Here is a 71,911-nt window from a genome sequence, read left to right on the forward strand (position 1 = left end):
CTTCCACGGGCAAAACATGATCAACACCAGAACTCTATGGGTGTACGATTCATCACAATGTAACTAGATTATTGACTCTAGTGCAAGTGGGAGACTGTTGGAAATATGCCCTAGAGGCAATAATAAAATGGTTATTATTATATTTCCTTGTTCATGATAATTGTCTATTGTTCATGCTATAATTGTGTTATCCGGAAATCGTAATACATGTGTGAACACATAGACCATAACATGTCCCTAGTGAGCCTCTAGTTGACTAGCTCGTTGATCAATAGATGGTTACGGTTTCCTGACCATGGACATTGGATGTCATTGATAACGGGATCACATCATTAGGAGAATGATGTGATGGACAAGACCCAATCCTAAGCATAGCACTAGATCGTGTAGTTCGTTTGCTGAAGCTTTTCTAATGTCAAGTATCATTTCCTTAGACCATGAGATCGTGCAACTCCCGGATACCGTAGGAATCCTTTGGGTGTACCAAACGTCACAACGTAACTGGGTGGCTATAAAGGTGCACTATAGGTATCTCCGAAAGTGTCTGTTGGGTTGGCTCGGATCGAGACTGGGATTTGTCACTCCGTATGACGGAGAGGTATCTCTGGGCCCACTCGGTATTGCATCATCATAATGAGCTCAATGTGACTAAGTAGTTAGTCACGGGATCATGCATTACGGAACGAGTAAAGTGACTTGCCGGTAACGAGATTGAACGAGGTATTGGGATACCGACGATCGAATCTCGGGCAAGTAACGTACCGATTGACAAAGGGAATTGTATACGGGATTGCTTGAATCCTCGACATCGTGGTTCATCCGATGAGATCATCGTGGAACATGTGGGAGCCAACATGGGTATCCAGATCCCACTGTTGGTTATTGGCTAGAGAGGTGTCTTGGTCATGTCTGCATGATTCCCGAACCCGTAGGGTCTACACACTTAAGGTTCGATGACGCTAGGGTTATAAGGAAGGTTTGTATGTGATTACTGAATGTTGTTCGGAGTCCCAGATGAGATCCCGGACATCAAGAGGAGTTCCAGAATGGTCCGGAGGTAAAGATTTATATATGGGAAGTCACCATACGGGCACCGGAAATATTCGGGGGTATACCGGTATTATACCGGGACCACCGGAGGGGTTCCGGGGGTCCACCGGGAGGGTCCACCTGCCCCGGAGGGCCTTATGGGCTGTAGGTGGAAGGGAAACATCCCTTAGTGGGATGGGCGCCAACCCCCCTAGGGCCCATGCGCCTAGGGTTTGGGGGAAACCCTAAAGGGGGGCGCCCCCCCCCCCCCACCTTGCTTGGGGGGCAAGCCACCTCCCCCTTGGCCGCCGCCCCCCCCCCCTCTAGATCCCATGTAGAGGGGCCGGCCCCCTTCCCCCTTCTCCCTATAAATAGAGGGGTGAGGGGAGGGCTGCAGCACCACATCCAAGGCGCAGCCCCTCCCCTCCCCAACACCTCTCCTCCTCCGCGTGTGCTTAGGTGAAGCCCTGCCGGAGAACTGTCACTCCACCACCACCACGCCGTCGTGCTGCTGTTGGAGCCTTCTTCCTCAACCTGTCCCTCCTCCTTGCTGGATCAAGGCGTGGGAGACGTCACCGCTCCGTACGTGTGTTGAACGCGGAGGTGCCGTCCGTTCGGCGCTCGGATCATCGGTGATTTGGATCATGACGAGTACGACTCCATCAACCCCGTTCTCTTGAACGCTTCCGCTCGCGATCTACAAGGGTATGTAGATGCACTCCTCCCCTCTCGTTGCTAGTAAACTCCATAGATTGATCTTGGTGATGCGTAGAAAATTTTAATTTCTGCTACGATCCCCAACAATTGGACCTCATGGGCCTAATTGGTGGAAGAGGAGAGGCGGCCAAGGGGCAGCCGCGCGCCCCTCCCCCCCCCCCCCCCAGTCCGAATTGGACAAGGAGGGGGGGCGGCGCCCCCCCCCCTTTCCTTTCCCCCTCTCTCCTTCCCTCTCCTCTCCTAGTCCAACAAGGAAGGGAGGGAGTCCTACTCCCGGTGGGAGTAGGACTCCTCCTGGCGCGCCTCCTCCCTTGTCGGCCGCACCTCCCCCTCCTCCACTCCTTTATATACGGGGAGGGGGCACCCCTTGGAGACAACAATTGATCTCTTGATCTCTTAGCCGTGTGTCGTGCCCCCTCCACCATAATCCACCTCGATAATATCATAGCGGTGCTTAGGCGAAGCCCTGCGTCGGTAGAACATCATCATCGTCACCACGCCGTCGTGCTGACGAAACTCTCCCTCAACACTCGGCTGGATCGGAGTTCGAGGGACGTCATCGGGCTGAACGTGTGCTGAACTCGGAGGTGCCGTGCGTTCGGTACGATCGGTCGGATCGTGAAGACGTATGACTACATCAACCGTGTTGTGCTAATGCTTCCGCTTTCGGTCTACGAGGGTACGTGGACAACACTCTCCCCTCTCGTTGCTATGCATCACCATGATCCTGTGTGTGCGTAGGAATTTTTTTGAAATTACTACGTTCCCCAACAGTGGCATCCGAACCTGGTTTTATGCGTTGATGTTATATGCACGAGTAGAACACAAGTGAGTTGTGGGCGATATAGGTCATACTGCTTACCAGCATGTCATACTTTGGTTCGGCGGTATTGTTGGATGAAGCGGCCCGGACCGACATTACGCGTACGCTTACGCGAGACTGGTTCTACCGACGTGCTTTGCACACAGGTGGCTGGCGGGTGTCAGTTTCTCCAACTTTAGTTGAACCGAGTGTGGCTACGCCCGGTCCTTGCGAAGGTTAAAACAACACCAACTTGACAAACTATCGTTGTGGTTTTGATGCGTAGGTAAGAACGGTTCTTGCTAAGCCCGTAGCAGCCACGTAAAATTTGCAACAACAAAGTAGAGGATGTCTAACTTGTTTTTGCAGGGCATGTTGTGATGTGATATGGTCAAGACATGATGCTAAATTTTATTGTATGAGATGATCATATTTTGTAACCGAGTTATCGGCAACTGGCAGGAACCATATGGTTGTCGCTTTATTGTATGCAATGCAATCGCCCTGTAATGCTTTACTTTATCACTAAGCGGTAGCGATAATCGTAGAATCATAATATTGGCGAGACGACAACGATACTACGATGAGATCAAGGTGTCGCGTCGGTGACGATGGTGATCATGACGGTGCTTCGGAGATGGAGATCACAAGCACAAGATGATGATGGCCATATCATATCACTTATATTGATTGCATGTGATTTTTATCTTTTATGCATCTTATTATCTTGCTTTGATTGACGGTAGCATTATAAGATGATCCCTCACTAAATTATCAAAGTATAAGTGTTCTCCCTGAGTATGCACCGTTGCGAAAGTTCTTCGTGCTGAGACACCACGTGATGATCGGGTGTGATAGGCTCTACGTTCAAATACAACGGGTGCAAAACAGTTGCACACGCGGAATACTCAGGTTAAGCTTGACGAGCCTAGCATATAACAGATATGGCCTCGGAACACGGAGACCGAAAGGTCGAGCGTGAAGCATATAGTAGATATGATCAACATAGTGATGTTCACCGTTGAAACTACTCCATCTCACGTGATGATCGGACATGGTTTAGTTGATTTGGATCACGTGATCACTTAGAGGATTAGAGGGATGTCTATCTTAGTGGGAGTTCTTAAGTAATATGATTAATTGAACTTTAATTTATCATGAACTTAGTCCTGGTAGTATTAGCATATCTATGTTGTAGATCAATAGCTCGCGATGTTGCTCCCCGTTTAATTTTATATGTTCCTAGAGAAAACTAAGTTGAAAGATGTTAGTAGCAATGATGCGGATTGGATCCGTGATCTGAGGTTTATCCTCATTGCTGCATAGAAGAATTATGTCCTTGATGCACCGCTAGGTGACAGACCTATTGCAGGAGCAGATGCAGACATTATGAACGTTTGGCTATCTCAATATGATGACTACTTGATAGTTTAGTGCACCATTCTTAACGGCTTAGAATCGGGACTTCAAAGATGTTTTGAACATCATGGACCATATGAGATGTTCCAGGAGTTGAAGTTAATATTTCAAGCAAATACCCGAGTTGAGAGATATGAAGTCTCCAACAAGTTCTACAGCTAAAAGATGGAGGAGAATAGCTCAAGCAGTGAGCATGTGCTCAGATTGTCCGGGTACTACAATCGCTTGAATCAAGTGGGAGTTAATCTTCCAGATAAGATAGTGATTGGCAGAATTCTCTAGTCACCATCACCAAGTTAGTAGAACTTCGTGATGAACTATAATATGCAAGGGATAACGAAAACAATTCCCAAGCTCTTCGTGATGCTGAAATCGACGAAGGTAGAAATCAAGAAAAACATCAAGTGTTGATGGTTGACGAGACCACTAGTTTCAAGAAAATGGCAAAGGGAAGAAGGGGAACTTCAAGAAGAATGGCAAGCAAGTTGCTGCTCAAGTGAAGAAGCCCAAGTCTGGTCCTAAGCCTGAGACTAAGTGCTTCTACTGCAAAGGGACTGGTCACTGGAAGCGGAACTGCCCCAAGTATTTGGCGGATAAGAAGGATGGCAAAGTGAACAAAGGTATATTTGATATACAGATTATTGATGTGTATTTTACTAGTGTTCGTAGCAACCCCTCGGTATTTGATACTGGTTCAGTTACTAAGAGTAGTAACTCAAAACAGGAGTTGCAGAATGAACAGAGACTAGTTAAGGGTGAAGTGACAATGTGTGTTGGAAGTGGTTCCAAGATTGATATGATCATCATCGCATGCTCCCTACACTTTTGGGATTAGTGTTGAACCTAAATAAGTGTTATTTGGTGTTTGCGTTGAGCATGAATATGATTTGATCATGTTTATTGCAATACAGTTATTCATTTAAGTTAGAGAATAATTGTTGTTCTATTTACATGAATAAAACCTTCTATGGTCATACACCCAATGAAAATGGTTTGTTGGATCTCGATCGTAGTGATACACATATTCAAAATATTGAAGCCAAAAGATGCAAAGTTAATAATGATAGTGCAACTTATTTGTGGCACTGCCGTTTAGGTCATATTGGTGTAAAGCACATGAAGAAACTCCATGCTGATGGGATTTTGGAATCACTTGATGCTTGCGAACCATGCCTCTTGGGCAAGATGACTAAAACACCGTTCTCCGGAACAATGGAGCAAGCAACAGATTTGTTGGAAATCATACATACTGATGTATGTGGTCCGATGAATATTGAGGCTCGTAGCGGGTATCATTATTTTCTGACCTTCACAGATGATTTGAGCAGATATGGGTATATCTACTAAATGAAACAGAAGTCTGAAACATTTGAAAAGTTCATATAATTTCAGAGTGAAGTGGAAAATCATCGTAACAAGAAAATAAAGTTTCTACGATCTGATCGTGGAGAAGAGTATTTGAGTTACGAGTTTGGTCTTCAGTTAAAACAATGTGAAATAGTTTCACTGCTCACGCCACCTGGAACACCACAATGTAATGGTGTGTCCGAACATCGTAACCATACTTTATTAGATATGGTGCAATCTATGATGTCTCTTACCGATTTACCACTATCGTTTTGGGGTTATGCATTAAAGACAGCTGCATCCACGTTAAAAAGGGCACCGTCTAAGTCCGTTGAGACGACACAATATGAACTGTGGTTTGGCAAGAAACCAAAGTTGTCGTTTCTTAAAGTTTGGGGTTGTGATCCTTATATGAAAAAGTTTCATCCTGATAAGCTCAAACCCAAATCGGAGAAATATGTCTTCATAGGATACCCAAAGGAGACTGTTGGGTACACCTTCTATCACAGATCCGAAGGCAAGACATTCGTTGCTGAAAATGGATCCTTTCTAGAGAAGGAGTTTCTCTCGAAAGAAGTGAGTGGGAGGAAAGTAGAACTTGATGAGGTAACTGTACCTGCTCCCTTATTGGAAAGTAGTTCATCACAGAAACCGGTTCCTGTGACGCCTACACCAATTAATGAGGAAGCTAATGATGATGATCATGAAACTTCAGATCAAGTTACTACCAAACCTCGTAGGTCAACCAGAGTAAGATCCGCACCAGAGTGGTACGGTAATCCTGTTCTGGAGGTCATGTTACTTGACCATGACGAACCTACGAACTATGAGGAAGCGATGATGAGCCCAGATTCCGCAAAATGGCTTGAGGCCATGAAATCTGAGATGGGATCCATGTATGAGAACAAAGTATGGACTTTGATTGACTTGCCCAATGATCAGCGAGCCATTGAGATTAAATGGATCTTCAAGAGGAAGACGGACGCTGATAGTAGTGTTACTATCTACAAAGCTAGAATTGTCGCAAAAGGTTTTCGACAAGTTCAAGGTGTTGACTACGATGAGAGTTTCTCACTCGTATCTATGCTTAAGTCTGTCCGAATCATGTTAGCAATTGCCGCATTTTATGAAATCTGGCAAATGGATAAACAAAACTGCATTCTTTAATGGATTTATTAAAGAAGAGTTGTATATGATGCAACCAGTAGGTTTTGTCAATCCTAAAAGTGCTAACAAAATATGCAAGCTCCAGCGATCCATCTATGGACTGGCGCAAGCATCTCGGAGTTGGAATATACGCTTTGATAAGTTGATCAAATCATATAGTTTTATACAGACTTGCGGTGAAGCCTGTATTTACAAGAAAGTGAGTGGGAGCACTACAGCATTTCTGATAAGTATATGTGAATGACATATTGTTGCTCGGAAATAATGTAGAATTATTCTGCAAAGCATAAAGGAGTGTTTGAAAGGAGTTTTTCAAAGAAATACCTCGGTGAAGCTGCTTACATGTTGAGCATCAAGATCTATAGAGATAGATCAAGACACTTGATAAGTTTGTTTTCAATGAGTACATACCTTGACATGATTTTGAAATAGTTCAAAATGGAACAGTCAAAGAAAGAGTTCTTGCCTGTGTTACAAGGTGTGAAGTTGAGTAAAGACTCAAAACCCGACCACGGCAGAAAAATTGAAAGAGAATGAAGAGTCATTCCCTATGCCTCAGTCATAGGTTCTATCAAGTATGTTATGCTGAGTACCAGACCTATTGTGTACCTCACCATAAGTTTGCAAGGGAGTACAATAGTGATCTAGGAGTATATCACTGGACAGCGGTCAAAATTATCCTTAGCGGAATTAGGATATATTTCTCGGTTATGGAGGTGATAAGGAGTTCGTCGTAAAGAGTTACGTCGATGCAAGCTTTGACACCGATCTTGATGACTCTAAGTCACAATCCAGATACATATTGAAAAGTGGGAGCAATTAGCTAAAGTAGCTCCGTGCAGAGCATTGTAAACATAGAAATTTGCAAAATACTTACGGATCTGAATGTGACAGACCCGTTGACAAAAATTATCTCACAAGCAAAACATGATCACACCTTAGTACTGTTTGGGTGTTAATCACATAGCGATGTGAACTAGATTACTGACTCTAGTAAACCCTATGGGTGTTGGTCACATGTCGATGTGAACTATGGGTGTTAACCACATAAAGATGTGAACCATTGATGTTAAATCACATAGCGATGTGAACTAGATTATTGACTCTAGTGCAAGTGGGAGACTGAAGGAAATATGCCCTAGAGGCAATAATAAAGTTATTATTTATTTCCTTATATCATGATAAATGTTTATTATTCATGCTAGAATTGTATTAACCGGAAACATGATACATGTGTGAATACATAGACAAACAGAGTGTCACTAGTATGCCTCTACTTGACTAGCTCGTTGATCAAAGATGGTTATGTTTCCTAGCCATAGACATGAGTTTTCATTTGATTAACGGGATCACATCATTAGGAGAATGATGTGATTGACTTGACCCATTCTGTTAGCTTAGCACTCGATCGTTTAGTATGTTGCTATTGCTTTCTTCATGACTTATACATGTTCCTATGACTATGAGATTATGCATCTCCCGTTTACCGGAGGAACACTTTGTGTCCTACCAAATGTCACAACGTAACTGGGTGATTATAAAGGTGCTCTACAGGTGTCTCCAAAGGTACTTGTTGGGTTGGCGTATTTCGAGATTAGGATTTGTCACTCCGATTGTCGGAGAGGTATCTCTGGGCCCTCTCGGTAATGCACATCACTTAAGCCTTGCAAGCATTGCAACTAATGAGTTAGTTGTGGGATGATGTATTACGGAACGAGTAAAGAGACTTGCCGGTAACGAGATTGAACTAGGTATTGAGATACCGACGATCGAATCTCGGGCAAATAACATACCGATGACAAAGGGAACAACGTATGTTGTTATGCGGTCTGACCGATAAAGATCTTCGTAGAATATGTGGGAGCCAATATGAGCATCCAGGTTCCGCTATTGGTTATTGACCGGAGACGTGTCTCGGTCATGTCTACATAGTTCTCGAACACATAGGGTCCACACGCTTAACGTTTCAATGACAGTTATATTATGAGTTTATATGTTTTGATGTACCGAAGGTTGTTCGCAGTCCCGGATGTGATCACGGACATGACGACGAGTCTCGAAATGGTCGAGACATGAAGATTGATATATTGGATGACTATATTCGGACACCGGAATGGTTCCGGGGGTTATCGGATATATACCGGAGTACCGGGGGGTTACCGGAACCCCCCGGAGGCTATTGGGCCTCATGGGCCCAATTGGTGGAAGAGGAGAGGCGGCCAAGTGGCAGCCGCGCGCCCCTCCCCCCAAGTCCGAATTGGATTGGAAGAGAACATCATCATCGTCACCACGTCGTCGTGCTGACGAAACTCTCCCTCAACACTCGGCTGGATTGGAGTTCGAGGGACATCATCGGGCTGAACGTGTGCTGAACTCGGAGGTGTCGTGCGTTCGGTACTTGATCGGTCGGATCGTGAAGACGTACGACTACATCAACCGCGTTGTGCTAACACTTCCGCTTTCGGTCTATGAGGGTACGTGGACAACACTCCCCCCTCTTGTTGCTATGCATCACCATGATCCTGTGTGTGCGTAGGAATTTTTTTGAAATTACTACGTTCCCCAATAGGAAGTGCCCACCCGACTGCTCGACGTGCAAAAATTCACCGGCTGCTTGGCATCCATCAGTCGTTTCATCAGTCGGCTGGGAGAGAAGGCTCTTCCCCTGTACCAACTCATGAAGAAGACCACCTTTTTTGAGTGGAATGACAAGGCGGATGAAGCTTTTCTCCAGCTCAGGAAGATGTTGACCACCCCGCCCGTCCTGGCGGCTCCGACTCCTAAGGAACCGATGCTCCTCTACATCGCCGCCACCAGCCGGGTGGTCAGCACTGTCATAGTTGTGGAGCGCAAGGAGGAAGGCAAAGCACTACCAGCCCAGAGGCCAGTGTATTACCTGAGTGAAGTGTTGTCCGCCTCCAAGCAAAACTACCCCCACTATCAGAAGATGTGCTACGGCGTGCACTTTGCCACCAAGAAATTGAAGTCATACTTCCAAGAGCACCCAATCACTGTGGTCTGCACAGCTCCGCTTGCCGAGATCATTGGAAGCCGAGATGCTTCGGGCCAAGTGGCCAAATGGGCCATAGATTTGGCCCCCTACACCATCTACTACCAGCCTCGCACCGCCATCAAGTGCCAAGCACTGGCCGACTTCCTCGTCGACTGGGCCGAGACCCAGTACCTGCCGCCAGCGCTGGACTCCACCCATTGGCGGATGCATTTTGATGGTTCCAAGATGCGCACCGGTTTGGGAGCCGGCATCGTCCTCACCTCTCCCAAAGGCGACAAGCTCAGATATGTGCTGCAAATTCACTTTGCCGCCTCCAACAACGTAGCCGAGTACGAAGCACTCATACACGGGCTCCGGCTTGCCAAGGAACTCAGCATTCCCCCCATCCTGTGTTATGGAGACTCCGACTTGGTGGTCCAGCAGTCGTCGGGCGACTGGGATGCCAAGGATGCGAACATGGCTAGCTACCGCTTCCTCGTCCAGCAACTCAGCGGATACTTTGAAGGGTGCGAGTTTCTCCATGTGCCAAGAAATGACAATGAGCAAGCAGACGCCTTGGCACGAATCGGCTCCACCCGACAAGCAATACCAGCCGGCGTCGCCCTGCAACGCCTCCTCAAGCCATCCGTCAAGCCGTCACCAGAGTCAGACTCCATTTTCGTGTCGGCCCCTCCTGAAGCAGTTGGATCCGACTTGAGAGCCCCAGCAGCCGGCACGGGAATTCCGGCAGGCGGCCCGGGGGCCGCGGCAGTCGCACCGGCCCGGGGACTTCAGAACCCGGCCCGGGGACTTCAGAACCTGGCCCGGGGACTGCAGCGGTCAGCCCGGGGACTTCAGAGCCCAGCCCGAGGACTGCAGCAGTCGGCCCGGGGACTTCATCGACTCAGCAAGCGGCAGCCAACTCCAACCCGCCGCCTCCCGGCCCAACCGCCCTCGTGCAAGTAGCAGTCCTAGCAGTTGAAGAAATAACAGCACCTTCATGGGCGCAGCCCATCCTCAACTTCCTGGTAAACAAAGAGCTGCCGACTGATGAGATCTCGGCCCGATAAGTGCAACGCCGGGCAGCAGCATACACCATAGTCAACAGAGAGCTTGTAAGGCGCAGTGTCACTGGCGTCTACCAGTGCTGCGTGGAGCCGGAGCAAGGCCAAGCAATCCTCAAAGATATCCATCAACGCGAGTGTGGTCACCACGCGGCTTCAAGAGCACTTGTCGCCAAAGCTTTCCGCCACGGTTTTTTCTGGCCGACTGCTCTAGAAGACGCCAAACACTTGGTCCAGAAATACAAAGGGTGCCAGAAGTTCCGCTCCAAGCCACATCAGCCGGCTTCTGCACTCAAGACTATCCCCATTGCCTGGCCCTTTGCTGTCTGGGGCCTGGACATGGTGGGACCATTCAAAACAGCACGAGGTGGCATGACTCATCTGCTTGTCGCAATGGACAAGTTCACCAAGTGGATAGAAGCAAAACCAATCAAGAAGCTGAATGGTCCGACTGCTGTGACTTTCGTCTCCGACATCACCATCCGATACGGCATACCGCACAGCATCATCCCCGACAATGGCACAAACTTTGCCAAAGGCGCCTTGGCCTGTTTCTGCGCGACACAGGGCATCCGACTGGACTTAGCGTTCGTTGCCCATCCGCAGTCAAACGGCCAGGTGGAGCGAGCAAACGGCCTCATTTTGTCCGGCATCAAGCCCCGACTGGTCGAGCCTCTGGAGCGTTCGGCCGACTGCTGGCTCGACGAGCTGCCGGCCGTCCTCTGGAGCCTGCGCACAACCCCGAACAAGTCAACCGGCTTCACTCCTTTCTTCCTCGTCTACGGTGCCGAAGCCGTCATCCCGACGGACATAGAATTCGACTCCCCGCGAGTCACCATGTACACCGAAGAGGAGGCCAAAGAAGCACGAGAAGACGGCGTCGATCTGCTGGAAGAGGGCCGGCTGTTGGCACTCGGCCGGTCCAGCATCTACCAGCAGAGCCTGCGCCGATACTACAACCGGAAGGTCAAGCCGAGATCCTTCCAAGAGGGAGACCTTGTGCTCCGGCTGATCTAGCGAACAGCCGGCCAGCACAAGCTCTCAGCGCCTTGGGAAGGCCCCTTCATCATCAGCAAGGTGTTGGGCAACGACTCCTACTACCTGATCGACACTCAGAAGCCTCGAGCACACAAGAGGGACGACTCCGGCAAGGAGACGGAGCAGCCATGGAATGCAAACCTCCTCCGAAGATTTTACAGTTGATGCAGTATGTACCACGCCACCTTTTGTATTAAAGTACGAAGACTCCAGTCCCCCGAGAAGAGCTCGGGGACTGCCCTCTTTTATATATATGATAAGAATTATGCCTATGAATGTGTTATTTCCTTTATGCCGCTTGGCACCGGGTCCGACTAGTCGGCCCGGGGACTCGCCGCCTTGTACTATGAAATGCTTCCTACAGCCGGACAAGTAATGTGTTGGCACTTAAGCCGTCTCCTGCCAGAAGCCGCAGCTCACAGAGCGACTGTCTGGTGGGCAGGAGAAAGGCAGAAAGGGTGCCCACATGAAAAATGGCTAAGGACCCAAAGCATGTGCATAGTTCAAGCCGGCTTCCCACCTCTACGACCGGCTGTTGAGCAGCCGGCCGGCCGGTTTCTAGTTAACTTGCTAAAACGTTCTAATCGGCTAAGTACTTGCCTTCCCGAAAGTAGATAAGTACTTGACCCAGCCACAGTCCGCAGAGCGGCTGTCAGGCTGGCAAGACGGCAACTAAGGGAGGGCGGCAAAGGAAAAAGGCCAAGGAACAGAAAGCAAGAAAAGATAGAACTCGGCAAAAATATTTACACATCAAAAGGCCCTTGGCCGACATTCAACAGAGGTTTGAAATACACCCCGCGGGTGGAATTGTGCAAAGTTAACAAGTTCGTCGAGACTGATAAGCAGGTAAAACAAAAGATAAACTGGCAGCCTAGGGAGCAGCAGACGGGCTCGGTGGATCGGAGGAGTCGGCGGCGCCGGTTGGCGGAGCGGCCGGCTGGTCAGTCCCCGCTTGGTCGCCTCCAGTGGCGGCCGGCTCGCCCGGGCGTGGCTCGTTGCTGGAGGCGCGGTCGAGCTGAGGTTGGCCGTCCGCTCCGACCTGTGGCGCCTCCTCTTCACCTTCCTCCTCCTCGTCTTCTTCCTCGCCGCTGGAGTCGATCACCTCGGCCGAGTCCTTGCCGTCCTCCGGGTTCAGCCCGAACCATTCTGGTGGCGCCTCGGCGCCGTTCTCGACCCACTCCGGGATGAAGACGCTGGTGTCGGTGTACTCGGCGATTGCCGCCGCTCGCTTGACAAGGTCATCCTCCACCGCCGCCAGCTCCTCCTGGGCCTCCAGTCGAAACATGGTCAACTGGGCTAGATTTAGCCCAGGGTACCACACCTTGACGAATTCCAAGGCCCGATGTGCTCCACCCCGGACCGAGGAGCCCTTCCAGGCCTCAAGACGGCTGGCCGCCACCTCCAGCCAGTCGGCAGTCCGACTGGGAGTGCGCGGTGCCGGCATGTCTGGCCACAGGGCGGCGATCGCCTGGGCGCCGACGCGCTGAAGACGGCGCAGCATCCGGTGAGCCGGCCGAAGACGGGCCTCGATGCTCAGAGCTGCTCGCCAAGGGTCAGGGGGCGTTGGCAGCAATCTGCGCACCTTCCGCCCTCCGTCCTTCGCGATCAGCTTCAATGGCCTGATTAGCGGCGTCAGAATGACCAGGGAAGAAGTCTGCCAAAACATAAAGCAAAGAGCCGAAGTTAGAGACGAGAGGCCGGCTCGACCAGCAGCCGGCAACTCGAAGAAGGAAAAAGAGGGAAGCTCACCATCAACTATGTCTTCAATCTCGTGAAAGCCGGAAGTCAGCGTCGCCTCCTTGTCGATCCAGGCGGAGCGTTCGGTCGTGAACCCAGCAAGGAGGCTGGTCTCCTTGTCCTCCGCCTCCTTCTGGGCCTTCTTAAGAAGCTCCGCCTGCTCCGCCAGTTGCGTGACCAGCCGGTCACGCTCTTCAGCCAGCTTGCCGCACTCCACCTCCTTGGTGTGCAGCGCGGTGTTGGCTTCGCCCAGCTGCTGCTGCAAGGCGGCGTTGGCCTCTGCAGAAAATAAAAGAAGAAAAAGGCGTCAATCGCCAACACAGAAGAAGTATAGTCGCCGGGGAGATCCGGCCCGACTGCTCAGCAGTCAGTCCGAATCTCGGGGACTACAGCCCGCGGGTGCGCCAGCACACCCCCGCGGAGGAAGGAGTCGTCAAAATCAACAGAAAAGAAGAACAGTTGCCGGGGAGATCCGGCCCGACTGCTCAGCAGTCGGCCCGAATCTCGGGGATTACAGCCCGCGGGTGCGCCAGCGCGCCCCCGTAGAGAGATAAAAAGACTTACTTTGGCTTTCCGACAAATCGGCGGTCCGCCGATCCAGCTCCTGGACGTTGGAGTTGAAGGCGGCTGCGCGAAGGTTGTGATAATCCTGTGATGAAAATTTCAGATAAATGTTAGTACTTGGAACTCGCCGATTAGAGTTCCGAGCCGCCTGCTCAGCAGCCGGCCCGAAACACGGGGACTACACCCAGTGGGTGCGCTGGCGCGCCCCCACAGAGAAGCACAAGAAACAAAAACAAAGAGAGAGGGAAACATACCCGGATGGCCTCTCGCGAGTCCAGAAATGTCGTGTTGCAGCGCTTGAGAGCATCGGCCTCGGCTCGGAGTTTGGCTTGGACGTCTAGGAGCGCTCGATTCAACGGGCCCGTTCCGCCTCCCCGCACCCAATCGACGGGTGTGGCGCTGGACGCCTCGGCATCCGGGATCGAAGAGCTCGTGGCACCAGTATCCACTGGGCGTGGCGCCGAAGCCACCTTTGCAAGCCGGCGGCGCGTTGGTGTGCGGACCTTAGGAGTCGGGCCTGTCACCACCTCGTTTCCGGCTGGCGGCACCGGCGGGTCCGTCGACTGCTCGCCTTGCGCGTTCCTGGACGACGACGGTGGAGGCACGATTACGTCCGGCATGGCGACGTCGCCGCTGTCCCTCTCCATGACAGGGTGCTCGCCGCCGGCTTCCCCAGTCTGCGCCACGAACTCCGGTGGTGGCGGCGCGGAGTTCAGGGGAGTGACGAATACCGCCGACTGGCGGCGCGCGGGCTCTTCAGCCTGCTTCTTCGCCGCGGCTGCCTCGGCTTCCGCCAGCTTCTCCAGGGCGGCAGCCTCCGCCCTTTCAGCTTCCGCCTTCTCCAGGCGGGCGGCCTCCCGCGCGTTTCGCTCCGTTGCCTCCCGGAGGTCGGCGGCCGGGTCGATTCGCGGGGTGGTGGCAGAAGTCTCCGCCGACCCAACGATGGAGGCGGCGGCCGACTTCTCAAGAAAGAGTGGGGCCCTAAGTCAAGAAGATAAAGCGAAAGAAACTCAGAAAGAATCAACAAGGAAAAAATGAAGGCGCGAGAGGAAGGCAGTACTTACGCGGAAACCAGCTGCGGCTCCTTCACCGCCTTACGGAAGCGCATGGCCTTCGCGGCCGCTTCATCCCGCTTAGTCGCCGCGGCTAAGCCCTTGGATTTCTTCGGCCGGCTGCCGAACAGGCTCGGCGCGGCCCTGCGCTTGTGCGCACCACCTCAGGCTGCCGGCGCGGCAGACGAGCTCGCGCCCTGCTGGTCGGACCCCGGCTGGCGGCGCGGGACGACTTCCCCCGCATCGTCATCAGGCCAGTCCTCGAGGCCGGCCCCGAGCCCTAAGCCGCCTGCTTCGTCGCCTCCTCCCTCGGCGTCGTCCTCCAAGGCTGCTGCCCCCAAGTCGGGGTCATCCACGTCCCTCTCCGCTCGGTCGGGGAGGAATTGACGCTCCGGCCCCGCGGCGCCGGCGGCCGGCTGGAGGAGGGGGATCTGTTCAAAGGCCGATTGGTCAGGTTGGACGGGCAGAACTCGGCAACAAAAAGATAGAGAAAAAGAAAGATAACTTACCATAGGCGGGGGGGTCGGCGCGTGGATACGGCTCCTTGCCAAACCGCCACTCCTCCGTGAGCTCGCAGTTCGCAAGGAAGTTCACCATGTGAGCTACCTCTGCGTGAGGCATCTCCTTGGTGCACAGCCGGCTTGGGTCCCGATGCCCGCTCATCTGACAGATCATGTGAGGGCGGCCCTGGAGCGGGAGCACCCGGCGCGCCATGAAGGCGGACAGCAAGTCGGGTCCGGTCAGGCCCTCCGACTGTGTCAACACTCGGAGCCGCGCGATTCCGGCGGCTCCAGAAGGCGACAGCGTCCTGGCCCGGTACGACCAGTTGGGCCGCCTCCCAGCCGGCGGGCCGGCTACGTAAGCCGGCAAGTTGACCCAGTCGCCCTCCGGGAAGACGCTCTTCACGTAGAAGTATGACCGCTGCCACATCTTCACCGACTTCATCAGCGTGATGGGAGGAAACGGATTTTCGGCCGCCGGCCTCCGCACGGCAATGAAAGCGCCGCATTGAGCTGGCACGCCCACGACGAGGGTGCCGAGCTTGGTGTAGAAGAACTCCCCCAAAGCTCGATGGTGGGGAGGACGCCGAGGAAGCCTTCGCACAGAGTGACGAAGCCGGACAGCAGCACCACCGTGTTCGGGGTGAGGTGGTGCGGCTGAAGATTGTAGAACTCGAGGAAGGCCCAGAAGAAGCCGCTCACCGGCAGGCCGAGGCCGCGCAGGCAGTGTGAGCGGAAGACAACCCGCTCGCCCTCCTCCGACGCCGGCGAGATCTCCCTCTCCGGCGCGAGGCGAACCTTCACGTAGTCCTGTTGCCGGGCAGCCGCCGCGTCTGGCGGAGAAAGTCGACGTGGTCTTCATGGATTTCGGAGTCGTCCCATGCTCCGAAGCGCATCATGGGGGGTGTGAGGTTGACAGATGAGCTCATCGGAGACGAACCACTGCGGCGCCCGGTGTGGCTTGGAGGCGCTACGGCGAGAGGAAGAAGGAGGAAAGAATGGGGTGGAGGGGCGCGCGTGCTCCGCCGCTCCCCCTCCTCCCCCTACTTATAGGCCTACGGGCTACGAAGCCAAGGGGGCGGGCGTGGGATCATGGGATTAACTGTGCCCACGACCCCACGCTCCCACCTTTATCGCGCGGGTTACTGCGCGCAGTAACTCCGCGGGGAAACTCAACTGCCCGCCTCGGCCACAGCGGATCCGCTCGTGTCCCCAGGCCCGGTAGTGGCGGGCCCCGCCCGCAGGCGCGTCCCATCGCGCGCGTGGGCTGGCAGGCCGACCTGGCCACTCGACGCCACATGGCATGCCCATGACGGGCGGCGGCCTGGAAGCTTAGCAAGCAAGCCACCTGGTTCCCGCCGTCGCGATTCGAAGTTCTGGACAAGTCCGCCTAGCTAAGGCCGACTCCTGCCAGGCGGCTCGGCAGAAGACTGACGAAACTCCACCGCAAGCACTCGAAGAAGGAAACTGCTGAGGCTCCTCGGCTGCTCAGCCGCGGCACCTCACCAGCTTCGGGGACTACTGTCGGAGTAATGAGCCATGGGTAGGCTGACCCGAGACCCAGAACCTTTCAAGACATCGGGGCTGGCTGCACCCCTCAAGGCATCAAGACGAAGTGCCGCCTTCTGGTGGCCGGCTGGAGGAATAGCCGGCTACCCGTAAACGGCCGAGTTCCAGAGAAGCCGACTCCTAGTGGGCGGCTTCCAGAGAAGCCGGCCCCTAGCAGTCGGCTCGTGGCGCCAAGACAAGCCAACTCCTAATGGGCGGCTTCCAGAGAAGCCGGCCCCTAGCAGTCGGCCTGTGGTGCCCACAAAGTCCGCACCCTCATCAAGAAAGACAAGACAGGGAGTGGCTAGAGTGTAGCCCACCCCTCCCAAATCCAGGGCCGGGCGTGGCCACAATGCCCCGTACAGACGGGGATCTCCGCACGGCGCGGCACTGTTGCCACTCCCCCCTTGACGTAATCCCCGACGGGCGGAGCCCTGTTCCCACGACGGCCTGTCGGTACGGCCCGCAGGCGGCGGGCGGCGGGCCCCACTAGGCAGTGAGAACCCAGAAGGCGGAGGAAGCCGGACCAGCCGGACCCTAGGGCGGCCGAGTTCTAGCAGGCGGCCAACTCCCCCCTCAGGACCCGTGAGCCATTAACCAGACAAGACACGGAGTGGCTACAGTGAACGCCCGCCAGGCGACGAGGCTGTAGCCACGCTCCCCCGACCAGGCCTGCGTCATTAGCATCACGGCTACAGTAATCAGTAGCCGGCAAGACCCGCGAGCGGCGGGAGCGGCCTGTCGGCTCCGTACCAGACCAGTCGACGGGCCCCAACAGCCAGCGGAGAAGCCGGAGGCCGGAGACACTGACAGCCGGGTACACCCGGCGAGATTACCAATGTACCCCGGGGGTAGGCCTATATAAACCCCCAGGGCACCCATGCAAAGGGTTCCCAACCTGTTAGAACTAGACTCACCCATAGAGAAAGGAGAGAGCTAGCCTACTTTCTTCCACCTCTAGCAAACAGCTCAAGGAGCACCATTGTATCACTAGTGCCTTAGTGATCATGCGGAGACCCCGCAGAGCAGGACTAGGGGTGTTATCTCCACGGAGAGCCCCGAACCTGGGTAAAGTTCGCCGGCATTCGTGTCTACGCCTTATCCCGCTTCCAGGCACCGGCGACGTTCTACTCGCTCCCACCATGATAAGCCATCCATTGGCATATGTCGCACCCAACCCCCGACAGCCCGTACGCGCGATGTCCGTTTCACCCCAAACTCGGCGCAAGTTTGTGCCGGGAATGAGTCGAAAACGGACGAAATCCGAACATTTGTCCGCTTGGGGCCGCGCGTTGGGCCGCGTTATTCGTCCGTTCTACCTCGAACGGACGCAGCCGGACAGGATGGAGTTGGCCTTATCTTTGTTTGCTCTATCTATTGTCTTGGTTTGTTCCATTGTCTTTGGCGATTTCAACTGCAACACTTTTCATAGTTTCGTTTGTGAAAAAGAAGATAATTACTCTGTCGTAAGGTACTACTACCAGTGCAACACTTACCAAAGCGTGCCTACTCTTCGAGTACAAACTTCCAGGTTTCAACCCGTGACAGGCAAAAACAACACGCGTCTGGACGTACAAACAAACTTTTTCTTCGAGTGGGGGCGCGTACAAACAACGGGGGTAACGAACAACCGATCAAGAGTCCAAACGAGTGCTGACCCACCCACACGGCGGGGTCGGCCCGCCAAATCCATCCAAACCCACCACACACCTCTGCAAGATGACTTCAGTCCGGTCCGGTCCGGTCCAGCCCCGCGAGCCAGAGCCACACCGCCTCTCTGCTCCATCGTACGCCACGGCACCACCACGCTGTCTCCTTGACCTTTACCCGAGGCAGGCGCTGCGCGGCTTTCCCCTTCGCCGCTCCACTCCACTCCCTGCTCCCCAATCTCGCTCCCGATCCGCCATTGCGCAATGCCGCGCCATCTGCTCCCGCTGCTGCCCCTCCTCCTCGTCGCCGCGGCGGGCGCCTCCGGCGGGGACACGGGAGGGGAGAGGACGTACATCGTGCGGGTGGACGCCGACGCGAAGCCGTCGGCTTTCCCGACCCACGCGCACTGGTACGAGTCGGCGGTGCTGGCGGCGTCCGGGGGCGGCGGGGGGTGGCCGGAGGGCGGCCCGCTGATCCACACCTACTCCGCCGCCCTCCACGGGTTCTCGGCGCGGATGTCGCCGTCGGCCGCGGCGGCGCTGGCCGGCGCCCACGGGGTGGCGGCCGTGCTGCCGGAGCGCGTCCGCCACCTCGCCACCACGCGCTCGCCACGGTTCCTCGGGATGCTCTCCTCCCCGCCCTCGGCCATCCTCGCCGACTCCGACTTCGGCTCCGACCTCGTCATCGCCGTCATCGACACCGGCATCTCGCCCGCGCACCGCAGCTTCCGCGACCGCGGCCTCGGCCCCGTCCCGCCCAGGTGGCGCGGGGTGTGCGCGTCCGGGCCCGGCTTCCCGCCCGGCTCCTGCAATCGGAAGCTCGTCGGGGCGCGCTTCTTCTCCGCGGGCTACGAGGCCACCTCCGGCCGGATGAACGAGACCGCCGAGGTCAGGTCGCCGCTCGACAACGACGGCCACGGCACCCACACGGCGTCCATCGCCGCGGGCCGCTACGTGTTCCCGGCGTCCACCCTCGGCTACGCGCGCGGCGTGGCATCCGGGATGGCGCCCAAGGCTCGCCTCGCCGCGTACAAGGTGTGCTGGGTGGGCGGCTGCTTCGACTCCGACATCCTCGCGGCCTTCGATGCCGCCGTCGCTGACGGCGTCGACGTTGTTTCTCTCAGCGTCGGCGGTGCCGTGGTGCCGTACTATCTGGACGCCATCGCAATTGGGGCATTCGGCGCTACAGAGGCTGGCATCGTCGTGTCCGCTTCGGCCGGCAATGGCGGCCCAGGTGGTCTCTCTGTGACCAATGTGGCGCCCTGGATGACCACCGTAGGCGCCGGGTCCATGGACCGCGCCTTCCCGGCTAACGTGCGTCTCGGCAACGGCCAAGTGCTCGACGGCGTGAGCGTGTACGGCGGGCCGGTGCTCCAGTCCGGCAAAATGTACGAGCTGGTGTACGCGGGGGCAACCAGTTACTCGGCGTCGACGTGCCTCGACGGGTCGCTGGACCAGGCGGCCGTGCGCGGGAAGATCGTGGTGTGCGACCGCGGCGTGAACTCGCGCGCCGCCAAGGGCGACGTGGTTCACCGCGCGGGCGCCGCCGGGATGGTGCTTGCCAACGGGGCGTTCGACGGGGAGGGCCTGGTAGCCGACTGCCATGTCCTGCCAGCCACCGCCGTGGGTGCAGCCGCCGGCGAGAAGCTCCGTAAGTACATCGCGTCGTCCACCCCGCAGAAGCCGGCCACGGGCACCATCCTGTTCCAAGGCACCCACCTCGGCGTGCACCCAGCGCCGGTGGTGGCGGCGTTCTCGGCGCGCGGCCCGAACCCCCAATCTCCAGAGACACTGAAGCCGGACCTGATAGCCCCCGGCCTGAACATCCTCGCCGCGTGGCCCAGCGGCGTGGGCCCGGCAGGCATCCCCTCGGACGGCCGGCGCACGGAATTCAACATCCTCTCCGGCACGTCCATGGCCTGCCCGCACGTCTCCGGCCTCGCGGCGCTGCTCAAGGCGGCGCACCCGACGTGGAGCCCCGCGGCCATCAAGTCGGCGCTCATGACCACGGCCTACACAAGGGACAACAGCAACGGCACCATGACCGACGAGTCCACCGGCAAGGTGGCGGACGTGTTCGACTTCGGCGCGGGGCACGTGGACCCGATGCGCGCCATGGACCCGGGCCTCGTCTACGACATCGCGCCCCTGGACTACCTCAACTTCCTCTGCAACCTGAACTACACGGAGCAGAACATCCGGGCGATCACGCGGCGCCAGGCCGACTGCCGGGGCGCGCGCCGCGCCGGCCACGCCGGCAACCTCAACTACCCGTCCCTGTCGGCCACGTTCGTGGCGGACGGCGCGAAGGCGAGGATGAGGACCCACTTCATCCGCACGGTGACCAACGTGGGCGGCGGCAGGTCGGCGTACCGCGCCACCGTGAGGGCGCCCGAGGGGTGCAATGTCACGGTGCGGCCCGACCGGCTGGCGTTCCGGCGCGACGGGCAGAAGCTCAGCTTCACGGTGCACGTGGAGGCCGCGGCGCGGGCGAAGATGGAGCCCGGGAGCTCCCTGGTGAGGAGCGGGGCGCTGACGTGGAGCGACGGCCGGCACGCCGTCGTGAGCCCGATCGTGGTGACACTGCAAGCGCCAGTGCAGTAGGCAGGCCGGCTCGTTGAAAAGCTCGATCGAGCCAAGTTAACACGATCTCCGGCGTGTAGACTACGTACTTACTACTAGTGGTTATGATCATATATGATTTGGATCAAGAGCTTTTTCTTGGGACAGAGTTGCGTTCCATCTCGTCTCATACAACAGTATTACTAACAGCTACTAGTATAGCATAGCATCGTATAAATAGTACATGGTTAATTAACCTGCACCCTACAATTAACATATGGACACACTAACAATGGCTACGAAAATTACACATGTTTCATCTTTCTTTTGCCGGATTAACTTGAGAGGATCTGTAGCTCTCGAGGCCACCGTACGCCTGGAGCCAAATCTGGCTGTCAACTAGGGAGTAGGAGCATTCCATTCCATTCCATCCACGATACTGCTATAGTGCTATGCCTTGGCGTTCCAGAGCTGGCTGAGCTCCCCTCTCTGCGCGCCCAGCGCAGCGATGGTTCCTGCAAGATCAATTTCAGACCACAAGATTAACCCATAGTACTACATGCCAAGAGCTCGAAATTCTCCAAGTTGGCGCCATGACCGGACTGGGCTGCTTGGTAATGGTACCTAGGGTACAGGGGACGAGGTAGAGCAGGGCCGGCTGGCCGCTCTTCATCAGGTACAGGCCAACATACGTGAATGACAGGCCTGCATTGTCGATTTTCAGGTAGTTATGTCAGTTAGCAACAGCTTCTTAATGTTGTTATCACGAGATTCAGGAAATTGGGCATACCAAATGCGTAGCCGATCATGACGTAGGGGAAATAACCGTTGGCCACACCCTTGCCGTGTGTTCTGTCATATCTGCATCATGCAACCCAGCAGCAGCAGCAGCTGGTAATTATGTTGTGTCCAACAGAGGAAGGTGGGGATTCAGGCCCTGTGCTTCTTACCTGAAGCTGAAGGCGACGAGGAGCCCAGGGAAGAGGATGTCCCCGAAGCCGATCATGTCGTAGCCGTTCCACACGTCGAACTCCTTGGGCATCTTCAGGACCATCGGCAGGCTCGGCCCGTTGTCCGTGCCCTTGGCAACCTACATCACATCCACACACGCGTCCCAAGTACCAGATCACCTGCAGGTGTTATGCAGGGATTTACAGTTTGCTATAGTGGGAGAAAACCTACCGTGATCATGACGCTCTTCTTGAATATCAAGGGCGAGATGAACACCCAGAATATGTCGTAGAGAAACGCGCTGATCAGAAGCGCCGACGCAACCTAAAAATGCGCAAGATCAATGCAATTGACAAGCCAGAGTAGCTAGAATGAATGTTCATGGTGACGGTGGTCTTACTTTTATGTTTGGCATTTGCACTATTTGCAACACGAGGATCATCATGCCAATGCCCTGGAAAAAGAAGAATTAATTAAGCATCAAGTAAGTAAAAACACATGGAAATCAAATAGAAACAGACGGTGGAATTTAACAACTTTTTCTTTTCTTTGACGACCTACCATGAGGTTCTGGCCAACCCAGGCGAACGGCGAGGTCTGGTGCGTCGCCCACATGATGACGATGAACAGCGCTATCGGCAGCACGACGAGCGTCACCGCCGTCACGTTCCCGACCGCCGGGAGCTTTATCTTCGTGTCGCCGCACTTCTTGCATGCTCTGCCCATCCACATCAAGTTAAGATGACAGAGAATGATCCAAGAATTCAGATGAGTTTGAGATTTAAGTGTCAGCGGGTCATCTATATACTGTACCTGACAATGAGTGTCGACGCAAGGAAGTGCAAGCCCTGAACGTGAAATATACAGGGGCAGGCCGTCAGAACAGAGATGGAACAAGCCACGATGGATCGACCATGTGATTACCTGGAGGCCGCCGAGGCAGAAGAGCCCGACCATCAACCAGGCGGACCAGATGGAGTTGAAGAAGAAGAGGAAGAGCAGGACGCAGGAGGACACGATGACGAACACGAACGCCGTCTCGGCCTGCAGCTCCACGATCTCAGGCTCCTCGGGTTTGGCAGCCTCCTGGTCTCCTTCGCCGTCCCCCGAAGGAGCCTTCTTCTCCTACACGCACGCGGTCGGTCGGTCGCGGTCCAGCCGTTTCATCCATATGAATGATGATACTGCCGCCGTGCATGAAATCTGTTGAAACGAAACCATCTTTTTGTTTTAATTTCTTATTACCTCCTCGCCGACGACCACGGCGGTCCAGACGGCGGCGCAGGCGGTGGTGCTGACGGCCATGAGCCAGAGGAAAGGGATGGCGCCGTCGAAAGCCGCCTTGTTCGGCGAGTAGAGCTGCATCTCCACTGCAAATCAACCAAGCTGAGCCCGCACATAATCGGTCGCCGCAAATCATGTAGTAGAAGGAGCAGTATGTATGGCGACCAACTGAGTTATGATGATTCAGGTGTCCTCACCCTTCTTCGCGCCGTCCATGGCCTCGAAGATCTTGAGCCCGGAAGACCGCGACACGATCACGACCGGGATCTTGAAGTCGAGCGCCGTGTCGTTCTTGCTGCACACCATCTTCCCCACATCTGCCAGCCAGCCGCCCAAAGAGCTCTGCTCGTCAGTTCAGCTCGCACGCACCGGTGCCCTGTGTCTATGGCGTGCGTGCAGTTGTAATGGATGATGGAAATGATGCAGATGACTGACCGTCGATGTCGTTGGCCATGATCAGCGCCTTGGCGCCGCTGGACGCGGCCGCGTTCGCCTTCTCGAGGTACGTGCACTCGCCGCGCTCCGTCACGGCGATGTTGCCAGCCAGCTGCAGCGAAGGAAATGCGGCTCAGAACACATGGGCGTGCGTGTGTGTGTGTGTGTCTGCGCGCGCCGGCAGGGAGAGTGGTTTAATTGCCTGGGGGGACTTCTGGCAGCCGGTCTTGGAGCTGGGAATCACGGCGGGGAGCCTCTCAGCGGCGGACGCCGTGTCCGGCACCATCCCGCCGAACCTCGCCGTCATCCCGATCAGGGCGCTCATCTGCTCGCCGTCCACCCAGTACACCACTTTCACCTGCGCGTAGATGTAATCAGTGAACTCGCCATGATGGATGATTCGTCGAATCGATCGATCGGCGGGCACCTTCTGGAAGGGGTTGTCGCAGCGGGGGAGCTTGGGCGATTTGTCTTCCTCGAACTCGGTGTTGAAGCCTGCCACGCCCGGCGCCAGGAGGAGGACGGGGAGGAGGAGGAGAGCGACGGCGCCGCCGCGGCCGCGGCCGCGGCGAGGGGAGGCGACAGCCATGGCTGGGTAGACCGGCGCGCGTAGGACCGGAGACGCCGTCGCACGCACGTACGTCGTTCGTCCCTGGCGATAGCGGGCCTGCGCGGGCGCGTCGTGTGTGTGCGCGGGCGGGCGGGCATGCATGCGCCGTGCCTTGCGCTCGCCGTGTGCTATTTCCAGGGGGCACGCATGCATGCCAAGCTACTTGCTCTGGTACCGGCCGGGGGGTGGCTGCCGTTCGTCCGAGCCCGATGTTCCCGCGTTAATTTCGTATATATATTGGCTTGTTGCTTACTTTGCTCTAGTGTCAACCAAGGTTTCGAATTTCGATAGCAAGGAAATTTCGATGACCCTCGAAACCTATGTTTCGGAGACTGTCAACATTTTCGGATTTCCGTAACTTTTTTTTTGGCATCAGTCGATTCCTCACATGTGTGCCGCCCGAGTCGCGGGGTGGTGCAGCCGGCCACGGTGTTCCACCGGCGAGGCCGATCCATGACCGTGTCAGCCAGAACGTCACCGATGGAAGAGCGGCGCTATGTTTAACTGGTTCGGGTGGAGGGTGCGGGGCCGCAGCCACCAGAATATTTGGTGTAGGGAGGTTTAGAGGAATGGCTAGGGATGCAACGGCACGGCAGAGGCGGCGGCGAGGCGTGGGCAGGGCTGGTGGGCGGTTGGGTTGATACATACATTCAAAATTATTGAATATCATGTTCGAGAAATGTGATATTGAACATCATACTACATCTAGTAGTACAAGTATGGGCTAATGATATTTTGTGATAACTAGAAGATTACGTGAGGAAAAAATATATTTTGCAAACGTATCCTCAATGCAAATGAGTTCATAATCCTTTTACTACACTAGATTCTTGTTCTCTTCTGATGAAGATTCTGAGGGAAATCCCTTATCAAAATATTTGTGTGGTTGTATGTTTGTAATTTTTCAAATTTATCCCATTGAACTTATTAGCCATTTTCAATAAACTGTGATGTGGTTCGACTATATGTTTGTAGGTTTGGTCGTCATAGGCACAATATTTGTATGTGCACACATTTGACACACTTGAGAGTTCCTTTGTGATCATTTTTGTGAAAATGATCTATTCCCTATTAATACGTAATCCTGTCTTTGGTTGTCATTTCGCATCCACTCTACTTTAAATTTCTCATGGTTCTATTTTGTGACCATCGACGTGCTTAATATTCTCAATACTAGCAGGAATTTCAAATAATGGCATAGTACCCGTCGGGTGAATCTAATGATTTTGAGCAATTCTAAGTTTCTTTACCATGGAAATGGTAGTCCATCATAAGAGGATGTAAAGTACTAAGGGATTTTCAACCGGATCTACAAAAAAAATATGATCACAAAATCTCAACTTCAAGTTGATTTTCCATTTTATAAGTAACAAAATTATAAGCTGCGATAGACTTGATATCTTAAAAAATTAATGGGTGATCATTCCTGATGTGCTCACGGCAGCATGTTTCTCTTAAAGGAAATACTGGAGGGTAAATAAATATTCATACATTACATGGTCTTGGAGAGGAGGCCGAGGCCGCGACCATTGTGCGTCGCGTTGGAGGCCAGGGTCGCGACGAGCACAGAGGCGGCCAGACCGCGACGGGCTAGGGCGCTCTCACCGCCAAAGACACCTAGGGCCTACGTGAAGACGGTTTCCTTCGCCCATTCGTGCGCCGGTGGTGGAGACTAGCGACAACGACAATCCTCTCGTCTCCGGTTCTTCCTCTGCTTCTATTCTGTGTGATGTTCTTCTTTGTTGGCATGAGGCCGATTCCACTCCTCTCGTAGCCTAACCGCTCTCGGTAGAGAAAAGTGCCGATAACTTGTTGAAGTACAAGTGACTGACAAGTGAATCGTTATCTTTATTGATGATGAAAGGCTATATATACAATCTGAGGGGACGCGTCTCACGGACGCGACCCTTACGAAGGATGGCAACCAATGACGGTTGTTAGACTTAAGTCGGTTGCTATTAAGCATGAATTATTCCTTAATTATTTTAATTAATTTATTCCTAACAAATCTATACCTACTTTATTAATAAAGAGAAGTGATATTCTTGGTTTCGTCCCGCTTCGTTTGGTCCCGCTTCAATTAATTTCACATACACTATTTCGTTTCGAGGTAATATCACCGCAAGTCATTGAACTTGCGTCGCACGTTCAGTTTGGTGCTAGAACTTTGAAAATACGGCTTTCTGGTCACATAACTTAACTCAAGCGTGCACATACGGTCACACTACGCATATGCGGGCGTATCCATATGTATGGCCCCACTTGTCAATGACTGATGGCGCTGGGCGTGATGTATTTTTACACAAAACACTCTGAAAATAATTATTTTCTGAAACAACCAACCACAGCGACGTATTTTTTGCACAAAACACCCTCAAATTATTTTTAAAGAAAAGCAGGACCATGATACTGTACATATATGTATTTTGTCTAATATGGATAATCAACATATATGTACTTCACGGGGACTCATGTGGAGCTTAATTGAGCTGCGGGAACTACGGCCCATTTTGCTCGCACTATTTTTAAAAAGATAATTTGTAAGTAATAAAGGTACATTCACATATTTGTGTGTTAAAAAATATTATATATACAAATAATGATTAGTAGATAAAAACATTCAAGTATACACTTGCGGCTTATATTTAGTTAATATGGACATTGATAATGTTTATTAGATAAATATTTTTTTAAAATTCAAAAAAATATACGCTTAAGGCTTATATTTAAATTATATAATATGATGAACACAAACATTTACTAAATATTTATGACTATTCGCTTGTGTAAATTTTTTATTCATGACTTATATTCAAAAAAGTTATATAACTTACATATTAGCCACGACTGAATATTCGTTTAACAGTCTAAATTTTAAATTATTAATTAATTATTCAAACATTGAACTGTACAAAATGTGCGTATATATAATAATTGAAATGTTCGTATAATTAAAATAATATTTTTGAAAACCAAATATGCAATACGCACATCTATATAGTACACATGTTTATATATATTTTTAAATACCGCACATAAAACAGGCCGTAGTCTCCATAGCCTATTTAAACTCCACATGCATCCTCGTTTAATATATGTAAGTTCCTGATCCATTTTAGACATCTAGAGCTGACCGGTTATAGTGGCTAGATTGTATTGATTTAAACAGTTGGTTGGTTCAAGTCCTAGTAGATTCTTTTTGGCGTTAATTTTTTGCATTTGCATTCTCGGGTTAAAAAATAGTTGGTCGTCTGTTCGAGTCGTGGCATGTCATTTTTGTTGTTAATGTTCACATATATGTGCAGTATTGTGGTCCTGTTTTCTGTAAATAAAAAAAGTTAGTGTTTTCTATAAAAATACATCGCTGCGGTTCACTTCTGCAAATAAAAAAAAATTCAGGGTGTTCTGTGTAAAATATGTCGCGCCTAGCGCCGTTAGTCACTCACAAGTGGGGCCATACACATTGATATGCCTGTATACGCGTACTGTGACCGCATCTGCACGCTTGAGTCAAGTAGTGACCACAAAACCGTATTTTCGAAGTTTTAGCACCAAACTGAACATGCAACACAAGTTTTATGACTACCAATGATATTACCTCTTTCGTTTCGTTACTTGCCATCCATTTTGGCCCAACGGAGGAAGCCCACTTGGCGGTGCACTGTGGCCCAGGTCCGGAGAGCTGGCAAATAATAAAATTGCCGATGGGAGGGTTCGATCTCATAACCTCCCAACCGGCCACACACAATTTATCCAACTGAACCAACTAGCGATATGAGAGGATTTTTTTTTTCCTCACGTTGCAAGCACAAGCCTTTTTGCTAGTACTGTACAATGCCAATACCATGGCTAACACACACTCCACATGTACAATGATTGAGCTGTTGGACCAATCATATCTGAACAACCTGTCCCAGGTTCCGAAAATCCAGACTAGCCTTGAAGCGACTGGCAGTCTCATGTCACGTCGCCAGCGTCCTCTTAACCTCCTGTTCAGGAGACAAACTGCATTCCCAGCTTCAAGCCTGAAGGTGGCAATTTGAGCCAAACCCTTCCAGGCTCGTGTTGTATAAGCCATCCACCAAGATGGGGGCTGCATAATCCATCTCCATTACAGCACAAAGCTAGCTCTCATCTTTGGCGCTCATCTTTCCAGCACCTTTCCCAGCCCTTTTTCGCTCCGTTTGCGCTTCAACAGTGTACTGCTTTTGCAGCACCTGGAGCCTCTCAAGGAGTTCTTGGAACGAAGGGCGGTGTTGCGGGTCACTGCTCACAGAAAGGATAATCATATAACGGGATCGGGGAACGGTTGTCCGGTACCAGCGTGCAGAATAGTAGTATGTACCTGTCCCAACAACTCTGGATCATCGATGCCCACTGAGGATCCGTGTCCGTTGGAATTTCAAGTCTGTCATCCATGAAACCCACGGCTCCGACAACCTGCAACATACAGGCCGCAAAGCTTGTGCTGTTACGTTGAAAATAAGAAGCAGAAAATAAACTAAGTTTTCCTGCAGCGATCACGATTTCACTTCTTGGAAAACATTTACCATTCACCAGTAAGCAAGCATCTTCCAAGATTTTTGTTGGCTCTAAGACACCACAAAAGGGGAAAACCAATATGCATAGTAAAAACGTACCTGCATTGTATTGCGAGTATCCCAGGGAATCTTCTGAGTAACAAGCTCCCATAGGACCACCCCATAGCTGAATACATCAGACCTATACTCAATAAAAAGGACGAAATGAGTAATCATCCTTAGGTAACAAGGATATATATTGTTCAAGAATCTCCATGCTGAGATTACTTTTCAGTTGAAGGTTCACTCCGCAGCACCTCCGGAGCCATCCACTGCGGCTGGATGTGGAAACCAGGTTATCAGGTACTAGGTTAAAGTTTATGACAAACTTGTCAGTCTGGAGAATCCATGTCAAAAGATTAAGTTGGCTTGTATTTACTGGCCCCCGGGTCTATTCTCTATCATATTAATCTACCATTATTTCTATTATCGTTTATTTTGCTTTCTTTACTTTTAGTCTTTATCATAAAAATACCAAAAATATTATCTTATCATCTCTGTCAGATCTCACTTTTGCAAGTGGCCGTGAAGGGATCGACAACCCATTTATCGCGTTGGTTGCAAGGTTCTTATTTGTTTGTGTAGGTGCGTGGGACTTGAGCGTGGTCCCCTACTAGATTGATACCTTGGTTCTCAAAAACTAAGGAAAATACTTACGCTACTTTACTGCATCACCCTTTCCTCTTCAAGGGAAAACCAACGCAGTGCTCAAGAGGTAGCATCTGTTAAAAGGAATATATCAAACGGGTTGAAAATTCCAAAAACATTATAGCAAATGGGAAATTAGTTTCTTTTTTTGTTTTTGTTCTTCACTGATATTTTATATTTCATTGGATTTTAACATGACATAGTACTAATTTGTTTTTAAATTTGCTGCTACTAATTTTTGGATTAAGAATATTTTGTTCCCCAGCAAAAATTTGCGAAATTTCAAAATTTCGCACATTTTTAGTTTAATTTTTTAACCCTGATACTGACCAGAAAATGGGCAGCATTTTTAAAAATGGAAAATGGGCTGCAATAAATTTCATATGAATTAGAAAATGAGTAAAAATTATAAAAATAATAGCAAATGGGCTGTACACGCCATAGATTTCGAGGCTGACTTAATTACGCAAGGCTTTGTCAGTCAACACACGATTCTAGCAGTAGTGACGGTTGGATGTCCATCCAATGGCCGACGTGCTTCTTCAATCTCTGATCTTCCTGCTACAGCTAGCCGTCTAAACCAGCGCCGTTGGGACTGCCTGCTCCCTCCTCTTGTGGCCCGCTGTGATGCTGCACAGGCTTCACCGGCCCACCCTACTCCCTCCGCTGGCCTGGCCGCACGCATTCAACTGCCTCCTTATTACGCGAACAAAAAGATCCCTCCCACTGACATCTTGGACGCACCGGTTCGGAGGCTGACATGTGGGCGTACTAAGTTGACACGTACGCAGGGCTTTGTCAACTTAGTCAACAAACGATTCTAGCAGCAGTGACCGTAGGATTTGAATCGAACAGTCTTGCTCCTTCTTCAATCGGTGCTCTTCTTGCACCAGCCGACCAAACCAGCGCCGGCGAGACCGCATGCTCCTGCCTCCAGTAGCCGGCTGTGCTGCTGTTGAGGCCTCACCGCCCCTACTACTCCCACCGCTGGCCAGGCCCTGCGGCGACGACAGCCTCACACCGCAGCCGAACCAGTGAACCCTCGTACTCCTCTCCGCGTGGGCATCCACTGTCGCGTCTTCTCCGGCTCCGTGTCGTCCCCTTCCTAGGCCTCGCCGTCGTCCACGGCCTTGGTGCTCTCGGCGCAGCGTGGTCAATGTGGTCAAGGAACGACTTCCATCGGAAGAGTACTGTACATGGAGAGGCTGACAGCTGGGTCCACGGCCGCAGCAAGGAAGTGCCTCCTTATTACGCGCAAAATAATGATTCCTCCACCTGACAGCAGGGACCCACCAGACGGGCCACCGTATTTCGTGAAAAAACGTTTTCCTCCCTGACTGCTGGGACCCACCAGCTACATCTTCGCACGCAAGGAAGTGCGTCCATATTACGGGCAAAAAAAATGATTCGCCCCCTGACTGCTGGGACCCACCAGCTACATCTCCGCACGCAAGGAAGTGTCTGACAGTCGGGACCCACGTGGTCGAAGCGTACGTAGCATTGTCATTCTGGTCACGAACGTGTATGTACAGGTCAATCGTTCTGTCTGCAGGCTGCAGCGATGAACCGTGGCCGTGTAAGGAAGGGCACGTGTCGTAGTAGAGGCGCGCACGTAGCATGTCCATGTACGTACAACCAGGGTGCAAGAAAGTAAATACGGCCACGTACGTACATACGGGCGGGATCTCGAACGCCTACTCGCGCATACGTATGGCCAGGGCTCGTGTACATGGCTGGGTCGGAACGGAGAAACTGCGTCGTCGTTGTGTTCATGGGGAGGCAACGGAATGCGTCGTGTTCATCGGGAGGCAACAGAATACGTCGTGTTCATCGGTAGCCAACCGGCTTGTACGGAATAGCCGATCGAAACGAGGCCTGGCGTACCGCGGAATGGAGGAAACGGCCTTGTGTTCGACCGGCCACGGTTGAAACGGGATCTTGTTCATTGGGAGGGCTCTGGCGTATCGCAAAGCGGAGGAAACAGACTTCTCTTGGACCTCCTACGGTCGAAACGGGGTCCTGTTGATCGGGAGGGGTGTGGCGTACCGCAAAACGGAGGAAACGGACTTGTGCTGGAGCGCTACGGTCAAAACGGGGGTCCTGTTCATCGGGAGGGGTGTGGCGTACCGCAAAACGGGACTCCACGGGATATTGTTCATCTCCAGCGTCGACCTCCTCCAGCCTCCACGGGCTACTATTCATCCATTGTCGACCTCCTCCAGCCTCCACCTGCGACTGTTCATTGCTCGTGCTCCTGTTCATCCAGCCTCCACCGCTCCTCCACCGGCTACTGTTCAACCAGCCCTCTCCACGGGCAACTGTTCATCCAGCCCTCCACCAGCTACTTTTCAACCAGCCCTCCACAGGGTCCTGTTCATCCAGCCCTCCACGGGGTCCTGTTCATCCAGCGGCAACCGTCTCGATCGATCGGGGTCCTGTTCATCCAGCGGCAACACCACGGGTTCCTGTTCATCCAACCCCCCACCGGGAACTGTTCACCCAAACCTTCCCAACAACACTCATTGTTCATCCAGAGGGAGCATCGATCGGCTTCAGTTAGCAGCACTAGCGAAGGAATCACTCGGGTTCAGTTAACAGCAAGGGACCAATCGCGGTTCAGTAACGTAGCTAGTGCAATCGCTCGGGTTCAGTTAGAGCCCAACGCCTCGCTCGAGTTCAATTAAAGCGCAATGCCTCGCACACATGCTCATACGTGTACGAGAGAAACGTGCATCGCTCGGCCCCCGACCACCCACCGTAACCGGGAACTCCCCGATATTTTCCTTGCCCTCGCTTCTACCATGGTTTTTTCCATCATGGACGACCCAAAGAATGTCACGCAGCTGCGTCTCCGGCCCGCCCAGGACGAAAAGCCCATTTTCTGTCATGGTTTTTTGTCATAGAAGTAGGAGCCCACCACATCTATGATGATACCGGGTTTTGTCACAATTATCGTAATAGAAGTGTCATAAGCATGACAGAAAAAATTCGTTCAACCCAAAATGTCACAGATGTGTCTTTTTTTGTAGTGCACGCCGACGCAGAGGCGAGGAATCAGCAGATCTATGAGCAGTCCGGCCGCTTCGAGAGGGATCGTCTGGAGCGGCAGTGGGTGTTTGAGCTGGCGAGCGTCGCTGAACATGCAGCAGAGGAGAGGCTGCCGGAAGTAGCACAAAGCCCCTCCGTAGTAGTTAGGGGCTATTTTGTTCAGTTCATCTGACTGTAGATGTGGTGGAACTGAAGAACGTACTTAAAATTAGCTAGTATATATAGTTGAACTAGCTATTTCAGTACGTGGTTGGCAACAATTGGGGAAAAGTTTGGTCGGTTCAGCTGTCGAGTTGAACTGTTTGTATAAAGTAAGAACGCTTAATCTATGAATGAAATCTATGCTTAATTACTGAATTTTAGTTGCAAAAATTAGATAGTGCTAGTGATTTTTAGCTGCACATTTGACAAATCACAGTGTTATAAGGATTGACAAATGGCAATGTTACTAGATCAACAAATGTCAATCTTTCCAGTTTGACAAATGGCAACATACCCAATATGGCAGATGTAAATCTTACCAAATTGTTTGTACGTGGTTGCACACGGGTCATCCAAAACAACCGTTTGCGTTGAAGGGATGCACAAATCCTGCACTGCGAATTTTCCCTCGACTTAAGGGGGAAGTCCATAGCTCTCACTTTGCATACGAGTGTTCTATCTAAAACATTTGCTATCAAGAGTTGCAGAAATCCTGCTCGACACATTTTCTCTTGGCTTCCTGGGGAAGCTGTCGGTTAGCATACGGGTGTTCTAACTAAAACGTTTGCGATCAAGAGTTGCACAAATCCTGCTAAGCACATTTTGCCGACAATCAACTTTGCCCTGGTGTTTGAAATTCATTCCCATTTCTTGCATGGGACCTAAGCATACACCGAAGGACACAGATTTGATTTACAACCAATTTAAATGCACTGGAGCATGTGCATGTAGTTCAAATTTGAATTATGCACATAAAATGCCTAGAAAACCCAGTTAATGTATAAAAATGTCCAAACGAACTCGAAACATTCCAAAATTAAACACAACACTCCTGTTGTTCTATGTTGATACAAGAAAAATTTAGAAAGCAATAAGAGGCAACTGATATCGTTTCGTCCCCAAAGGTGGCACGTTCCCTACCGAAACCATCACGCTTGTTGTGAGAAGCTCTGGTTTGTGAGAAGCATATACCCAAACTTGCCCCAAATGGGACAAAAAATTTACCACGACATGTTGATGACGCTCCATGATAGCATGCCAAGTTTAATGAATTTCAGACGAGTTTTGGATTTACTAGAATTTAAATCCAGGTATCTCAATGTTTGCGGCCGAGTGACGGTGGCAGTGTGTTTGACATTCATACCCATTTCTTGCATGGGACCTAAGCATTCAACCAAGGACACAGATTTGATTTTTCAACCCGTTTATATGCACTGGAGCATGTGCATGTAGTTCAAATTTGAATTATGAACATAAAATGCCTAGAAAACCGAGTTAATGTATAAAAATGTCCAAACGAACCACGAAAAATTCCAAAATTAAACACAACACTCCTGTTGTTCTATGTTCACACTAGAAAAAATTCGAAAGCAATAAGATGCAACGGATATCGTTTCGTCCCCAAATGTGGCACGTTCCCTACTGAAACCATCACGCTTGTTGTGAGAAGCTCTGGTTTGTGAGAAGATTATACCCAAACCTGCCCCAAATGGGACAAAAAAATTACCACGGCATGTTAATGCCGCTCTATGATAGCATGCCAAGTTTAATGAATTTCAGACGAGTTTGGGATTTACTAGAATTTAAAAAATAGGTATCTCAATGTTTGCGGCCGAGTGACAGTGGCAGGGTGTTTGACATTCATTCTCATTTCTTGCATGGGACCTAAGCATGCAACCAAGGAAACATATTTGATTTTTCAACCCGTTTATATGCACTGGAGCATGTGCATGTAGTTCAAATTTGAATTATGCAAATAAAATGCCTAGAAAACCCAGTTAATGTATAAATATGTCCAAATGAACCACGAAAAATTCCAAAATTAAACACAACACTCATGTTGTTCTATGTCGACACTAGAAATTTTTTGAAAGCAATAAGAGGCAACTGATATCGTTTCGTCCCCAAAGGTGGCACGTTCCCTACCGAAAGCATCACGCTTGTTGTGAGAAGCTCTGGTTTGTGAGAAGCTTATACCCAAACATGCCTCAAATGGGACAACAAAATTACCACGGCATGTTGATGCCGCTCCATGATAGCATGCCAAGTTTAATGAATTTCAGACGAGTTTTGGATTTACTAGAATTTAAAAACCAGGTATCTAATGTTTGCGGCCGAGTGACGGTGGCAGTGTGTTTGACATTCATTCCCATTTCTCGCATGGGACCTAAGCATGCAACCAAGGACACAGATTTGATTTTTCAACCCGTTTATATGCACTGGAGCATGTGCATGTAGTTCAAATTTGATTTATGCACATAAAATGCCTAGAAACCCCAGTTAATGTATAAAAATGTCCAAACGAACCACGAAAAATTCCAAAATTAAACACAACACTCATGTTGTCTATGTTGACACTAGAATTTTTTTGAAAGCAATAAGAGGCAACGGATATCGTTTCGTCCCCAAAGGTGGCACGTTCCCTACCGAAACCAACACGCTTGTTGTGAGAAGCTCTGGTTTGTGAGAAGCTTATACCCAAACCTGCCCCAAATGGGACAAAAAATTTACCACGGCATGTTGATGCCGCTCCATGATAGCATGGCAACTTTCAGGAATTTCAGACGAGTTTTGGATTTACTAGAATTTAAAAACCAGGTATCTCAATGTTTGCGGCCGAGTGACGGTGGTAGGGTGTTTGACATTCATTCCCATTTCTTGCATGGGACCTAAGCATGCAACCAAGGACACAGATTTGATTTTTCAAACCGTTTGTATGCACTGGAGCATGTGCATGTAGTTCAAATTTGAATTATGCACCTGAAATGCCTACAAAACCTAGTTAATGTATAAAAACATCCAAATGAACACTGAATAATTCCAATTTTTTGACGAGACACCTATAGTTGCATGTTCACTGCAGATAAAAGGTCTAGCAATTCAAACACCATCCTTTGCAGTTGTGACCCCAATATGTAATTCAAATCAAGATGAAAAATCAAGTAGATCGCACACAGTTTATTATCACCAACCATGCGAGATGCAGCACAAAATATCTTGGAGCACCGTCGGAGTGTCAAGCACACTAGCCCGCTGCTCAAATATCATTTCACTGTTCAATCATCGCCGGTGAAAGATGGGGACGTGGACCCGCGTCGTGAGGGCAACTTCGGCGGCCCACTCCGACGAGAGCGGGGACTCAGCCGCCAGGCGCGTGCTAACAAGCTTCGTGAGGGCGACCGCAATCTGCGTCCGGGTGGCCAAGGCGGCCCAAACGGCCGTTGTTGCTTCTCAGGTAGTGGCGGTAGCATCTGCCTCGAGGATAGCAACTGGCGAGAGCGGCACAGCAGTTGTCCGTTCTGCAGCAGCGGCCTTAGCCCTGATGGAGGCTGCCCACGACCACGTCGAGGCCGTCCACACCCAGCTCGTGGAGGTCACCGCACAAATCGAACGAAGCTTCTCCGACAATGGTCAGCAACCCGCGGCCGAAGAGTTGGCAATCGCCGAGAGCGTTCGAGCAGCAGTCCGTTCCTGCCCGGCATACCTTGCCACGACGGAGCCCGCCAAAGCCCAGATCACGGCCGCCCACGCCCAGCTCGTGGCGGCCTATTCCAAAGATATGGCGGACGCGGATGGCGAGATTCTTGCCGACTATGGTGCGATTGATGCCATGGAGCCCCTTCCCCAGGAGACCGTCGGGCGCGAGCTGGACATGGAGGCGGCGGCGGAGATCGATGAGCACCAGCCGTACTAGTACTCTTTGTTTTGTTTAATTAAGAGCGCTGGTCTTTAATTTGTTAGAGTAATGTTTAGGTCAGCTAGCTTTGTTTAATTGGTTGACTTGCTCGATTAAGAAGTGTGGGTGTGCTGTAGTCTCCTTTGTGTACCCAAATTATGCAATGGCGTGGATGACCACTATAACCAGGGAAATTCGAACCAAAATTTTTGACGTTCAAACTCATCACACACGGGTTAAGCTATCTGAATCGTTTGTGATGTTCACATATCGTACACAGTTCTGAATAAGGGACCGTGTCTCATTACACTTTCCGCGCCAGTTTTTTCGCTGAAGCGATTCCAAATTTTCGGCTTCCGCGGAAATATATACCTCCCCGCCCCCTCCCCCTTACCAAAAGCCACATTTCCCCCGTTTCCACCTTCCTTTCCAAGTTGAAACCTTCACTCCTTGCTTTCAGCGCCGCCTCCTCGCCAGCGAACCGCGTTCACGCTGCTCGACCTCGTCTATCCAGGCAGGTAATCCACACCCGACCCCATCCTGCTCCTCCTTCCACATCCCACATGCCCCGACCGCCGGCGTGACACCTTCCACCCAAATCACCGATCCCTCCACCAAATAAGCGCCGCCCTAAGCCATGGTGCACGCAGTATAGCCAGGAGGGAGCATTTGGCAGCGGAGAAGCAAATCGCGGCCGCACGAGCGGATGAGGTCGCGATGGCTGCCATTTGTGCCGACCCCTAGATCTTGGAGGAGCACCTTGCCATTTGCTAGCTACGCCGGTTAAGCATGCTCGGTTTACCAGTTGCGTGTGCTACTCCTGCCTTTCCTTCACAAATTCTAGTGAATTGTGCTATCTAATTTTACCATGTAATCTGTTGGTCTAGTGTATATGTTCTATATGTCGTGCAGTGTGGTGCTCACTTATTAACTATTTGGTTAATTAGTTGTCGTCTTCAGTTAACTGTTTGTTTCAATTCTGCAAATGTGATGTTCAATTCTTCAGGCTGCAATTTTGTATTGTCTTCCATGTGAGAAATAAATCAAATTTATCTTTACAAAATACACGAGAAACGAATAACATTGCTATATTTCCAAGTTGTCAAGCATGCTTGGTTTGGTTATACGTTGTGCAATGTGGTGCTCAGTTAACGTTTGGTTCATTTGTGTCGTGGTGTTTAGTTAACTATTTGGTTCAATTCTGCAATGCGATGTTCAATTGTTGTGGGTGCATTCTGTTATTGTATACCATGTGAGAAATAAACCGAATTAGGATGTACTAAATACATGAGAAACAAATACAATTGCTATATTTCCAAGTTGTTAAGCATGCTTGGTTTGGTTAACTGTCTGATCTTCTATTAGGAGTATGTTATATTGTGCAATGTGGTGCTCAGTTAACGTTTGGTTCATTTGTTGTGGTGTTTCGTTAACTGTTTGGTTCAATTCTGCAATGTGATGTTCAATTGTTGTGGGTGCATTCTGTTATTGTATACCATGTGAGGAATAAATTGAATTTGGTTGTACTAAATACATGAGAAACAAATACAATTGCTATATTTCCAAGTTGTTAAGCATGCTTGGTTTGGTTAACTGTCTGATCTTCTATTAGGAGTATGTTATATTGTGCAATGTGGTGCTCAGTTAATGTTTGGTTCATTTGTTGTGGTGTTTAGTTAACTGCTTGGTTCAATTCTGCAATGCGATTCCAATTGTCGTGGGTAGAATTTTGTATTGTTGTGCATGTGAGGAATAAATCGAATTTGGCTGCACTTAATACATGAGAAAAACATATACAAGTGCTATATTTCCTATTTCTTAATCATGCTTGGTTTGGATAAATGGGTTTTCCATGTGGCTTGAATTAATCTGATGAATCCGCAATGTGCTTATTTTTCATCAACATATTTTACTAATAGCATGCGAACCCTCACTTAACCTGATGACTAACTACCTTATATGTGTTGCAGGGAAACAATGGGAAGCACTGAGGTTTACAATCGAGGTTTGCACATGCATGGTCCTTTGTCTAATAGCACATTATTGTGCAATTGCAGGAACCATTCTAATATTTAGGTTTTTAACAATTTAGTCTTGCACATGTAGGTCCTGCTGTCAGAGGTTTTGACCCACTGTTTGACCATTTTTGCATATGGGGAAATGAGTTGTCCATGAATATCAGTCAAGTCACGAAACTCAGAAAGATTGTTAGGATAAAGAAATTAGCGACAAAAAACAACAAGATCTTTGTCTACACAATGAAGAAGACATCAGTTCACTACAGGATGGTACTAACTATTATACCTTGCCTTTTTTATTCATTTGCCCCATTTCCAATATAGAGAAGATATTTATGCGCATCCTTGTTTTCAGGCCTTTCCAAAGCAGTTCACTAATGATTACCTCTCAAACCACCTGTATGGTCAGGAGGCGAGGAAGGTATTCATACAACACCCATGGTTCAATATTGAAGTGTTCCCGAAGAGGATGAAGGATGGACGGTCAATCTGTTGGGGAACGAGTAATTCAAAAAAAATCCTACGATCACGCAAGATCTATCTAGGAGAAGCATAGAAACGAGCGGGGAGAGTGTGTCCACGTACCCTCGTAGACCGAAAATGGAAGTGTTTAGTGACGCGGTTGATGTAGTCGAACGTCTTCACGATCCAACCGATCCAAGTATCGAACGTACGGCACCTCCGTGTTCAGCACACGTTCAGCACGATGACGTCCCTCGAGCTCTTGATCCAGTTCAAGGCGAGGGAGAGTTTCATTAGCATGACGGCGTGGTGACGGTGATGATGAAGTTACCGGTGCAGGGCTTCGCCTAAGCACTACGACGATATGACCGAGGTGTGTAATTGTGGAGGGGGCACCGCACACAGCTAAGACAAATCTCCAAGTGCCTTTGGGGTGCCCCTGCCCACGCATATAATGGAGGGAGGGAGAGAGGCCGGCCCCCTAGGGGCGCGCCAAGAGTATGGAGTCCTACTAGGACTTCCAAGTCCTAGTAGGAATCCCTTTCCTTTTTGGAGTAGGAGAGAAGGAAAGAGGGAAAGAGAGATGGAGTAGGAAAGGGCAAGGGGGCACCGCCCCCTTCCCCTAGTCCAATTCGGACCCATGGGGGGGGGGGGCGCACCACCTCCCCTTGGCCTGCCTCCTCTTTTCCCGTATGGCCCAATGAGGGAGTCCTGGACTAAGGGGTCCTCGGTCGTCCGGCCTGTTATCCATTAGGCCGGACTGATGGGCTGTGAAGACATGAAGGCCGAAGACTGTAGCCGTGTCCGGATTGGACTCTACTTGGCGTGGAAGGCAAGCTTGGCGACCGATTATGAAGATTCCTTCTTATGTAACCGACTCTATGTAAACCCTAGATCCCCCCGGTGTCTATATAAACGGGAGGGGTTAGTCCGGAAAGGATATACATATTACCATAGTCATATAGGCTAGACTTCTAGGGTTTAGCCATTAGGATCTCGTGGTAGATCAACTCTTGTAACACTAATATTCATCAAGATCAATCAAGCAGGAAGTAGGGTATTACCTCCATAGAGAGGGCCCGAACCTGGGTAAACATCGTGTCCCCCGTCTCCTGTTACCATCGATCCTAGACGCACAGTTCGGGACCCCCTACCCGAGATCCGCTGGTTTTGACACCGACATTGGTGCTTTCAATGAGAGTTCCACTGTGCCGTCGACAAAAGGTTCGATGGCCCCTTCAATCGTCGATAACGACGCTGTCCAAGGAGGAACCTTCATCCCCGAACAGATTTTTGTGTTCGGTGGCTTCGTACTGCGGGCCAACTCGCTTGGCCATCTGGAGCAGGTCAATAGCTACGCCCCTGGCCATCAGGTCAGATTTGGAAGCTTGAACTACGTCGCGGATATCCGTGGAGACTTGATCTTCAATGGATTTGAGACCGCGGCGATCGCTCCCCCTCGCTCCGATGAACATGACTTAAATCGGTCATCGGATCACATCTAGGAGATGGTTCCTGTTGCTGCAACGGCCTTAGAACCAGAGCAGATCGTGCCATCCAAAGCCATAGAGTCCGTGGCGTTGGAGCCACACACGGACTCAACACCCTGCAATATTTGCGTCAACGGAACTTCGGACTCGTCTCCGGCTACAAGTTCCGGACCGTGTACGCCTGCGGACACCGAGCTAGATCGGTTATCGATCTTCCAATTCAGCGCCGCAGACGTTTTCCAGCACTCACCTTTGGGTGATGTGCTGAACTCTTTAAAGAATTTGTCCTTGGAGAAGGACTCGCAGTCGAACTATGTTCGGTTCGAGTTAGAGGCTGATGATGGGGAATTTTGCTTCCCACCCGCCACCCACTTCATAGCTACTGTCGAGGACTTAACCGACGAGCTCGATTATGGCTCCGAAGACATCGACGGTATGGACGATGATGCCGACAAGGAGCAGGGCCAAGACCCGCCATTCACTGGACGTTGGACGGCCACCTCTTCGTACGATGTGTACATGGTTGATACACCTAAAGGATCTGGCAACGACAAAGAAGATCCAGTCGCGAATAAACCTTCTGAGACACAGTCCAAGCGCCGGTGCTCTAAACGCCGCTCTAAGCCTCGTCGCTCAAAAGATGGCAACACTGCCTCTGAAGAAAATAGTACTTCGGGCGACGCCGAGAACAATGAAGACCCTGCTGGAGCTGCATCTGAACAGGAGGAGCAAGACAACGGGCAAGATGACCCTGATAAACATGCCATGCCCAATGTCTCGGATGATGATAGTTATCGTCCAGTCTCTGAAGATGAGGAGAGCCTTGGTAGCGAGGATTTCATCGTGCCTGAAGCACCCCAAGAGCAGGAGCGCTTCAAGCGCCAGCTAATAGCTACTGCCAGAAGCCTGAAGAAAAAGCAGCATTAGCTCCAAGCCGATCAAGACCTACTTATCGACAAATGGACCGATGTCCTGGCAGCCAAAGAATACGGCCTCAAGCGCCCAGCCAAGAGTTACCCAAAGGGCAGACTGCTACCTCAGTTTGATGAGGAGGCACCAGATCTCATACCTCCCTCGCACAATGAGGGCCGACCACCACGTGGCCGGGATAGTGCGGCGGACCGACCACCCCGTGGTCGGGATAAAACAGCAACTCAGGTCGAAAAATAGCCCGCCCCACCGCCTCGTAAACACAGGGACAGACCAGCTCGGGAACATACATACGACCTTCGGTAGGAATTGGACAGCAGAGCAAGACACACCAGATCGATCTATGGATCGCGAGGGCGCATCCCGACTCGGGATGACGGCTACCTATTCGGACGTGACAAACCTAGTCACACCCGGGCCGATAACCGCAGACGGACTTCATCGGAGGTGCGCCGCGACGCGGCCCGATATAGAGGCGCCACACACCCTCTATGCTTCACAGATGAAGTACTGGATCACGAATTCCCCGAGGGGTTCAAGCCCGTCAATATTGAATCATACGACGGAACAACTGATCCCGCAGTATGGATTGAGGACTTTATTCTCCACATCCACATGGCCCGCGGAGACGACCTCCACGCCATCAAATACCTCCCACTAAAGCTCAAAGGACCAGCTCGACACTAGCTAAATAGCCTGCCTGAAAACTCCATCGGCAACTGGGAGGACTTGGAAGAAGCCTTCCTCGACAACTTCCGAGGTACATATGTCCGGCCACCCGATGCCGATGACTTAAGCCACATAGTTCAACAACCTGGAGAATCAGGCAGAAAATTCTGGACTAGGTTCCTAACCAAAAAGAACCAGATCATTGACTGTCCGGACGCCGAAGCCCTAGCAGCCTTGAAACACAGCATCCGTGACGAATGGCTCGCCCGCCACCTCGGCCAAGAAAAGCCGAAATCCATGGCAGCCCTCATAGCACTCATGACCTGCTTTTGCGCGGGTGAGGATAGCTGGCTGGCCCGAAGCAAAAACACAACCAGCGAGGCAGGACCCTCTGAGGCCAAGAACAACACCGGCAAGCTCCGGCGCAATAGACACAAACGACGAAGCAATGGCGATAACACTGATGACACCACAGTGAACGCCAGATTCAGCGGCTCCAAGTCCGGCCAATGGAAGAAGCCCTACAAAAGGAACAATGAGGGACCTTCCACCTTGGACCGCATACTCGATTGTCCGTGCCAGATACACGGCACCCGAGACAAACAAGCCAATCACACCAACAGAGATTGTTGGGTTTTCAAACAGGCCGGCAAGTTAAGAAAAGGTATCACAAAGTGAGGACGAGGACGAAGAGCCCCGGCAGCCGAACACCGGGGGGCAGAAGAAATTTCCCCCTCAAGTCAAAATGGTGAACATGATATACGCTATGCACATCCCAAAAAGGGAGCGCAAGCGAGCACTCAGGGACGTCTACGCGGTAGAGCCAGTCGCCCCAAAATTCAATCCGTGGTCGTCATTTCCGATCACCTTCGATCGTCGAGATCACCAAACTAGTATCCGCCATGGCGGTTCGGCCGCACTGGTCCTTGACCCAATCATCGACAGATTCCACCTAACACGAGTCCTGATGGATGGTGGAAGCAGCCTCAACCTGCTCTACCAGGATACAGTACGGAAGATGGGCATTAATCCCTCACGAATCAAACCCACAAAAACTACCTTTAAAGGAGTCATACCAGGTGTTGAGGCCCGCTGTACGGGCTCAATCACGCTGGAGGTGGTCTTCGGTTCTCCGGACAACTTTCGAAGTGAAGAGTTAATCTTCGACATCGTCCCCTTCCGCAGTGGCTACCACGCACTGCTCGGACGAACCGCGTTCGCTAGATTCAACGCGGTTCCACACTACGCTTATCTCAAGCTCAAGATGCCCGGTCCACGCGGCGTCATAACAGTCAATGGAAATACGGAACGCTCCCTCCGTACAGAGGAGCACACCGCCGCCCAAGCAGCAGAAGTACAGAGCGGCCTTTTCAAGCAGAATCGCAATCCGGCTGCCGAGCCCCTGGACACCGTTAAGAAGGTCCGGACTATGCTGCAACAGGACAACTCAGCCCGTCAAGAGCTTGACTAGCAATTCGGCCTCCATCCCAGCCCTGATCAAGTAGTGGCACTCGTACCACGTGCACATAATTACGCACTCAAAATCCCATGGGCATCGACGGAGGCACAGCTTGTGGTCCAAAGTACGGCTTGACCGACCCTGGACTCACACATACTTTCACCCTTTTTCTTTTTATTTGTTTCAGGTTCCTTTTTTCCCGCGGGCGTGATAACCAGTCCTTTTGAAGGATCGACATACAAAGACGGCAAGCAGCAGAGGTGTGTAGGGTAACCTCTATATGCTCTTCTTGACGGTATTTCTACTTATTTCTCAGGACCCGCACGCTGCGCCCTCTTGATTTCGGCATGTTAAATAGCCCGAATGCTTATCACACTATTTGTACAAGATATGCATCGATGTATCCATACAGTTATAATGAAAATGGTTTGCGGCCCAGTTTCTGTGGTTTTTGTTTCTTACTTCATTTTATTTCGATTTGCTTATCGACCGCATCCGTACACTTTGGTACGTCTCACATTCGCCAGGGGCTCCCCATCGCCCCATAATACGGCAGCAAAGTCCAAACACTTCTTATAGATAAGTTCGGCACCCCGAATTTAGCATTATATGCATTGGCTCCGAATCATCTCTTTGGTCAATAGTTGGGTTGCCCGGCTCCTGTGCTTGCTACCCTACGTTCCGCTGGATCGGCTAGGGTAGTAAAGGGAGAACTACTGCGATTGTGCCCTGGCCTTGACCAGATGAGCGCCTCAGTAGAGAAAGCCAAAAACTGACTGCCATGATATGGCGAGAGCCGGTCAGCTGTTCGAGGGTTACAAATCGTTGGAGTTTTTTTCCGCATTATGCGAGAGATCGGCACTTCCTGATCAGATGCTGACAGCACTCTGGTTTAAACCAGGGGCTGTGCCCATGCTTTATTATAAAACTCCTATGGCTAAGTGTGGGCGTTTAAGCCGTATAGTCTGATTGCCTTGTTCGTTGCGCTAAACAACTCCTTCAAGGACCATATAATTGGATCAAGATTGTTTAGATTCCATCCCGAACACCTCCGTACTACCTACGTGAGGCCAGAAGCCGACGACTGGCCAACCCTCAGATTACATGCAACACGGCCGCACAGGAGGAAACAATTAAAAGCATAACAAAATTACATTACAAAACAGGCTTTGTTTTCATAATACAAGGCAAAGGCAACATGAATACATTTATTCAAATACAATGTCCTGCGAACATTGCGCTGCTGCAAGTCGAGACCCTTCTATGACATCCGCGAAGTATCGCTCGGGTGTGCGGTGCTCCTTGCCCTCCGGCGGCCCTCTGTCAACTTCAACGGTGTTCATCTTCGCCCACCACATCTTGCAACGGGCGAAGGCCATGCGGGCACCTTCAATACAGGCAGAGCGCTTGACGACGTCCAGCCGAGGACAGGCGTTCACCATCCGCCTCACGAGTCCGAAGTAGCTGCCGGGCATAGCTTCGGCTGGCCATAGCCAGATTATAAAATCCTTCATGACTAGTTCGGCCACCCTATGCAGCTCCACCAGCTGTTTCAGCTGATCGGTGAAGGACACGGGAGGCTCTGACGCCGCATATTGCGACCAGAATAGCTTCTCCGTAGAGCCCCCTCCTTCGGCACGATAGAACTCCACGACGTCCGATACACTGCGTGGTAAATCCGCAAAAGCCCTTGGGGAACTCCGAACCCGGGTTAGTAAAAGGTACTGCTTCTCCGCATACTTGCTTTGCATCTTAAAGGCCTTACCCGCCGTGATCATCTTGGCCTCCTAGATCTCCTGGAGGGCGGCCTGGGCCTCATTCCGTGCGGTCTCCGCGCACTGACGAGCCTTGGTGAGTTCGACCCCTTGAGCCAACGCATCATGCTCCAAGGTCTCACATTTTTTCACCGCATCCTGGGACTCCTGCTGGACTTCTTTGACCCGGGCTTGAGCTTCTTACGAGCGGCTTGCTACTGGACAGCCTTCTCCTCGGCCTCGCCCAGGGCTTTCCTCAGGGCCTCGACCTCGGTCGCGGCTCTTGAACATATCATGACACCGCGGTCAATATACAGTGCTTATTCTTTCCGAACACATAGCAAGTCGTCATTCACCTTGCTTCTCCTGGAGCCGAATTTTATCTCGTCGAGCTTGTTCTCGGTCCGCTCCAGCCTCTGCTTCAGTTCAGAGACTTCGGCAGCATGCGAGGTTGCGGCCAACAGTGACGCTTGCTTATTGATACATATTCAGTTAGTCCTCTATAACAAAGGATTGATCCTCTGTCCGGTTCTCCTCGCCGAACACCGGACAGTGTCTCAGGGGCTACGGTCTACACGGGGTTTTTTCTCTTTCTTACCTCGAAACCTGTCAACAGGTTGCTGCAGGCTTCATTCAGTCCGCTCTTGGTGGACTGAACCTTCTCGATCACCGCACCCATAAGGACACGGTGCTCGTCCATGACGGAGGCGCCTCGTAGCGCCTCCATCGGGTTATCCGGCGCCCCTGGATGGACAAGGGCCACCGGTGGAAGCGGCGCACCCCCCTCCTTTAAAGGGGGCTGCTCGCCTGACTCCGGAGCCATATGAGTCTCCGGAATCGTATTCGGCTGAGGGCCGAACTGGATGCGGCCCTCTTCGCCAGTCTCCATGGGGCTCGGCTCCCCCATATGTCCGGCAGTGGAGGTCTCGCCTCATGGCGCCTCCCGGACAGCGTCCTGGGCTCCTCCCCGGTTCGGAGCGGTCCTCCGGGACAGCACTTCGGTGTCGTCTCTGGCCCCGGGGGAGTAAGCAGGCGGTGACGACATGCTCGCCATCTCCGACGGAGCCAACGAACCTCCAGATGAGGATTGCTGGATCAGGTCGCGGGCCGGACTGCAATAGTACAGCTAACTATGTTAAGATAATGAAGAGAAAGGGTCGGATGTGCGCATGAGCGAGCCGTGTCACTTACGACGCGGCCTGGGGCTTAGTGCGGGGGCGTCGTTCTGGACGATCTCCTTCGCCAAATATCCGGCCGCCCGAAGCTGAGTAATGTCCTCCTCCTTGACGGAGGAGACCATCCACTTGCCCTGACCTCCGGATCCGGACATGGTTGCTTGAGTGGAAAGGAGATGAGAACTTGGGCGCTGGATCTCGAGATTGGAAAGGCGGTGACAGAGAGAAGGCATGAGCGAGGAAGAGGGAGTCCTTATCCCCTTATAGAGGCAGCGAGTATTAAACGCCTCCTCACCCGCCTTAAGATCCGCCTATTCCCAAGGGCTGTATAAGCGGCACGGTTGGGTTACCCATGCCCGCATTGATAAGGATCCCGCAATAAGGGGACACGATCTCTGCTTTGACAAGATGTGCCAATGGCAACCGCGTCTCGGGACGTGGGGCGTCGAACGCAAAAACGATTTGGAATTATGACCGGTCGAACATACTGTCGTGCTACGAAAAGTTGTCAATGGATGGAACTCGTGTAAAAATATATTGTCTCTGCGGTTGTGTATGGTGTGTGTAACAGGTCCGGATACTATTATCACATCCGAAGACTATCTTGGAGTACGGAAAAATGGGGAACCCGCCTTGCAATGCCGAAGACAATCTGCGCGCCGGACTCCTCGTCATTGAAGCCAGGTTCAGGGGCTACTGAGGCAGTCCTGGAATAAGGGGTCCTCGGGCGTCTGGCCTGTTACCCATTGGGCCGGACTGATGGGCTGTGAAGACATGAAGGCCGAAGACTGTACCCGTGTCCGGATTGAACTCTACTTGGCGTGGAAGGCAAGCTTGGCGACCGATTATGAAGATTCCTTCTTATGTAACCGACTCTATGTAAACCCTAGATCCCCCAGTGTCTATATAAACCGGAGGGGTTAGTCCGGAAAGGATATACACATTATCATAGTCATATAGGCTAGACTTCTAGGGTTTAGCCATTACAATCTCGTGGTAGATCAACTCTTGTAACACTCATATTCATCAAGATCAATCAAGCAGGAAGTAGGGTATTACCTCCATAGAGAGGGCCCGAACCTGGGTAAACATCGTGTCCCCCGTCTCCTGTTACCATCGATCCTAGACGCACAGTTCGGGACCCCCTACCCGAGATCCGCCGGTTTTGACACCGACACCCAATAAGGCCCATTACTTCTCCCGGTGAATTCCCTAACTCCCCGGTACTCCGAAAAATACCCGAATCACTCGGAACCTTTCCGATGTCCGAATATAGCCTTCCAATATATGAATCTTTACGATATCATCCGGGACTCTGAACAAACTTCGGTAATCAAATCACATAACTCATAATACAAATCGTCATTGAACGTTAAGCGTGAGGACCCTACGGGTTCGAGAACTATGTAGACATCACCGAGACACATCTCCTGTCAATAACCAATAGCGGAACCTGGATGCTCATATTGGCTCCTACATATTCTATGAAGATCTTTATCGGTCAAACCGCATAACAACATACGTTGTTCCCTTTGTCATCGGTATGTTACTTTCCCGAGATTCGATCATCGGTATCATCATACCTAGTTCGATCTCGTTACCGGCAAGTCTCTTTACTCATTCCGTAGTGCATCATTCCGTAACTAACTCATTAGTCACATTGCTTGCAAGGCTTATAGTGATGTGCATTACCGAGAGGGCCCAGAGATACCTCTCCGATACTCGGAGTGACAAATCCTAATCTCGATCTATGCAAACCCAACAAACACCTTCGGAGACACATGTAGAGCATCTTTATAATCATCCAGTTACGTTGTGATGTTTGATAGCACACAAGGTGTTCTTCCGGTATTCGAGAGTTGCATAATCTCATAGTTAGAGGAACATGTATAAGTCATGAAGAAAGCAATAGCAATAACACTAAACGATCATTATGCCAAGCTAACGGATGGGTCTTGTCCATCACATCATTCTCTAATGATGTGATCCCGTTCATCAAATGACAACACATGTCTATGGCTAGGAAACTTAACCATCTTTGATTAACGAGCTAGTCAAGTAGAGGCATACTAGGGACACTCTACTTGTCTATGTATTCACACATGTACTAAGTTTCCGGTTAATACAATTCTAGCATGAATAATAAACATTTATCATGATATAAGGAAATATAAATAATAACTTTATTATTGCCTCTAGGGCATATTTCCTTCACAATCATCCACGGGCACTGGCCTAAAGTTGCAAAGACCTTCAACATCAATGAAGGCTCAATATTTGCCTTCTGCTTCAGCAGTTTTCCAGATGAGATACTTCTGTCTATGTACCGTCTATGATGCTAATTTCGAAAGGTTATAGATGTTGCATGTGAAACTTGGTGCTGGTGTAGTTGTGTAATGGGGTAGCTGAGTGCTGAAGCTATATGATGTTGTACTCTGATGTATTTCAATTATGAAAATGAAATATATTTTGTGCTTAATATGAAATGTCAATTAGATTAATAAATGGATTATTAATAATAGGATAATTAGCCTGCTAATTGGGTTTTTATATTGCAAACGGTTATTGAGACACCGTGTGTGATGCATTCAATAATGCACACAGTTTCTAGGAATAAACCATGTTAGATTAATGAACAATCACACACGACATCCTCTTGAAAATTGTTTGCGTTAGGCCACCTGGCGCAAACGTTTACCACATAAAAATTGTGTGTGATGGACAGCCTTTGCCACATAGTTTTTTCTACGCACCGCGTGTGATGCATTCTGTAACGCAAACGATAAAATTGTTAATACCGTGTGCAATGGAAACGCTATCACAAACGATTTAACGGGGAAAATTGTGTGTGATGTACTTGCGAAAAGAAACGTTTTCCTTGGAGCGACTGTGTGGGATGTATATATGAACGGAAACGTTTAGCGGGGACTGACTGTGTGGGATGTATACGACCGGAAATGATTTCGCATGTATAATTGTATTTTTTAGCACTGTTGTATGTATAACTGTATTTGGTCGCTCGTCGGTCGCACACGACCTCATTTTGCCGAGCGTGTGTGCGAGGAGGGCATATCCCCGACGGTTTCTGGGTCGTGTGGGAAGGATCCCCCTATCGCCCACACTCACTAGGCGACGGTTCCAAATGCCGTCGCGGAAAGGGGTTAAAAACCGTTTGTATAGCACCTCGCTGTACTAGTGGCACCTCAAAAACGTAGTAGACCGGCCTTTTCAGCTTGTATGTGTGACCTTCCTCTTTCCTCTCCACAACCAGAGTCATAAGGCATAAGGGGTGAGGAAGTAAGTAGACTCTTGATTAGACACGTTCATATTGATTTGGTGGTACCCGGAGTACGCATCACAAAATCAGAGGAGGTCATGCCCGACTGATGCATATGAACGATCTGGTCAATACGTGGAAAGGAAACAAGCCCTTTGGAAACACATTGTTGACGTCCTTGAAATCAACACAAAGACACCAGGATTCATCCTTTTTCGGCACCATTGCCAGGTTTGACAACCAGTCTGAGTGCTTGACTTCCCAGATGAGCTGACTTCAAGTAGCTTAGCCAGCTCCTCTCCCATAGTCTTACACTTGGGCTCTGAGAATCTTTGCAAGGCCTGCTTCACCGGCTTGCAACCGGGAATAAATATTCAGGTTGTGGTTCGCAAATCTCCCTTGGGCTCCCTGGCATATTAGAAGGATGTCAGGCGGAGATCTCCCAATTCTCATAGAGGAAACACATGGATTTGCTTTCCTATTTGGGGTCCAGGGCGGATCCTATCAAGGTCGTCATGGACGAGTCCACGTGATGGACCTGGATCTTGATGATGTCTCCGTCGGTCTTTAAGGACGTCGACTTTGAGCACTTAGAGAGGATGAAGTCATCCTCGTCGACCTTGGTCCTCATCTCAGATAGCTCCTCGGCTGCCAAGGCCTTGGTGCCAAAGGTCGTGCTCTGCTCCTCGGTTCTGAGTAACCGATCAAGATTGTCGCAGATAGTGATGACGCTCTTTGGGCCCGACATCTTCAACTTCATGTACGCGTAGTGCAGCACAACATGGAAGCGTGCGAACGCAGTCCAACCTAACAATGTGTGGTAACAACTCCAGAAAGGGACTACGTCATAGCTCAAAGATTCGATACGATAATTGTCGGGAGTCCCAAACACCATGTCGAGCGCGGCCCTTCCTATGCATTGAGCCTCCATGCCCGAGATATATAATACCCTTGAAATTGATCTTATTGGCCTGAATGTGTGATGTGTCCAACTGCATTTTCCTTAATGTTTCTGCGTAGATGAGACTGCTCTCGCCGTCCATCAGGACCCTAGTCAGGTGGAAACCACCGATTATGGGATCGATGACGAATGCAATGACTCGGTTGTGGTGGACACTGGCCGGGTGGTCCCGCCAATCAACATGATCAGGATTTCCGACCAGGGGTTGTACTTTGGTTCTGCGGGGTCCATGGTGTAGACTTTGCAGAGCCCATGTTTCTGTTCCTTATCGGTGGTGTGGGATGCATAGATCATATTCACATCCTTCACCTCTAGGGGGGTTGCTTTTGATCACCAATGCCTGATCCAGGCTGCCTCCCACCCCCTCCTCATCATTGCATGGTTAGGCTATTCCGGAAGTACTGTTTTCGAGCTGACTGGATTGCTTGATGACCAAGCAGTTTTGTTTAGTGTAGCTAGAGGGTCGAGCTACGGTTACATATTGGATGGCGTGCTATTGATCTAAAATTTTGTTCAATGTGAGTTGTTGCCCCCATTTTCCCCTGGAACAACTTCTTTTTGGTGCCACCGCCTTGGTGCGGGTTGCCGAATACAACATTGACCTTGTCGTCCTCGACATTGTTGCTGTTGCTCTGACGTTTAGTTTGTCGGTCCTGCTACGGCTTTCGATTTTCGTCTCGCACCTTAGATGTTCTTAGGTCATCGCGTTGGTCCTTCTCTTAGCGAGCGAGTTGTCTTCCCCATTGCAGAATTTGTTCATCATGACTATAAGTGCAGCCATGGTCTTCATCTTGTAATGACCGCAATCTCTGGGAAGCCACTCGTCGTTGATGTTGTTTCTGAACGCGACAAAGGCTTCAGCGTCGCTGCAGTCGACGATTTCGTTTTTCTTTTTGAGGAACAGGGTCCAGAACTTGCGTACAGACTCGTTCGGTCTCTGTTTTATGAAGGACGGATCATCGGCATCCGCAAGTTTAACGTATGTACCTCGGAAATTTGCCATGAACTCATACTTCTTAGTTGCCCCAAGTGTTAATCGAGCTAGGGTTTCAGAGTGTGCAACCAATGCCGGGTTGAACCCTTCAACATAAGTGGCGTATACTTTATGGCGCATAGATGATCGTCGTTAGCCACTTGGACCGTGAGGATATTGTCCTTGATCCAAACCGTGGGGTCTGTGGTCCCATAGTACTTCTCACAATTAACGATCTTGAAGCCTGTTGGGAAGGGGTGAGCGGTCACCCAATCAGAGAAACAAGGCGGGTACATCACCAGTGGGCCCCCTGATCACGTATAGGGCCGATGGTACGATGCGCATCATTGATGCCGACCTCCTCGTCATATTTGGAGAAAGTTGGCTTGTATTTGTCCTTGGCCTGTTCACGGAGCTGAGCTCCTCGCTCAGGTGATGTCTCATGACGACGCCTGGACTGGTAGATCGTCCGAGGAGGCTCGTCCTCTGGCGGAACTTGGCACCTCTTGGGACATGCACTTGACTTGCACTTACTCCATGAGTTTGAGCTGCCCATATTACGTGATGCCTCAGCGCAGTCCTTCGTGCGGCACCTTGCATCCGCGTGAGCAAATTCTCCAGAGACACGCCTACAAGAAGGAAAATGACCCACATGGCAACATCATCGCTAGCTTCAACCCGTCGAAGACACATGCTTTTGCCTAAAACTGCACACAATACCAAACCAACCCTCTGGGAAGGGACCAACCGCGTCAACTACCACCACGACAACCTCAAATCCAAACAGTGAGGAAGCACTTTTCGACAATGTTCCAATTTATGGAACATTTTCTTTTGTGTTTGGTGTTATTGTCATGTTCTTAAATGTATTAAAACTGAATTAGCAACAAATAAAGTAAAAAAAGGAAACATGAAGATCATTGCATCATCTCAAACTCTCTGTTGGTTTAGCCCTCCGACGACATGGCACATGAACTCGAGTCTTGGTGACGCCTCCAGGAAAGAAAATAATCTCCCTAGACGTCGTTTTCACTGACTTCAAACCTCTTCGAAGACGCAAGTTTTTGCCAAGAACCGCACATGATGCCCCACCAAACCTCGGGGGAGGGTCCGGACACGCCAACTGCAACCATGTCCCGATCCTACGTAGAGGAAGCATTCTTTCGACGATGTTTCGGTCTATAGAACCCTTTTGTTTTGCGTTTGATGTCACCACCATGTTCTTAAATGTACTAAAATTGAATTGATAACAAGTAGAGTGAGAACAAAAACATCTAGATCAATGTGCCATTCAAACTCTCAGTTGGTTTAACCCTCTAGCGATGTGGCACGCGAACTCGGATCTAGCTGCCGAGAATGTCTCTAGTATTGGTAGACTTCTCCACCGTCCCATGCCTTCCTTTCCCCTTCCTCTTCCTCTTCGTCTCGTCTACCCATAGCTCCAACCGCACCACGTACCAGCGCTGCCACCGCGCCGCCGGCGGCTCCCCACGCGCGTTCGCCGCCGTAGGCATACCCGATCTACCTCACCGCGCGCCTGCTGCCTCCGCGCCAGCCCCCAATTTCGGACATTCGAGGTACGAGCACTTTGTCGTTCCATCCAAGCGATTAGTCAAACCCCACCTGTCGCGCCTGCATATGCCAGTAGCCTACATATGTAGCGGACTGAAGAAGTGCAGGTTCAGAGTTGCACCTGAACTGAACCTGCAGCGCCCTGCGTGGCAAGCTGGGTTGTGGGCCTTGTAAGCGTGCGTGTGTTGAGGGTGGCTGGCCCGCTGTGCCAGCTACATATTGTACCCAGACCCAAATGATTGGGCAGGAAGGAAAAGGATCTGAAGCTAAACTCTCCCCTCACCACGCTCCTCACCTACTCCCCTTTCTCTCCTTCTCCCCCAATTCCAGATCGAGATCCCAGGGCATTACAATCTGGTACTAAGAGCCAATTTTTTCTTCGATCTACGCCGCGCCGCCACTCTCCCAAGCTCTTGACTGTCTGGAAACATCCACTGAACCAGGTGCGAGTCTCCCCGGCGAGCTCGCGCAAAATCCTGCTCAGGGTTCGCTTCGATTCGGAGCAAGACGACGGCGCCGCCATCCAAGCCTTCGGTGTAGACCCGCCGTGTCCTGGAAGCGATGACGGAGACCACCGACAAGTTGCAGAGCCTGCTCGAGTCGGTGATTCGCCGGCTGGACGCGAATCAGAAGACCGTCGACGAACGCCACCAGGCACAGCTCTCCTACAACGACCACGTCTCCACCGAGCTCAAGCATCTCGTGAAGCAAATCGACCTCACCCAGGCCAACATGGATGAGGCCCGCAAGGGCGCGCCGTCGCCCGATCCCACGGCCATGGGCAGCGCCGATGCACGGTCTCCCTCGGTGATTGCGGGCTCCACGGCACATGTGCCCGCACCACTGATGTTTGCTTGAACTACGTCGGTATTTCCCCAAAGAGGAAGGGATGATGTAGCACAGCAACGGTAGTTATTTCCCTCAGTGATGAGAAGGTTATCGAACCAGTAGGAGAACCAAGCAACACAACGAAATCAGCACCTGCACATAAATAACAAATACTCGCAACTAGACAGAAGAGAGGGGTTGTCAATCCCTCACCGGTAAAAGGATTGATAGTTTTTTAGTAATTTGGATAAATAGATCTCGCGGGAACGCGAGATAAGATAAATAACAAAAAAGTGCAGCAAGGTATTTTTGGGTTTTTGGAATTATAGATCTGAAAATAAAAGCAAGTAAAAATAGAGCGCAAAGGCAAATATGTTGAGAAGAGACCCGGGGGCCGTAGGTTTCACTAGTGGCTTCTCTCGAGAAAAATAGCAAACGGTGGGTGAACGAATTACTGCTGGGCAATTGATAGAACTTCAAATAATCATGACGATATCCAGGCAATCATCATTATATAGGCATCACGTCCAAGATTAGTAGACCGACTCCTGCCTGCATCTACTACTATTACTCCACACATCGACCGCTATCCAGCATGCATCTAGTGTATTAAGTTCATGGAGAAACAGAGTAATGCAATAAGAACAATGGCATGATGTAGACAAGATCTATCTATGTAGAGATAGACCCCATCGTTTTATCCTTAGTAGCAACGATACATACGTGTCGGTTCCCTTTCTGTCACTAGGATCAAGCACCGTAAGATCGAACCCACTACAAAGCACCTCTTCCCACTGCAAGATAAATAGATCAAGTTGGCCAAACAAAACCCAAATATCAGAGAAGAAATACGAGGTTATAAGCAATCATGCATATAAGATATCAAAGAAACTCAAATAACTTTCATGGATATAAAAGATAGATCTGATCATAAACTCAAAGTTCATCGGATCCCAACAAACACACCGCAAAAAGAGTTACATCATATGGATCTCCAAGAGACCATTGTATTGATAATCAAGATAGAGATGAAGCCATCTAGCTACTAACTACGGACCCGAAGGTCTACAAGGAACTACTCACGCATCATCGGAGAGGCACCAATGGAGGTGGTGAACCCCATCCGAGATGGTGTCTAGATTGGATCTGGTGGTTCTGGACTCTGTGGCGGCTGGATGAATATTTCGTCGACTCCCCTACGGTTTCTTGAATATTGGGATATTTATAGAGCAAAGAGGCGGTCCGGGGGAGTCCTGAGGTGGGCACAACCCACCAGGGCGTGCCTGGGCCCCCTGGCGCGCCCTGGTGGGTTGTGCTCACCTCGGAGTACCCCCCCCCCCAGGCGCAGCCAGGGTCCATTATGTTCCTTCTGGTCCAAAAAAATTCTCTGTAAAGTTTCGTTCCATTTGGACTCCGTTTGGTATTGATTTCCTGCGATGTAAAAAACATGCAAAAAACAGCAACTGGCACTTGGCACTATGTCAATAGGTTAGTACCAAAAAATGGTATAAAATGATTATAAGACATCCAAGATTGATAATATAACCGCATGGAACAATCAAAAATTATAGATACGTTGGAGACGTATCAACATCCCTAAGCTTAACTCCTGCTCGTCCTCGAGTAGGTAAGTGATAAAAGCAGAATTTTTGATGTGGAATGCTGCCTATTATGTCATATCATATTCTTTTCTTTATAGCATGGACATTTGGACTTTTATATGGTTCAAAGCAATAGTCTAATTTTGACATGATAATTTAAATACTCAAGCATATCAACAAGCAACCAAGTCTTCCAAAATATCAACGCTAAAATAAGCTATCCCTAGCCCATCATGCTCAATCATTGATCCATTCATGAAACACATTCGCATATTAGCAACACCCAATACTCAACGATCATATTGCCTCCTAGTTGGTGCTTTTATAAGAGAAGATGGAGACTCAAATTCAAAACTAAAATTTTCATAAAGTAAAAGAAAGGCCCTTCACAGAGGGAAGTAGGGATTTGTAGAGGTGCCAGAGCTCAAAGCGAAAAACTTAGAGATAAAAACATTTTGGGAGGTATACTTTTCCCACCAATGAAAACGACTTAGAGTTCCCCACACCTTCCATGCTTAGATATGTCATAGGCGGTTCCCAAACAGAAAATAAAAGTTATTCCTTTTTCCACCAAACTTTCACTTTCCATGGCTAACCGTATCCATGGGTACCCTCCATACCAACACTTTCCAAGGAATTTATTATTTGACAACATAAAGTAAAAAAAATCATTTTGGGACTGGGCATCCCTAATACCTTTGCCTTCTCTCGTGCAATGACAAGTGAATAAACACTCATCATGAGAATAACACATCTTAGCATGGAGAATATAGGCCACCCCTCACCGCCTCGCGAGCAGTGCTTATTTTGAAATTAGAGATGGCACATACAAATTTGCTTAGAACGGCACGAAAATACCGCATATCGGTAGGTATAGTGGACTCATGTGGCAAAACTGGTTTAAAGGATTTGGATGCACAAGTAGAGCTCATACTTAGTGCAAAATGAAGGCTAACAAAAGACTGGGAAGCGACCAACCAAGAAATAAATAATCTCATAAGCGAGCATTAAGCATAATTAACACTGAATAATGCACCACAAGTAGGATGTAACTTCATTGCATAATGATTGACTTTCGTGCTTGCATAGGGAATCACAAACCTTAACATCAGTATTCTTACTAAAGCATAATTACTCATCAACATGACTCACATATCACATCATCATATCTCAAAACTATTACTAAGAATCAAGTTTATTTTGTCCAATGATCTTCATGGAAGTTTTTATTATATCCTTCTTGGATATCTATCACTTGGAAACTAATTTTCATGTGTTGCTTTTCATAAGCTCAAACAAATATAAGTGAAGATCATGAGCATAATTTTTCTTTCTCTCAAAATAATTTAAGTGAAGCAAGAGAGAATTTCTTCAAAATTTTATTAAATCTCAAATAAATCTAGGTGAAGCAAGAGAGCATTTCTTCAAAAATACTAAAGCACACCGTGCTCAAAAAGATATAAGTGAAGCACTAGAGCAAGTCCATAGCTCTTAAAAATTTAAGTGAAGCATAGAGAGCAATTCTAACAAATCATGACATAATTTTGGCTCTCTCAAATAAGTGTGTCCAGCAAGGATTGATGACTTAAATCAAAAGGCAAAACAAGCAAAGACTCATATCATACAAGACGCTCCAAGAAAAACACATAGTATGTGACGAATAAAAATATAGCTTCCAGTAAAATACTGAAGGTTGTTAGAAGAAAGAGGGGATGCCACTCGGGGGCATCCCCAAGCTTAGTTGGTGTCTCATTTTTGGATAACTAGATAACACTCCACGCGTTGCTGCGGGAAATTTTTAGCACACATGGGTTTAACTTAAATTCGAGAAACTCATGCGATTTACATGTTCAATAGTAGTAATAATAACCCAAAAAGAAATAGTGGAAATAAATTTAACTATTAAAAATGGAAATAAACCAATCAACAATGGTGAAATTTGACAAAAAGAAATTCAGATATGTACTCTGAATCTCTGATTAGAGGACGGCCACTGGAACTGCCGTAGCTCACGGGTAAAAGCTGGGCAACCCACCTCGTAAGGTAGGCCGCTGGAGCTCCCCGGCGTTGGGTGGTCCATAGCGGGTCCCGCCCCCTTGTCCGACTAGTGGCGCGTATCGCGCCGGCGCTCGATAGTGGTTCGAGCATCTTCGTGGGCTCGTTCCCGAAGAACTTGGCGTTGGTCGCGGTGGGTCCGTGGGTTGGACGACGCTATGGAAATATTATCACAAGCGTCATCGCGACGGACCGACACCCGCGGTGGCTGGCATGGAGGAGGAGAGTGCACCGTGGCCGCCGCACCCTCGGCCCCTCCACCGCTGGCATGCGGTGGTTCGACGGAGCGCCGGCCCGAAGGCCCCGCCGGTCGCGGATCATCTTTATTGGCGACGGCGACGAGGCTCCGGATGGTGGCTCTCCACTCGTCGAGCTTCTCCGCAGCAGGAGGGAAGTCGAGGAGCAGCTGCGCGCGTGCCAAAGCTTCCGCTGGCGTGGGTGGTGGTGACAGTTGCGTGGACCGTGGCGCGCTTCGACTTCTAACTACATTAGAAGGAGCTCTACCACGGCCCAGCGGATGCGTGCCATTTTCGCCAGCACTTTGGCGAGCATGCTGGACTCCTTCGTCCCGCGGACGATGCACAGGGCTCTTCCCACGGCGGTGTCCGGGGTCTCCAGCGTGGTGGCACTGCTCGTCGCGCGCAACCTGGGAAGAGCGCGCTGTGGGCTTCGGCGTGGGCGTCTTGGAGGTTGCTGCGCCGCCCGTGGGTGGCACAACAACACTCCTGGAGGGCCCCGCGCCGCCTGCGGGGGGGCCCAGCTCCGTCTTTGGATTTGGCGGCGTGCGGCCCGTCGCCTGGTGCACGAACAACGCCGCTCGCCAGGCTCTGACTGCCAGAGCGATGCTGGTGCTCGCGGACTGCGGCCCGGGTCCTGTCCGTGACCGGCCCGCTGTTAGCCCGTACTGGCACGGGCCGTTCGGCTCCCGATGAGCCGATCGCCGTGATCGTCTTCTCCTTGGGAGCCATGGCAATGAAGAACTGCTAGGCTAACTACTAGACCAGATTCTCACAATTGCGCCCCCTACCTGGCACGCCAAAGATGTCGGTGGGAAACGACACCTATGGGATCACAAGAATCCCTACTACGGTTGCCGGGGCGCGGGGTTGTGAGAAGAGCAGGATTAACAGTCAGCACAAGGATCGTTTACCCAGGTTCGGGCCGCGAGGATGCGTAAAACCCTAGTCCTGCTTTGGTGGGTGTATTGAGTGTTCTTGAGCTCTCGAACTAGCTATGGTGGCTGTGTAGTTCCAAAGAACCGAATCCTCCTCCAGTACGCCATGGGCCTCCTTTTATAGTCGAAAGGGGCCGCCACAGTGGCACACAGGAGGTGGAAAGGCCTACAGTACTATGAGCTTATCGCCCGTATTACATGACAAGACGCATTTAATGCGTCGCTTAGGAGTCCCCTAGCTTTATCGGGGACGGGAGCGAGGCCCGTCCCGTCCGTCGCCGCTCCTCTTCACTTCGACACGCGCCCTGGCCAGCGATGCATGCGGCGCCATGTAGGCAGGCAGGCAGCTGAGGTGGCGCGGTGGTAGGGTCTTTACGAAGATCTGCATGCCACCATGCAGGTGCTTGCTGAGTTGGCGTAGAGGCCGCCCGTCGCCACGCAGGTGCCTGCCCAGCTGGTTGAGCTAGCAGCTGCTTGGGGACGGCGGTGGAGTCTTGGTCGACGCGGGCCTGACTGTGGCCCCGCTGACGCCCCCGGCAAGGACCTTGCTGGGGGGCGGCATGGGTCTTGCCATGGCGCTGCAGTCGTCCCCGGCAAGGCGCTTGCCGGGGGTCTTGTGGATCTCATTGGCAAGGATCCCGCCGAGGGTCGTTGTCTTCTGGTTCTTATCTGATCTTGAATATTCCTTGGTCTTGACGAAGATCTGCATGCCACCACAGAGGTGCCTCCCAAGCCCTGGTCCAATCATAGTTGGTTGGGTTGGAACCCGTGGGCTCAAGGACGGCTCGCTCTGTTGGTGTTTGGGCAAGTTGCCCCGACAAGGTTCTTGCCGGGGCCGCGAAGGCTGCCCCGGCAAGGGCCTTGCCGGGGGAGTCCACCTCGCCCTCTCGCTCTTTGGTATCTTTGGTCTTGGCGTTGCCTTGGCCATCTTGTGCTCTGGCTTCTCTCCGGCTCCCTACCTCTGCCCTGCTTAGTGTGGCCGTGGCGCGCGGCTCCGACTACCCGTGCACAAGTAAAGGGGTACAAAGGTGTGCCCCTACTTTTGTACACCGACACCCACTACAAAAAATACACTTCTGTGATGATACGTGTTTGTCACAGTAGGTCACATTTTTTGTCATGCATGTACATCCATGACAATTTTATGACAGAATCAAGATAGTCATACCTGTGTTGTCATAGAAGTGTTCCATGACATTAACAAAAATATCATCACGGAAGTGTCCACTTCCATGACAATAAATCGTGCGTCATAGAAGTGCTTTAGTCAAGGGTGACCGACACGTGGCATCCACCGTAACGGTTCGCCGTTACGCTATCGGGTCCGGTTTTGGATCCGATAACCCGTTAACATCCCCGACCAATGCGGATTTTCCACGTGTAAAATCATCATTGGCTGGAGGAAACAAGTGTCGGCTCACCGTTGGGACAGATGTCATCCACTCATTGGACCGAAGGCGCCTATGATACATCGACACGTGGCACGGCCCAACAAAGGCCCATTCCTGTGAAAAGGCCGGCCCGTTGACTTGGTCAAAAGGTGGCGGGCCGGCCCACGGAAAGCCTGTTAAAGGCCTATTCGCATATAGCCCATTTACACCCCGCTAACCCAGGGCCGTTACGACCTATCCGAATTAGGCCCAGTAGCGTCATCTGCGCCGTCCAATATGATTCCAGCCCATTTTAATTTCTGGCTCATGTATAGCCCATGAAGTCTTTCGGCCCATATGAGGCCCTTTGTAACTCTTGGCCCATTAACGGCCCATGGTGAAACTGGCCCGTAATGAACAGTGTACCACTTTATACCCATTAACAGCCCATTATTCCATTGGGCCGTTTCCTGCCCATGTTATCTTTCGGCCTTCTCAGGGCCCATTTATTCTTGGGCTCATTTCCAGCATTCGTTTACTTACGGCCCGTTACTGTCATTTTCTGCTTGTGGGCCAAATTCAGCCCGTGGTTACAGTCGGCCCGCTTGTGTCCCGTTAATACGTTGGGCCATTTTCATAGCGTCATCAAATACGGCCGATTAACGACGGCCCGTTATGGTCGGCCCATTAACGGACTATTCCAACTCTAGCCCGTTTACGGCCATAATGCGATATGTTATTGGCCCATGTTTGGCCAATCGATCATACGGCCCGTAGAAGGCCCATTGATGATACGGCTCGTAGAAGGCCCATTGTGTCTATGGCCCGTAGAAGGCCCATTGTTTCTACGCCCCGTAGAAGGCCCATTGTTTCTACGGCCCTTAGAAGACCCATTGTTTCTATGGCCCGCAGGAGGCCCACGGTAACTACAGTAAATATGTAGCGGTTATTGTGGCCTAGTTTTAAAAAATAGGTTATTGTGGCCACTAGCAAACCGCGGAAAAAGAACAGCACTGACTACAAGCAAACAAATAAACAAGACAATAAGGAAATAAATAAGCAAGCAACTTACGCTAGCCTATTACAGCTATTACACATATTACATCCACTGGGCATCAAAGTTCGCCACCAGTGCAAATATAGGGAACAAAGCAGCATATTACATACACTGGCCGTCAAAATTGGCCACCAGTGCAAATAAACGCGGCAGCAAAACAAGTCGATAACTGAAACAACTTCAAAAGAGCTCAATAAACGTTATCCTCGGTATCCACCATGCTGGCAATAAGCTTAGCAAGCTTATTAGCTTTGTCATGTTTGGTGCTAAAATCCTCCAACGCTTGCTGTTGCACCAGAAAGTATGCGTCTGAATGCTCCAGGGACTTCCGCAGTCCTTCCGCTTCTTGTCGCAGCACAGCTGATCGATGTCTTTCAGCTTGTAGTTGAGACTCAAGAAACTGAACTGATTCAGATAGTGAGTTTGAATAGCTTGTGCAAGCGGTAGTGGCCAGTAACTCGAACACTAAACCAAGACAAGACTTTGGGGTTGCCTCACTGTCTTCAGGATAGTTTTCCTTAGCTGTTTTATCAGCTTTGTTGGAGACCAACAAGGATGTCTCACGATCCTGAACCTTATCTGCATTACTTCCTTCATCATTGCTTAATAAGGCACTCTTCCCCAATATTCTGTCAGCATTCTAAAAGAAGAAACAAGCAGACACATAACAGGTTTAGCATGTACTAGTATATGAAACTCATTTCGGTGAACCAGTTCATTAGTAAGGTGGACAAGATTAAACTACCAAGTCTTCTATTGCCAAGTAGTACATTATAAAAGCATCAAACAAACATATATCTATGTCCTATGGTCACTGCCTTGTCTTGCCAAATCAAAATAGTGACACGGTTCAAATCATATCAGTTCAAGAGAAAGCAGCACTGTAAGAATACAAGGCGTGGGAAACTACACGGCACAACAAGATTTCAGATGGGTACCACGGGTCTACATGTACAACAACACTATTGGCCCTGTTATGATGCTAGTAATGTGCATGATATGAGAAGTCAACTGTATACACAATTGAAATTGAAATCAACCGAGCTATTTATAAGAGGAAACATGTTAAAGAAACATGCGTAAACATACCTGTTGTGCCATTGGAGTTTCCATTGGATCGTTCAATTTAAAAATAAGTTTGTATGAGTAAATACAGTGATACAAGAGCAAAGCAGTATGCACGATAGCAATGGAATCTTAAATGAGAACGGTTGTTCTTCAGGTTTAAGCACTTGTTCTACATGAACAGAGTACAGTAGGACGCAAGCATATAGTACTTAAAATAAAATGAGCTCATGGACCTTACCACATTCTTGGTTCGGGACCAGTAAAGAACAAGGCGTTCTAAGTCATCGTCCAGTAAATGTGTCTCAGGAGAACGTAAGGGAATTTGATGAGTTTCTTTGCCAGTGAAGTACGTTTTCTTCAGGTAATTCAGATACTGCCACCAAGCATTCTTGAAGATAGCAGAGGTATTAGCACAGGTTACCTCATCCTGAGTTTCCAAATCGGTCCTTCTCTATAGAGAAAAATGGGAAAATTTGTTTTATTATAACCATCATGGAGGTAGAATGTATGGGACAAAGCAAAGTAATTGCCATGAATAACATTTCTTACACATAACTCCTGGACAAACACCTGCAACTGGCATTTTCCTTCATCTTCGGTATAATATTTCCATGATGGGAAGATACGCACATAGGATTTAACAACATCAAATGTGATAGATGCTAAACTATGAATGGCTGGTTGTGCTTCCTCCACAGGAATAGGTGTACTAACTGGTGGAGTTGGGGTTCGTCGTGGTAGTTCTGGCGCTTTGGGCACTGGAGCTGCCTTACTAACTGCTCTTGTTTGGGAGCTCTGTGGTGGATATGGTGTTGTGTCAACAGGAGCTGGGTTACTATCTGCTGGGGTTGGGGTTAGATTGGGTGAAGCTGGTTCTCTGTCCATCGCAGTAGGGGTAAAATCTGCGAGAGTCTGGGTTATGTGTGGTAGGGCTGGTTCTCGTGCATGTACAACCGGGGTGCTATCTCCACCAAGAGGTAGCATTGTTTTATTTGAGGACCGTGTTTTTACTCTGCTAGATACTGCCATCACCCGCTCCAATTCAAATGGCTGATAAACAGGAAACATAGTAGAATGTACAGACATTGTATGAGAGACAGATGCAATAGATAGTGTCGAAAAAGGAGGGCATTAAATAGTTGACATGTATATTGTTTAACTAAAACAGATAGCATGACATAATTTCACATATATGATGTCTATCTAAATTGGATAGCATAGCATAACATAATTCAAAGATATGATGACTAACTAAACAGGATCGCATGACATAATTCACATACATGTTATCTAAGTAACCAGGATCGCATGATTTAATTCACATATGTGATTTATATGCTAAGCAGAGGGCATTCGCATATATGATGTCTGAACTAAGAACATGGTGTTGAATATTGTGTATATGATGTCTAAACTATGCAATGCAAGACATCATATGCATGATATGAGCAGTAGAACCGTGCCAAGTTAGAGCATACACCTCAGTGGGGGAATAGGACCGGTCATCTATCTCTGAATCAATCTCTGAGGAGCTATCGGGGCCCAGCAAGAGATCTACTTCGACAGGTAGCACTGTCTGCTCTGAAGGCCTTGTTTTCACTCCAGATTTTTCCATCACCCACTCAAATGGCTGATCCACAGGAAGAGTAGTTAATGTACAAACATTGTCGACAAATGGAAATTTAATGAAGAAAATGATGGGCTAGATATCATTCAAATATATGATGCCTAGTTAAACAGGATGGCATTGCACATTTCACATATATTATGGCTGGCTAAAAGACATGAGACTGCATAATTCCCATATATGATATTGAAACTAAACAGGTGGCATTACAGAACATGTCTAAACTAAGCAGATGACATATATGATGTCGAAAGTAGGCACTGCAAGGCAACATATGCATGATATGACTAACATCATCATGCCAAGTTAGAGCAAACACCTTGGGGGTAAATAGGAGTGGTCAGCTGCATCTGAATCCGCCTCAGAAGAGACATCTTCCTCTGGATTACAATCTGGAGAGGGGGGAGGGTTTGCCATCGTTAATCTCAAGTGGGATTCTAATAGCACCTCCAATAGATGATGTAAAATGCATTACCAAAAAGTGATAGATGTAAAATTTACATAACCAAAAACCACCTGGCTACAACAGATGAGGTAAAATCTGTTGACTCTGAACTTAACTGTCGAAGCTGAAATTTACTGTGGAATCTGAATATTACTGTCGAAACTGAACACAATGGTAGCAGAGAGGCACTTCACATGGGATAGTTTAGGGAGGGCCTGCAGTTCATCTTCAACCTGCACCCCCCTGAGCCGCCAGCCACCACCGGCTGAACCCCGCGCCGCCTCGCCGCCCCGAAACAACTCCCCACCGCCGGTCCGCCGCCGCCTCGCCGCCCCGAAACAACTCCCCACCGCCGGTCCGCCGCCGCCTCGCCGCCCCGAAACAACTCCCACCGCCGGTCCGCCGCCGCCCCGGCCAGCCCTCTAGCCGCCCCCTGTTGGGGAACGTAGTAATTTCAAAAATTTCCTATGCACACGCAAGATCATGGTGATGCATAGCAACGAGAGGGAAGAGTGTGTCCATGTACCCTCGTAGACCGAAAGCGGAAGCGTTAGCACAACGCGGTTGATGTAGTCGTACGTCTTCACGATCCGACCGATCAAGTACCGAACGCACGGCACCTCTGAGTTCAGCACACGTTCAACTCGATGACGTCCCTCGAACTCCGATCCAGCCGAGCTTTGAGGGAGAGTTCCGTCAGCACGACGGCGTGGTAACGATGATGATGTTCTACCGACGCAGGGCTTCGCCTAAGCACAGCTACGATATGACCGAGGTGGATTATGGTGGAGGGAGGCACCGCACACGGCTAAGAGATCCAAGGGATCAATTGTTGTGTCTCCAAGGGGTGCCCCCCTCCCCGTATATAAAGGAGTGGAGGAGGGGGAGGGCCAGCCCTCTCTATGGCGCGCCCTAGGAGGAGTCCTACTCCCACCGGGAGTAGGATTCCCCCCCCCCCTTCCAAGTAGTAGGAGTAGGAGTCAAGGAAAGGGGAGACGGAAGAGAAGGAAGGAGGGGGCGCAGCCCCTCCCCCTAGTCCAATTCGTACTAGGCCTTGGGGGGGGCGCCCAGCCTCTCCTCTCTCTTTCCCCTAAAGCCCAATAAGGCCCATATACTCCCCGGCGAATTCCCGTAACTCTCCGGTACTCCAAAAATACCCGAATCACTCGGAACCTTTCTGATGTCCGAATATAGTCGTCCAATATATCGATCTTTACGTCTCGACCATTTCGAGACTCCTCGTCATGTCCCCTATCTCATCCGGCACTCCGAACTACCTTTGGTACATCAAAACACATAAACTCATAATATAACCGTCATCGAACTTTAAGCGTGCGGACCCTACGGGTTCGAGAACAATGTAGACATGACCGAGACACGTCTCCGGTCAATAACCAATAGCGGAACCTGGATGCTCATATTGGCTCCCACATATTCTACGAAGATCTTTATCGGTCAAACCGCATAACAACATACGTTGTTCCCTTTGTCATCAGTATGTTACTTGCCCGAGATTCGATCGTCGGTATCTCAATACCTAGTTCAATCTTGTTACCGGCAGGTCTCTTTACTCGTTCCGTAATACATCATCCCGCAACTAACTCATTAGTTACAATGCTTGCAAGGCTTATAGTGATGTGCATTACTGAGTGGGCCCAGAGATACCTCTCCGACAATCGGAGTGACAAATCCTAATCTCGAAATATGCCAACCCAACAAGTACCTTCGGAGACACCTGTAGAGCACCTTTATAATCACCCAGTTATGTTGTGACGTTTGGTAGCACACAAAGTGTTCCTCCGGTTAACGGGAGTTGCATAATCTCATAGTCATAGGAACATGTATAAGTCATGAAGAAAGCAATAACAGAATACTAAACGATCGTGTGCTAAGCTAACGGAATGGGTCAAGTCAATCACATCATTCTCCTAATGATGTGATCTCGTTAATCGAATGACAAATCATGTCTATGGCTAGGAAACATAACCATCTTTGATCAACGAGCTAGTCAAGTAGAGGCGTACTAGTGACACTCTGTTTGTCTATGTATTCACACAAGTATTATGTTTTCGGTTAATACAATTCTAGCATGAATAATAAACATTTATCATGAAATAAGGAAATAAATAATAACTTTATTATTGCCTCTAGGGCATATTTCCTTCAGTCTCCCACTTGCACTAGAGTCAATAATCTAGATCACGTCGCCATGTGATTTAACATCAATAGTTCACATCACCATGTGATTAACACCCATAGTTCACATCGTCATGTGACCAACACCCAAAGGGTTTACTAGAATCAATAATCTAGTTCACATCGCTATGTGATTAACACCCAAAGAGTACTAAGGTGTGATCATGTTTTGCTTGTGAGAGAAGTTTAGTCAACGGGTCTGCCATATTCAGATCCGTATGTATTTTGCAAGTTTCTATGTCTACAATGCTCTGCACGGAGCTACTTTAGCTAATTGCTCCCACTTTCAATATGTATCCAGATGAAGACTTAGAGTCATCTGGATCAGTGTCAAAACTTGCATCGACGTAACCCTTTACGACGAACCTTTTTGTCACCTCCATAATCGAGAAACATATCCTTATTCCACTAAGGATAATTTTGACCGCTGTCCAGTGATCTACTCCTAGATCACTATTGTACTCCCTTGCCAAAATCGGTGTAGGGTATACAATAGATCTGGTACACAACATGGCATACTTTATAGAACCTATGGCTGAGGCATAGGGAATGACTTTCATTCTCTTTCTATCTTCTGCCGTGGTCGGGCTTTGAGTCTTACTCAATTTCACACCTTGTAACACAGGTAAGAACTCTTTCTTTGACTGTTCCATTTTGAACTACTTCAAAATCTTGTCAAGGTATGTACTCACTGAAAAAAAACTTATCAAGCGTTTTGATCTATCTCTATAGATCTTGATGCTCAATATGTAAGCAGCTTCACCGAGGTCTTTCTTTGAAAAACTCCTTTCAAACACTCCTTTATGCTTTGCAGAATAATTCTACATTTTTTCCGATCAACAATATGTCATTCACATATACTTATCAGAAATGTTGTAGTGCTCCCACTCACTTTCTTGTAAATACAGGCTTCACCGCAAGTCTGTACAAAACTATATGCTTTGATCAACTCATCAAAGCGTATATTCCAACTCTGAGATGCTTGCACCAGTCCATAGATGGATCGTTGGAGCTTGCATATTTTGTTAGCACCTTTAGGATTGACAAAACCTTCTGGTTGCATCATATACAACTCTTCTTTAATAAATCCATTAAGGAATGCAGTTTTGTTCATCCATTTGCCAGATTTCATAAAATGTGGCAATTGCTAACATGATTCGGACAGACTTAAGCATCTCTATGAGTGAGAAAATCTCATCGTAGTCAACACCTTGAACTTGTCAAAAACCTTTTTGCAACACCTTGAAAAACCAAGTAACATGACCTCCAAAATCGGATTACCGTACCACTCTGGTGTGGATCTCACTCTGGTTGACCTACGAGGTTTGGTAGTAACTTGATCTGAAGTTACATGATCATCATCATTAGCTTCCTCACTAATTGGTGTAGGAGTCACAGGAACAGATTTCTGTGATGAACTACTTTCCAATAAGGGAGCAGGTACAGTTACCTCATCAAGTTCTACTTTCCTCCCACTCACTTCTTTCGAGAGAAACTCCTTCTCTAGAAAGGATCCATTCTTAGCAACGAATATCTTGCCTTCGGATCTGTGATAGAAGGTGTACCCAACAGTAACTTTTGGGTATCCTATGAAGACGCACTTCTCCGATTTGGGTTTTGAGCTTATCACGATGAAACTTTTTCACATAAGCATCGCAACCCCAAACTTTAAGAAAGGACAGCTTAGGTTTCTTGCCAAACCATAGTTCATACGGTGTCATGTCAAAGGATTAGATGGTGCCCTATTTAATGTGAATGCAGCTGTCTCTAATGCATAACCCCAGAATGATAGTGGTAAATCGGTAAGAGACATCATAGATTGCACTATATCCAATAAAGTACGGTTATGACGTTCGGACACACCATTATGATGTGGTGTTCCAGGTGGCTTGAGTTTGTGAAACTATTCCACATTGTTTTAATTGAAGACCAAACTCGTAACTCAAATATTTGTCTCCGCGATCAAATCGTAGAAACCTTATTTTCTTGTCACGATGTTTTCCACTTTACTCTGAAATTCTTTGAACCTTTTCAAATGTTTCAGACTTATGTTTCATCAAGTAGATATACCCATATCTGCTCAAATCATCTGTGAAGGCCAGAAAATAACGATACCCGCCGCGAGCCTCAACACTCATCGGATCGCATACATCAGTATGTATTATTTCCAATAAGTCAGTTGCTCGCTCCATTGTTCCGGAGAACGGAGTCTTTAGTCATCTTGCCCATAAGGCATGGTTCGCAAGCATCAAGTGATTCCAAACTCCCATCAGCATGGAGTTTCTTCATGCGCTTTACACCAATATGACCTAAACGGCAGTGCCACAAATGAGTTGCACTATCATTATTAACTTTGCATCTTTTGGCTTCAATATTATGAATATGTGTATCACTACGATCGAGATCCAACAAACCATTTTCATTGGGTCTATGACCATAGAAGGTTTTATTCATGTAAATAGAACAACAATTATTCTCTAACTTAAATGAATAACTGTATTGCAATAAACATGATCAAATCATATTCATGCTCAACGCAAACACCAAATAACACTTATTTAGGTTCAACACTAATCCCGAAAGTGTAGGGAGCGTGCGATGATGATCATATCAATCTTGGAACCACTTCCAACACACATCGTCACTTCACCCTTAACTAGTCTCTGTTCATTCTGCAACTCCCATTTCGAGTTACTACTCTTAGCAACTGAACCAGTATCAAATACCGAGGGGTTGCTACGAACACTAGTAAAATACACATCAATAATCTGTATATCAAATATACCTTTGTTCACTTTGCCATCCTTCTTATCCGCCAAATACTTGGGTCAGTTCCGCTTCCAGTGACCAGTCCCTTTGCAGTAGAAGCACTTAGTCTCAGGCTTAGGTACAGACTTGGGCTTCTTCACTTAGCAACTTGCTTGCCGTTCTTCTTGAAGTTCCCCTTCTTCCCTTTACCCTTTTCTTGAAACTAGTGGTCTTGTTAACCATCAACACTTGATGTTTTTCTTGATTTCTACCTTCGTCGATTTCAGCATCACGAAGAGCTTGGGAATTACTTTCGTCATCCCTTGCATATTATAGTTCATCACGAAGTTCTACTAACTTGGTGATGGTGACTAGAGAATTCTGTCAATCACTATTTTATCTAGAAGATTAACTCCCACTTGATTCAAGCGATTGTAGTACCCAGACAATCTGAGCACATGCTCACTGCTTGAGCTATTCTACTCCATCTTTTAGCTATAGAACTTGTTGGAGACTTCATATCTCTCAACTCGGGTATTTGCTTGAAATATTAACTTCAACTCCTGGAACATCTCATACGGTCCATGACGTTCAAAACGTCTTTGAAGTCCCGATTCTAAGCCGTTAAGCATGGTGCACTAAACTATCAAGTAGTCATCATATTGAGCTAGCCAAACGTTCATAACGACTGCATCTGCTCCTGCAATAGGTCTGTCACCTAGCGGTGCATCAAGGACATAATTCTTCTGTGCAGCAATGAGGATAAACCTCAGATCACGGATCCAATCTGCATCATTGCTACTAACATCTTTCAACTTAGTTTTCCATAGGAACATATATAAAAACATAGGGAAGCAACAACGCGAGCTATTGATCTACAACATAGATATGCTAATACTACCAAGACTAAGTTCATGATAAATTAAAGTTCAATTAATCATATTACTTAAGAACTCCCACTTAGATAGACATCCCTCTAATCCTCTAAGTGATCACGTGATCCAAATCAACTAAACCATAACCGATCATCACGTGAAATGGAGTAGTTTTCAATGGTGAACATCACTATGTTGATCATATCTACTATATGATTCACGCTCGACCTTTCGGTCTCAGTGTACCGAGGCCATATCTGCATATGCTAGGCTCGTCAAGTTTAACCTGAGTATTCTGCGTGTGCAAAACTGGCTTGCACCCGTTGTAGATGGACGTAGAGCTTATCACACCCAATCATCACGTGGTGTCTGGGCACGACGAACTTTGGCAACGGTGCATACTCAGGGAGAACACTTTTATCTTGAAATTTAGTGAGAGATCATCTTATAATGCTACCGTCAATCAAAGCAAGATAAGATGCATAAAAGATAAACATCACATGCAATCAATATAAGTGATATGATATGGCCATCATCATCTTGTGCTTGTGATCTCCATCTTCGAAGCACCGTCATGATCACCATCGTCACCGGCGCGACACCTTGATCTCCATCGTAGCATCGTTGTCATCTCGCCAACTTATGCTTCTACGACTATCACTACCGCTTAGTGATAGAGTAAAGCATTACAGGGCGTTTGCATTGCATACAATAAAGCGACAACCATATGGCTCCTGCCAGTTGCCGATAACTCAGTTACAAAAGATGATCATCTCATACAATAAAATATAGCATCATGCCTTGACCATATCACATCACAACATGCCCTGCAAAAACAAGTTAGACATCCTCTACTTTGTTGTTGCAAGTTTTACGTGGCTGCTACGGGCTGAGCAAGAACCGTTCTTACCTACGCATCAAAACCACAATGATAGTTTGTCAAGTTGGTGTTGTTTTAACCTTCGCAAGGACCGGGCGTAGCCACACTCGGTTCAACTAAAGTTGGAGAAACTGACACCCGCTAGTCACCAGTGTGCATAGCACGGCGGTAAAACCAGTCTCGTGTAAGCGTACGCGTAATGTCGGTCCGGGCCGCTTCATCCAACAATACCGCCGAACCAAAGTATGACATGCTGGTAAGCAGTATGACTTGTATCGCCCACAACTCACTTGTGTTCTACTCGTGCATAAAACATCTACGCCTAAAAACTGGCTCGGATACCACTGTTGGGGAACGTAGTAATTTCAAAAATTTCCTACGCACACGCAAGATCATGGTGATGCATAGAAACGAGAGGGAAGAGTGTGTCCACGTACCCTCGTAGACCGAAAACGGAAGCATTAGCTCAACGCGGTTGATGTAGTCGTACGTCTTCACGATCCGACCGATCAAGTACCGAACGCACGGCACCTCCGAGTTCAGCACACGTTCAACTCGATGACGTCCCTCGAACTCCGGTCCAGCCGAGCTTTGAGGGAGAGTTCCGTCAGCACGAAGGCGTGGTGA

At 49.6% G+C, this 71,911-nt stretch overlaps 3 protein-coding genes across 3 annotated transcripts; 1 reads left to right on the forward strand and 2 right to left on the reverse strand.

The window, feature by feature from the left end:
• Positions 1-18,708: 18,708 nt before the first annotated feature.
• On the forward strand, positions 18,709-21,365 carry LOC109782522 (subtilisin-like protease SBT1.5). The gene has a single exon (XM_020341145.3). It carries the CDS (start codon positions 18,890-18,892, stop codon positions 21,227-21,229), a length of 2,340 nt encoding a protein of 779 aa, XP_020196734.1. The 5' UTR covers positions 18,709-18,889; the 3' UTR covers positions 21,230-21,365.
• A 135-nt stretch (positions 21,366-21,500) lies between these two features.
• LOC109782520 (signal peptide peptidase-like 3) lies at positions 21,501-24,569 on the reverse strand. The gene is made up of 14 exons (XM_045235106.2): positions 24,285-24,569; positions 24,036-24,215; positions 23,858-23,969; positions 23,620-23,739; positions 23,384-23,508; positions 23,063-23,263; positions 22,952-22,986; positions 22,700-22,856; positions 22,539-22,592; positions 22,370-22,462; positions 22,138-22,277; positions 21,978-22,048; positions 21,812-21,892; positions 21,501-21,702 (listed from the first exon to the last, which is right to left on the reverse strand). The coding sequence occupies exons 1-14, from the start codon at positions 24,567-24,569 to the stop codon at positions 21,638-21,640; spliced, it is 1,719 nt and encodes a 572-aa protein (XP_045091041.1). The 3' UTR covers positions 21,501-21,637.
• A 4,022-nt stretch (positions 24,570-28,591) lies between these two features.
• On the reverse strand, positions 28,592-50,614 carry LOC109782521 (serine/threonine-protein kinase EDR1-like). The gene is made up of 5 exons (XM_020341144.1): positions 50,393-50,614; positions 29,276-29,325; positions 29,108-29,189; positions 28,813-28,907; positions 28,592-28,733 (listed from the first exon to the last, which is right to left on the reverse strand). Exons 1-5 carry the CDS (start codon positions 50,612-50,614, stop codon positions 28,592-28,594), a joined length of 591 nt encoding a protein of 196 aa, XP_020196733.1.
• Between the last annotated feature and the right edge of the window lie 21,297 nt (positions 50,615-71,911).

The sequence above is a fragment of the Aegilops tauschii genome, chromosome 3 (assembly GCF_002575655.3).
Source record: "Aegilops tauschii subsp. strangulata cultivar AL8/78 chromosome 3, Aet v6.0, whole genome shotgun sequence".
Taxonomy (NCBI): Eukaryota; Viridiplantae; Streptophyta; class Magnoliopsida; order Poales; family Poaceae; genus Aegilops; species Aegilops tauschii.

Coding starts and splice junctions, on each gene's coding strand:
- LOC109782522 (XM_020341145.3), top strand. CDS start 18,890: ATGCCGCGCCATCTGCTCCCGCTGCTGCCCCTCCTCCTCGTCGCCGCG.
- LOC109782521 (XM_020341144.1), bottom strand. CDS start 50,614: ATGAAGTTGAAGATGTCGGGCCCAAAGAGCGTCATCACTATCTGCGAC. Junction 29,326..50,392: donor GAGACATCATCAAGATCCAG/GTCCATCACGTG, acceptor TTCCACATCCAG/CCGCAGTGGATGGCTCCGGA. Junction 29,190..29,275: donor AGTGAACCTTCAACTGAAAA/GTAATCTCAGCA, acceptor TATTGAGTATAG/GTCTGATGTATTCAGCTATG.
- LOC109782520 (XM_045235106.2), bottom strand. CDS start 24,569: ATGCATGCCCGCCCGCCCGCGCACACACACGACGCGCCCGCGCAGGCC. Junction 23,264..23,383: donor CCGTGGTCGTCGGCGAGGAG/GTAATAAGAAAT, acceptor GCGTGCGTGTAG/GAGAAGAAGGCTCCTTCGGG. Junction 21,703..21,811: donor CCTCGTCCCCTGTACCCTAG/GTACCATTACCA, acceptor TTGATCTTGCAG/GAACCATCGCTGCGCTGGGC.